Source organism: Petromyzon marinus, chromosome 2, assembly GCF_048934315.1.
Source record: "Petromyzon marinus isolate PM22_M1 ecotype Great Lakes invasive population chromosome 2, UKy_Petmar_22M1.pri1.0, whole genome shotgun sequence".
NCBI lineage: Eukaryota > Metazoa > Chordata > Hyperoartia > Petromyzontiformes > Petromyzontidae > Petromyzon > Petromyzon marinus.
Genome location: NC_133668.1, coordinates 3,918,164 through 3,989,169, shown reverse-complemented (window position 1 = coordinate 3,989,169; position 71,006 = coordinate 3,918,164). Strand labels below are relative to the sequence as shown.

The window sequence follows — 71,006 nt, the reverse complement described above, 5'->3', positions numbered from 1 at the left end:
CCCTTAGCCTCGATGTATCGATGTTTTCTGGCTGTGTGATGGGCTGCGTGTCTCACTGGCGCGACCACCGTTGCGGTGGTTCTCTTGCGTGGATGCGCTCGCCTCTCACAACGCAGTTGGCAGCGCCGCAGCTTGTGTTACACATAGACATGGCATCAACTTGCTAATCCCCCTAATCTCCCTGCCTAATCTCTCCCATCAACATAGTGCTAATCTCCCATTAACGCTGCTGTTGTGCACATATGCGGGGACGAAACTCTCATGTGGCGACGGAAGCTCATTTCATGCTGATCTCTCTCCCAAATCTCTCTCTCCATAATCTCCCCCATTAACACAACTGATGTGCTTGCGTGCGGGGATGGAATTTCTTTCCAGCTCAGACCCCGCTTGCTTGCCCATCGCCACGTAAATAACCTCCTTGCTGTTACAGCTCTCTCGCTGGTTCAGCAGTTCCACTGCCGGATTTTTTTTTTCCGCCTGAGGACGACCGCTTTGTGTTGCGATCGAAACGTCGTGACTTATATGTAATGTAAAGTTTCCTTTAATATTGCGTCGGCGTCCATGAAAATTGCATCGAACAATCACTGACGGACTACAGGCAAGCGGGAGGACAGTCAGGCGGTGAGCCGCCGCTACCGGCAATTGCCCGAACTCTCTCTACGTATCGAGATGTCTTCAGCCAACCAATGAGTTTTGATACATTCGGGAACAAAAAAAAAACAGTTCACGCGGACGAGGGGGGCAACACTCCATCCCATACAGAATGGACCGAAGACGCCACTTCACACTTGGCCCTACCGCCTTCTCCTGGCCAGCAGGTGAACGCAGGGGCTCCTCCTTGGCGTTGACGCCCACTTGAAAGGGGAATTCGCAACTTTTTGCGCGATTTGACAACCTTCGCCTCCACAGCGCTGGGTTACAGACGTTGGTGGTCCACCGAGTGAACCTGCAAGAGTTATTATGCGTTTACAATCTGAAGGTCGGAGATCACTAAATAAATTACAGATCATCAATGATCAGAAATGCATTCATGGCATTACCATTGAGACGAAGGTGTGTCTTTTGCAAGACATGTGGGGGTGTGAAGTTACTTTGGCAATGACACTGCAACACACGCACGTGGATACGATTTAATTCCTGCACAAAAAACATGCAAACAAACACACAAATACACCTTCGCATGAATGCATATGCAAAAACGCACGCATGCATGCATAAACAAACGCACTGACACAGAGCCACATTCACACAAACGCGAGCACACACAAACAACCCACAGTGTGACACCCACAGTGAGGTGGTGGTTATGGCTAGCACCTTTGTCTTCCCAGTAGTGCTGATGTTTTTTTCACACCGCAGCATGGTACACATTTAAGGTTGAATCAACCTAAGGGAGGAGCGGGACTGGTTCAGATATTGGTCATGCAGTGCGCTAACTACTGCGCCACCACTCAACACGACACCACGGAATACACGTGCATATGCTCGTCGCTCCAGATGAGCTACACGCAGAGCAAATTGTGGATTACACAGATATGAATCCGGTGTGACATTATTCTGCACAGTTCGAGTTCGCATTAAAGAGAAACTAAAATGGTCGCACAGTTAAAATGTAAGGTTCTCGTGAATAAGTACTCCACAAGTTGTGATGAAATATTGTAGAGTGTTGATCAAGGTTATTCAAGATTGGAAAATATTCTTGCATTTTGCTCGACTCGACCTGAATTTTGCTGCCATGGTGTGGAGAGTGAAGATTGGAAGAACTAAAACCTCATCCGGAGCAAAGTAAACACTTGAATATGACCCAATGGACAGATAAATTCAACCATTAATTTTATTTTATTAGGTATGGCCCACTGAGCTACAGGGCTCTTACCCAGAAGCGACCTGGCCACAAGAGATAGCTCAACGAAGTGGCTTATCGTCACGTGGAAATTTAAAGTAGCCAACATACTCTAAACGTGTGATTATAAATGTGGAGGGAAAAACCGGAGGACCCGGAGAAAAAAAATCCACACGAACACGCAAACTCCAATATACAGCAGGCATCAGGGTCGGGATCGAACCCACCTGTATACCAGGCGAGGTAGTTAACATCTCGCCACCGCGGCACCCCTGTGTGTGCATCCACAGTTCTTCACTTGTAAAGTTGTGATCCAGGTGTCGAGGGGATGATCCCGTAGAGGGAATGAGCACCGCAGATTACATTTCGATGGACTACTGCCAGATGACGAGCACAGCGATGGCCTGCCTCTTGTGATTTATAAAGTTCCTTTTCCGAGGCGCTTTACAGCAATTATAAAATTGTACATAAGGTGATAATGAAGTGAAATTATGAGATTTATGACGATCCTAATGCTAATACTAATCGGAATTGTCTCCTCCCCGTCTCCTTTTTCACTTTGTCTCACTTTGACACACCCCTACATACGTACACACACACACACAACGATCCTCTGCATGCCTTCTCTTTCTCTCCCTGCCTGCCCCCCCACCACTCCCTCTCTGTCTTTTTCCCATCCTACGTCCTCCTCCTCTGTCCCCCATTAAAGGCAGGCCAAAGTTCCACGTTCTCCTCCGCTCTCTGCTCTCCTTCGCTCTCCGCACGTCGCCATGCACACGCAGAGCGGCCGCGGCGGCCCCCCTGTGATTCTGGGGGGCGAGCCGGCCCCCCAGCGCCCGGCGGCTGCCCCGCCTCTGACCGACATCGTGGCCTGCATGCTGGGGCCCCCCGACGGTTCCCGGGGGCCCCGCCGCGACGTCTCCCCGAGCAAGCCTGACGACGACCGCGGCTTCACGGAAATCTGCACGAAGGAGCCGGACGTGACGAAGCAGCGGCGGCAGCAGCAGCAGCAGCAGCAGATGCGGGAGGTGGATGGAGACCGATCGGCATTGCTTTCTTCATCTCCGGAGGAGCTGGCGTCCGCGGGCCGGGCGATGAGCGCCGGGCTGCTATGCCGGCGCCAGGAGGTGGCGTTGGGCGATGGCGATGACGGCGCCGGCGGGGACAGCCTCGTCACGCTCACCATCCTCGATGGGGGCGGCGAGGGCGCGGGAGAGGGCGGCGCGCGGGGCCGCCCCCCCGCGGGTTGCCGGCGCCCGGAGGTTGGCGGCAGAGGGGGCGTTGGCGGCGGCAGCGTGGGAGAGGGCGGCAGCGCCGGCCTCCGCGACGCGACCACGGTGGAGCTGCCCTCTTCCAATTCGTCGTCGTCATCATCCTCCTCTTCCTCTTCGCGCAGGGTCGCCACCTCCGTTCCCGGAGGTGGCGACTTGGTGCGGCCGCCCCGGAGCGACCTTAGGGATGAAGACGTTTACGATGATGACGAGGGGCAGGACGAGGCGGAGGAGGAGGAGGAGGAGGAAGATGAGGCGGAGGATGAAGGCAAGAAGGAGTACGGAGAGGGACAGCCGAACGGCGGGCGCGGGGACGGCGGCGAGAGCAGCCTCGAGGGCATGCGGAGGAAGATGCAGCGCAGCAAGTCGACGGGCGGCAGCTTCCTGGAGGGGCTACTCGGATGCCTGCGGCCCGTGTGGAGCATCCTGGGCAAGGCCTACTCCACCGAGTACAAGCTCCAGCAGCAAGGTGTTAGGCCATCCCTTACAAAGCCCCCCTAACTGATTGCGATCTAAAATGTGTAACCTCAACCATTCATCTCTAACCCTACGCTATAAAGCTAAACTTTAACCGGAATATACAACCCATTGCCAAACTAACCTAAACCGGTAAACTCCAACTCCGACCCTTTAACCCCGCCTCTCATTGGTTGGGTCTGTTTGGGTGCTTGGCTGTTTAACCCCCGACTGTGACCCCCAACAGTCCATTGTCTTCGCCCTGTTTTGCCCCGGCCAGACCCTCTCACCGCCATCGCTCCTCCGCCTCTTCTTCCTCCCTGTTATTTTGACCGTCCACCCCACCCTCCCCCGTGCCAACGCAGACAAGTGGGAGGTGGCATTCGAGGAGATTGCAGAGCTGCAGTGGCTGGGCAGCGGCGCTCAGGGCGCCGTCTTCCTGGGCAAGTTCCGCGGCGAGGACGTGGCCATCAAGAAAGTGCGCGAGCAACGCGAGACGGACATCAAGCCGCTGCGCAAGCTCAAGCACCCCAACATAATCGCCTTCAAGTACGTCGGGGCCGCCCGTGACCCTCCCAGCCCTGACCCTCCGCCCCCTCCCGTACCCTCTGAGCCATCGACTTTGTGCCCCATGCCCTCTGAACTCTAAATCTTCAACCCCGTGCTCTCTGAACTCTCGCCCTTTAATCCGATATCCGCTGACCTTTACACCGCATGTCCTCTGACCTTTTTGCCGTTCATCTCCTGGCACTCAGTGCTCAGACTCTTCAGCCCGGTGACCTCTAACCTCTCTCGCAATTCCTGCCGTGTTGCCCTCGGCTCCCCCTCCCTTCCCCCCACAGGGGCGTGTGCACTCAAGCGCCGTGCTTCTGCATCATCATGGAGTACTGCGCGCAGGGGCAGCTGTTTGAGGTGCTGCGCGTGGGCCGACTCGTGTCCCCGCGCCTCCTCGTCGACTGGACAAGCGGGATCGCGAGCGGCATGCACTACCTGCACACCCACAAGATCGTCCACCGCGACCTCAAGTCGCCCAAGTGAGGACCGTAACGGCTGAGTGGGAGACGGCGCGTCTCCCTGCCACGTGGGAACGTATTGGCGGTATGCCGGTGGTACGCAGTATAACGAATAAGTTATTTAAATGCATAATTCGGATAATTATAATTTTTTTTGTCTGCGATTCGCAACCCCGGTCAGAAAATCTTGCAGGATGCGGCAAAATGGATTATCGCGATGTCGAAGCGGTCGGAAGACGAACGTTTATATGAGCAGTTGAACATGAAGCTTCGCACAGTCTGTTGCCGTATTGCAGCACCCTGCCTGGTGACGATTGGCTGCTGTGTTCCAAAGGCAGATTTTACTTCTCGTGCCCTTGACTTGGTGGGACGGTTCCTCGATTCCACGGACCCAAATCATCGGTCCCAGTGCACAGAATAAACCTTGACGACAGGGTCAATTGATTTTAGACCTTTATGAGGACCGGTGTGTTATGCTGCACCGGTGTGTTATGCTGCACCGGTGTGTTATACTGCAGGGGTGTGTTATGCTGCAGTGGTGTGTTATGCTGCACTGGTGTGTTAAGTTGCACAGGTGTGTTAAGCTGCACAGGTGTGTTAAGCTGCACCGGTGTGTTATGCTGCAGCGGTGTGTTATGCTGCAGGGGTGTGTTATGCTGCAGTGGTGTGTTAAGTTGCAAAGGTGTGTTAAGCTGCACAGGTGTGTTATGCTGCACCGGTGTGTTATGCTGCACCGGTGTGTTATGCTGCACCAGTGTGTTATTCTGCAGTGGTGTGTTATGCTGCACCGGTGTGTTATGCTGCACCAGTGTGTTATGCTGCACTGGTGTGTTAAGCTGCACAGGGTGTGTTAAGCTGCACAGGTGTGTTATGCTGCACAGGTGTGTTATGCTGCACCGGTGTGTTATGCTGCACTGGTGTGTTATGCTGCACAGGTGTGTTATGCTGCACCGGTGTGTTATGCTGCACAAGTGTGTTATGCTGCACAGGTGTGTTATGCTGCACAAGTGTGTTATGCTGCACAGGTGTGTTATGCTGCACCGGGTGTTATGCTGCACTGGTGTGTTATGCTGCACAGGTGTGTTATGCTGCACTGGTGTGTTATGCTGCACTGGTGTGTTATGCTGCACAGGTGTGTTATGCTGCACCGGTGTGTTATGCTGCACCGGTGTGTTATGCTGCACTGGTGTGTTAAGCTGCACATGTGTGTTATGCTGCACAAGTGTGTTATGCTGCACTGGTGTGTTAAGCTGCACAGGGTGTGTTATGCTGCACAGGTCTGTTATGCTGCACCGGTGTGTTATGCTGCACCGGTGTGTTATGCTGCAGTAGTGTGTTATGCTGCACAGGTGTGTTATGCTGCACCGGTGTGTTATGCTGCACAAGTGTGTTATGCTGCACAGGTGTGTTATGCTGCACAGGTTTGTTATGCTGCACCGGTGTGTTATGCTGCACAGGTTTGTTATGCTGCACTTGTGTGTTAAGCTGCACAGGTGTGTTATGCTGCACCGGTGTATTATGCTGCACAGGTGTGTTATGCTGCACTGGTGTGTTAAGCTGCACAGGTGTGTTATGCTGCACTGGTGTGTCAAGCTGCACCGGTGTGTTATGCTGCACCAGTGTGTCATGCTGCGCCGGTGTGTTATGCTGCACCGGTGTGTTAAGCTGCACCAGTGTGTTATGCTGCACCGGTGTGTTAAGTTGCACCGGTGTACCACCGATACGTCCATATGTTCCTTCACATAAAACAAATTTATACTTTATACTCATCGCGGCCACTGGCCCAAGAGACTTTTGGTATCTGAATCTGGCGTCGGGAGCTCACGTCGGACGAATGATCTAGACGCGGCGTGACAAACGTTGGCAAGAAGGAGATGAGAGGGTCTGCTGGGCATGTTTGGTGATGGATGCATCGCCTGTTCACGTGTGTTGAGGGCCTTAATAGTTGCTTGCAAACAGCACTTGCCCCAAAAGTCGTTATGGGAGGTTTTGTGGATATGTGCATGCATAGGTGTGCATGAGCATTTGGAGTACGTGAACATGTGTGTGTGTGTGCAACTGGCCTGGCGCAGGTGCCGGGGTGACGTCACCGTCATTTGTTGACGGTGACTTAGTAACGGTGATGTCACCAATATGGGTATTGGTCTTTGTCATTCACATGTTAAGATGTGTGTGTGTGTGTTTGCAAGTGTGCGTTCACTTAGCGTAAAATGTATATTCCTGTAGAGCCTGTAAAGATCAGCAACGAGGGAGACAAAGGCGGCCAGGTGTGGTGCTTGTGTGCCATTCCTGCCTCAAAAGGTTACAATTCGATTAAAGATCGATCCCTTTTTGTCTCATTTTGATTGTGCTGTCTCCGCTGTACAGGTGTGTTTGTCATATTAGCATAATTCGACTCTACGCATATCATTGTCATGTACTTTGTATACATTGTAATAATTGATTCTCAAGTGCAGCATTAAATGCATGCATCATGAGCGTCAGAATATATCTGAATCAATGAATTGATTGATCAAATATGCACAGTGTGTGCGTGCGTTTGCGTGTCCGCGTGTATGCACGCAGCAAGCGGTGGTGCAGTGGTTTGCGCATTGCGCTGCAAACCTCGCATCTGTGTTCCATTTCCAGCCATGGCGACATCCAAACTGGTCTCGGGCTTCCCCTGGGTCGACTCAGCCTTAAATAAGGACCTGGTGCAGTGTGTAAAAACATCGGCACAGGTATCGCAAATGGCGGCCGGGGCGTGGTCCTGGTACCACTCCGGTCTTAATAGGTGCTCGCAAACAGCACTCGCCCCGACAGTCCGTTACAAAGGCTGTGCGGGTGAATCTTTGCCCTCGTTTTGCGTGCTGCCGTGGTGTTACATCGACCTCACACGTCGTGCCGCCTGTCCTCCGCTTGCGCGTGTCTGCGCGCGCCAGCGTGCTGGTGACCCAAGACGACAAGGTGAAGATCTCCGACTTCGGGACGTCCAAGGAGATGAGCGACAAGAGCACCAAGATGTCCTTTGCCGGCACAGTGGCGTGGATGGCACCGGAGGTGATCCGCAACGAGCCCGTCTCCGAGAAGGTGGACATCTGGTGGGTCCCGCCCGTGGTCAGAGTGTACGCAGTCCCACAAGGGGTGCCCCGGTGGCTAGGAGATGTTAACTGCCTCGCCTGGTATACAGGAGGTCGTGGGTTCAATCCCGACCCTGATGCCTGTTGTATATTTGGAGTTTGCGTGTCTCTCTCTCTCATCATCATCACGGTGGCTAGGAGATGTTAACTGCCTCGCCTGGTATACAGGAGGTCGTGGGTTCAATCCCGACCCTGATGCCTGTTGCATATTTTGAGTTTGCTTGTCTCTCTCTCTCATCATCATCATCATCACGGTGGCTAGGAGATGTTAACTGCCTCGCCTGGTATACAGGAGGTCGTGGGTTCAATCCCGACCCTGATGAGCTGTTGTATATTTGGAGTTTGCGTGTCTCTCTCTCTCATCATCATCATCACGGTGGCTAGGAGATGTTAACTACCTCGCCTGGTATACAGGAGGTCGTGGGTTCAATCCCGACCCTGATGCCTGTTGTATATTTGGAGTTTGCGTGTCTCTCTCTCTCTTTCATCATCATCACGGTGGCTAGGAGATGTTAACTGCCTCGCCTGGTATACAGGAGGTCGTGGGTTCAATCCCGACCCTGATGCCTGTTGTATATTTGGAGTTTGCGTGTCTCTCTCATCATCATCATCACGGTGGCTAGGAGATGTTAACTGCCTCGCCAGGTATACAGGAGGTCGTGGGTTCAATCCCGACCCTGATGCCTGTTGTATATTTGGAGTTTGCGTGTCTCTCTCAAATCATCATCATCATCACGGTGGCTAGGAGATGTTAACTGCCTCGCCTGGTATACAGGAGGTAGTTTCAGCAAATCGGAAAGGTCGCAAATTCAAATCCCGTTGGGAAACGGTCCAACCCAGCGCTTCGTCGTCGACTTTTACAGGTTCGATACGATGAGTCCCACTTTGAGGGAAGTCAACGGCAGTTGTGATGATCTCTGTCACAGAAATGTGGAATTGACACCGCCGAGCTTGGGCATGTCAACTGTGGATGACCGCCACCAACTTCAGCTGAACATTTTATAACGCCGCGTCCTCTCACCATCGCCGTTTCAGGTCGTTTGGCGTGGTGCTGTGGGAGCTGCTCACGGGGGAGGTTCCCTACCGCGACGTCGACTCGTCGGCCATCATCTGGGGCGTGGGCAGCAACAGCCTCCACCTGCCAGTCCCCGCCTCCTGCCCCGACGGCTTCTCCCTGCTGCTGCAGCAGTGCTGGTAAGAGGTGCTGGAGGTGCTGGTGGTGGTTTTAAAAATGCAATGTAATTCCCACCCCCCATACAGTAATGAGATATATATACGGCTCCGTTGCGTGAGGGCGGTTCTCCGTGGCTGTTGACTTCTGGACTTGGGAGTTTGTGCGACGTATTTTGTTCAATAAAAGTAAAATACATGCGTGAAATTACTATCAGCAATGATTTATCCACGACTGGATGAAAGGCTCCCCCAAGCATGTCGTCATAGATCGCTGTCCTGGGATGCAGCAACCCATTCGGCACCTAAATTCGTCATTCCATTTCCCCTTGCCGAACCTTCCTGAACCGCCCGGCGACCGCTAAGTGAGAGGTTTTTGACCTTCGCTCTGTGGGAGGAGGGGGTCCCTCCCTCCTGATCCCAACCTGGAAACGCGCGCACGATCGTCCTTTCTACCAACCCCCTGCCCCCTCCGTGTGTATATTTATGTTCGTGTGCGTCCTACGCGGACAGGAACAGCAAACCGCGGAACCGGCCGTCGTTCCGGCAGATCCTGTTACACCTGGACATCGCAGCGGCGGACGTCCTCGCCACGCCGCACGAGACGTACTTCCAGTCGCAGGTGAGGGCGCAGCAGGGAAGGCGCGGCACGCGTGCCCACAGCGGCCAGCATGCAAAGACAAAGATCCCCAGTATAGCCTTAACAGACTGTTGGGGCAAGTGCTATTAGCGAGCACCTATGAAGGGACATGACAGGGTAGGTGGCCAACACCACGCCCGGCCGCCTTTGCCTCCCCAGTGGCGATGTTTAAACACCGCAGCAGTTCCTCATTTAAGGCTGAGTCGCCCTTTGGAGGCCCAGGACCGGTTAAGATAATGGTCACTGCTGTCAGCCGTGAACGGCAATCGAACTTGGGTTGCCGGGTTCGCAGCGCAGTGCGCTAACCGCCACACTGCCGCTCCCCACGCTCGCGAGAGCACCCTGCACCTGCACCCGGAGTGCAGTTTGTGTACCCTGCGATTCCCGTGCACCGCATCGTCCACGAGGGTCGGGCAATCGCCGCTCTACGGCACGGCGGCCTGCACCACGCCCCGCCGTACCCGCGTCACCGCGATCGGCCCCGCCGTGCCCTGCGTGCCGCAGCAGTGGCGTTGACGCGTGCGCGAGCGCAGGCGGAGTGGCGGGAGGAGGTGCGCGCGCACTTTGAGAAGATCAAGAGCGAGGGCACCTGCATCCAGCGCCTCGACGACGAGCTCATCCGACGCCGGCGCCACGAGCTCCGGTCCGCTCTCCTCCCTCCCCTCTCCCTTCCCTATCTTCCCCACCCTCCACTCCACTCACTCCGTTCCCGTTTTCAGCCACGTACGCGTACAGCCCTTTTTTTTTTGTCAATCTGCTGCTGGACGAGTGCATCTCTACACAGTGCAGTCCCTGCGGGGGTTGTTTGACCATACTTCACCATGCTGGTCAATGGGGATCGGTGAAGGTGGGGAGCATAGCGCAGTAAAACAATGGATTTTTCCACAGTGCCCTCTGCTGACGATGTAGCCCCACAGCACCCTATAACCCCTGCTATGCACAGCGGTCGCCCATCCAAGCACTACCCGTGCTTAACCCTGCTTAGGTTCTCACGAGATTTGGTGCATTGCGATTAGCACGGTTGGCTAAGTACGGTGTGAAAGAAGATCATCGTCCATGCATGCATACATTTGCTAATTTGGTTTCGTGTTTAGCCAACCTCTTGTTTGTCCTGCACGTTCTCTTCATTCCTTCATCGATGTCTCCCCACTCGCCGCCACCCCTGGCCCCGCCACGTGATCCAACCGCCTTGCTGCTGCTGTTGCTGGTGTTGCTGCTGATGCAGGCACGCCCTGGACATCCGCGAGCACTACGAGCGCAAGCTGGAGCGAGCCAACAACCTATACCTGGAGCTCAGCGCTGTCATGGTGCAGCTCGAGGCCTGGGAAAAGGACCTACTCAGGTGAGCATGAGCATATGGGAACACCTGCGCATCTGCGTGCCTGCAGCAGTTGTGGGTGGAGAGCAGTGACGCAGTGGTGGCTAGCACGCTGCGAAACGAAGCCGACGACCCGAGATCGTTTTCGCGCTCACGGCCAACACCAGTGACGATAATCTGAATCGGTCCTGGGCCTCCCCTAGGTCGACTCAGCCTCAAATAAGTACCTGGTACTCGCTAAACAGTACTTGCCCCAAAAGTCTGTTAAGGCTATACGGGGGATCTTGGTTTATTTGTGAACACTTGTGTGCGTCCACGTGCTGATATTTACAGAGTGCCTTGCTGACCAAACCACCCATTCATGTGCTGAGTCAGTCTTTACGAGTGCTCACTTAACTCCACTTACTACCAAAAGCCTCTATAACTGGGCGATGTAAAATGTGTATGTGCGTGACGCAGGCGTGAACAGGACCTGGAGAGGAAGTATCCCGGCGTTTACAAGCGGCTCCCGGCTCGTCCGGCCCTCCGGCCCTCGGCCGTTGAGCGTCTCATCAAGAAAAAACCCTCGACCCACAAACCCTCGTCGCACGGACGCAGGTGGGGTCACGCGGGGCGTGACAGCAGGTGGGCGAGCCAGGCAGCGCACCATCACCTGCGTGCGCGCGTACGAGGGCCGCGACAAATGCGCGCGGGCTGTGACGCGTAGCCCTCCCGCCCTCCTGCGTCGACAGACCCGACCTGCTGCGCTCGGAGGGAATTCCCGGCAGCACGGAATCAAGCCCCGTGCCGTCTCGTGCGCCGCCCGCACCCCCCGTCGCGTCCGCCGTGCCCCACAAGCCGCAGCTGTCCACGCCGCCTGGCAAGGGCCGCTACCGGGGCCGCGCACGCCACCGCCGCACCAACAGCAGGGGCAGCCACGGCGACTTCTCCTGGCTGGTGGCGCTGCCTCGGCCCGACGCCGACAGCGCGGCGAACGGGACACCCGCCCGGCACCGTCGAGACGACGGTGCCAATCTCGCGGCGGATGGCGCGCGTGGTGCCCCCGCGCCGCTGCGGCCTTGCGCCGACCCCGACGTCGTCGGCGCGGCCAGGATCGGTGCCGGGAGGATCGACGATGACGGCGCCCCGCGGCCGAACGGCGACCCGCGGCGAGCGGAGGCCGGCGGTGGCGGCGGGGGCGATGCCGCAGCGGGCCACGGCGTTGGTTCGACGAGCCGGCTGCCGCGGGTTTCCGGAGCGGCGGCGGTGCTGCCCGGTCGCGGTAGCGGGGCGGACGCGCCTCATGACGTCACCGCAGCCAGTGTCGCGGGGAAGCATCTCAGGCTGCAACAGCGCACGAGCGCCGACGCGGTGAGGGCTCGGGTTGCAGCGCTCGGGCATCGTCGTGGGAATGGCGGTCGCTTTGCCGAGCCTGATTTTTTTGTTGGGTTTTGTCCGGCGGTGGACGCGTGTGCCTGTGTGTACCCGTATGTGTGTGGGTGTCACGCCAATGCGACGTCGTGTTCCGTGGTTGTCGTGGACAGGCCCAACCGGATTCGTCCGAGGAGGAGGAAGGGGAGGTGGACAGCGAAATCGACTTCCCACGCAGGCAGAGGTGGGAGCCATGCACCTCAGTGCCCATGCTGCATCACGGCCACGAATGGTCAATTTCCAGGAGTCTTGCAGGCAGTGGTTAAGAATCGGGCTGCAGTGCATGGAAAAACAAAGATGAAAGATTGCCCATTTAATTGCACGGATTTCGTTTCACCCACGATGCTGCGCGCCCAGACCTGCACTCACACCTCAGGATGAGTTACCCACAACATTACCAAGTCGTCCCTCCCCCCCCCATCTCCCACCCTGTACCATCCCACCACCAACAGGCCACACCGGTGCGTCAGCGGCTTCCAGTCATACTCCACGTTCAGCTCCGAGAACCTGTCGGCGTCGGACGACCTGGAGGAGGGCAACACCAGCGACCAGTCGGAGCCGCCCCAGCCCACTCATGCCCCGGTGCCCCAGCCGGCCCGACCCTTGACCCCGCCGCGGGGAGCGGGAGGGGGTGGTGGCACGGGGGCCACCGAGGATGCCCGCGATCGTCGGCGGCGCGACGACGAAAATGATGAAGATGAGTTTGACGACGAGGAGGAGGATGGCCACGGTGGCAGCGGGCGAGGGCTTGCGTCCAAGTCCCCCGAGGTCCCCATAGAGATCTCGACTCAGTCGGACGGGCTGTCCGACAAGGAGACGGCCGTGCGACGCGTCAAGACGCAGATCTCGCTGGGCAAGCTGGCGCGCGACGAGATTACGCACCCGCCGGTGCCCAGCCCCGTGCAGGTGCGCGCACGGCCGTGGCACGGGGTTTACGGATAGGGGGCGTGTGGGGTGCGGAACGGGGGGGCCGCGGATGCGGCACGGGGGTTCGCGGAAGTGTTGCACGTGGCCGCAGCCATGCTTGGACCACCTTTAAGTCAACTTAGCCTCAGCCCCCTGCCAGCCTTGATAGGCGTTCGTCAGCACCGCTCGCGCCGATAATTTTGGATGACGCGGCGTTCCATGTGTGCCGCGTGTGGTCGTGCAGAGCGCGTTGGCCTTCCGTGACTCGGGCTCAGACACCTCGGAGGGGGAGGCCTCCGACTCCACCGTGGCCACAGCCAGGGCTCGCGTCTTCAGTTGGTGACCCCTTGACTCCCAGCCACCGAGGTGGACGTCACGCCCCCCGGGAGCTCACATCAGCATGGCTCAACATCGGCGCACAGCCTCGCCTCCCACGCAGAGCGACGCCGACTCAGCTTCTCCCGAACTTTGTGTTCAAACTTCCATTTTTTTCAACCACTCGCTCAAACATTCCCACCGATTCTCGCCCAAACCTCATTCCCCTTCAACCGCTTACAACGCAACCCAAAAGCTGCTCGGCGTTGCTCCCTGTTTTGTGGTTTTCCAAAATCACCATCACCTTCACCCACCCACTGCTCACGACCACCAACCATTTCTCACCACCCACCCCCATACAGGATTGGACGGGGCCAATTTGCAACTGGAAATTTTCCCGGTAAACTTGTCATCACATTTGGCAACGTCGCACTTGGCCCAACGTCATTAGGAATCATCAGCACAGCAAGTCGTCAGTAACACGGTGTTTTTGCACTTGAGGATACCTTCCTTTGTCATCCCCACGCTCGCGTCGCTGCAGACCACATTTCACGCCTTCAAGATGACGTAGCTCTGCTTCTTGGTCGTTGACAATTTGCTGCCCCACAGGTTTTGCAATTTTACGTAATCTGATTTTCGGAGCAGCAGCGTCTAGACTAAAAACTCCTCAAGGGAGCAACCCAGTGCTCTACGCATCACGTGTGCAGGTGGTTCACCTACACCGGGGCCCACATGTCTGAGGGGCCGAGGCCACGTGCTACGAAGATGGGCGAGGGAAATGGACAGCCCCCCCATTTAATTCAGCGCACCAGGGTCCATGCCAACCACGCTACACCACTGGGGGCCATACGCCCAGTCTTAATTGTACACTCTGCCTATGCACGAGAGTTTCCTTTACTGCTTCAACATGTCCATGGGCTGTATTATCAAGCCAGCTCAGCCTCCGCCACTTGTGTGTGTCCTGTTCAACAAATTGGCAGCGCAGCGCCGCACGGCACAACGCCAGCAAGCTCACTGTTTGTCCTGAAGCACTCGGCTCCCAACATGCCGTCGGTTTTTATTGTCGACGAAGTCGGTAAAAATTTTCCCGTGCGCACCAATTTGCACTGAGTGGCTCCGTTTGGCGATTCCGGGAGTGAAGTGCAAAGTGAATTTTTTACGATGATGTAACATGTGTGCGGGAGAAGGGAAGTCGATCAAGACGCCGGCCCTCATTTGCTAGGCTGCGACAGCGAGTACGCATCACAGTTTAGTGACGAGGACACTCATTCCTATTTATTTGTTATCATCCAAGGAAATTTATCCAAACGCAAAATGTATGGCATGCGAAACAAATGTCTCATAGTTGTAGTTGTAAAAACGTAACACAGGTTGTGTGTTCCGGGTTTATCTAACACAAGTTTGAAATTTTCGCTAATGAAGAAAAAATATTTTTAACTCATGTGAGAGAACTTAAAGTTGTTTTTTTTTGCCGCCGATATATATTTGTTTTTGAGCGAGGCCACGTAGTAAATTTAAGCAAAAAATCTTATCGTTAACCCTCAGCCACCCGACTACATTGCCACGTTTACAAAAATATTAAATTCAGCAGTGAAAATCCTGAAGCCACCGGTGGAATATCTTTCTAAACGTGGAAATCTTGTCGGGTGTTGGCGGGTTAATGACAAGAATCTTGGCAAAAAAAAACTACCACCACGTGTAGCCTAATGCAAAACAAATGTGGCTCCCGTAAGAGATGTTTATTTTTCCGGCCATGTTTTTTTTCCGTCTTGTGGAACACTACAGAGCTGCGCTCGAACCCCGATAAGCTCCACCGCTCGCGTACACACTCTCCTCGCTTTGTCATCTGCACCCAGGTGACAAAGATCACAGAACGTCCGCTGGTGCAAGTGCCAGTTGTTTGCTTCGCGGGTGCCAGTGAGCTCGATAGCCACGGGCGTGGCGTGAACGATCGAGGGAGCGTGAGAAGTAGGAGCGTGAGAAGTAGGAGCGTGGCGCTGCCTCCCGAGACTCAGCGTGGATCTCACATTGGCCCGTGGTGTTTTCGGGAGACTGGAAACCAGTAAACAAAAAAATTACACACGCGTGCGCGTATAAATTGATCAACGAACACTTGAGGGCGAGGGTAATTTTCGTGTTGGCGGAAACACATTTTTGCGTCACATTTAGGTTGGGGAAAAAAATTGGCAAATCTGCAGGAAATTTGTGATTTTCTTTTTCTTCAAGTGGGCAAAGATACGAGACTGTGTCCTCTGCAGAGGACATTGCAGCAAGATCTATTGTGCTGTCCTATCCCAGCCAACGACTGCTCGCAGCCTTTACTAACCCTCACGGTGATGTATGGTCAAATAACATCTCAAGATCTGCACGGCGTAATAAGGCCCTAATCCAGCAGTGTATTTGCACAAGGGCTTTAAGTGTACATCGGTAAAATATGCCCGTTTTAACACGTAGGCTTTCGCGACCAATTTTATCCATAATAGAGGTTAATGATAGATGTCCATTGTAATTTATATGACTACATTAACCCCCCTCTGGTCTTCGCACCTGATTGGCTCACAGTGACGACATCACATTTATCCTCTCTATTTAAGACCGAAACGAGAGGAATTCTCCACAATTCTGGCTGTCACCTGATGAGGCTGCTTGTAATTACTGGCAAAACATTGCACTCGAATTGTAAATGCTGTGGGTTTACTCTCCAACACACCGGTGTGCTGAACTAGTAACTAATTGGCATATTTTGTTTACATGCCAAACCTTGCTAATTAGCTGTGTCGGGTGGTGGCGGGTTTAACGACACATTATATTTATGCAATCTAACCCAAAAAGAAAGCTTTATGTAGAATATGCCCTTCCGCTCTGCCCGCACGTGCCAAACCCCACGTGTTCATTTGGAAATATTTTTGCAATTGGCAAGTGCTGTATGTATAAATTATGAGTCCAGGTTTAAGTTCGTGACAGCTTCGGGAGTTACTGTCGAGTCCGCCATAACACGGGCGTCGAATGCAGTTGTTCGCAATACGGTCCGTTATTTGGTTCGGGCAGCTGTAGTCACACTGCAGGTCACCTTTAACTTCCCACTTGTGGGGCGAGGTGGGCGCAGCAAAACCAGTCGCTGTTCTGCAGCGGTTCATGGAGCACCACAGGTTTTCTTGGCAGATCAAAGCCGTGCGGAGCAGTGGTGGGGGTCCTCCGAGGCAGGTTTTATTAGGAACCTCGGCAGAAATCCACAGCGTTCGCCGCGGTCTTCATTCGGCCCTGGTATTGATGGTCATTGAATGAGACGAGCGGCCACGACGATCCATTGGAGTGGCTGCACTCCGCACGCAGCCCCACACTGAACTCCACCACCACGAGGACTTTGTTTCAGTCGTGTCTGTCCAGCTTAATGACTTGGAAAATATTAATATATGTATGCTCCTGGCACAGCACATCCAGAATAGCGCTCAACATCCGAGGGGACCTCCTGTGCAGAGTGATGCCAACCGCAGCTCCGTGTACTCTTGGGATCTCTGCCGTGCTGCTCCGTTGCACTTTACGATCCTGCGTTTTATCGCAATAGCTGAAGGTGATCAAAAGTTGTGGAACGTTGAGTGTAGAGAACATACCTCATTGCTACTCTTTGGTTATTTCGGTAAAGTCACGTAGGTGAAAAAATATAAAATAAATAAAATAAAATAAAAATAAATAATTCCCGACGTTTCGATTGCAACACAAGCAATCATCATCAGGTGTGACAACCACAGCAAGAATTATTTTTTTTCACCTACGTGACTTTACCGAAAGAACCCAAGAGTATGGATCCTTGCAGCCACGAAACACTTCAAATCTAGCATGATACCTGATTGGTGTTTAATAATGGGATTACCCGGTCAGCCCGTGACTAAATCTTCCACAGTGATCCTGCAGCAGTGATTCTACGCTTGCAAGGGTCACTCCTGTCTCACTTGTGTAATTGTTCCTCTATGTTAATTATCTTAGAAAAAAAATACAAGGTCTATAAAGAAACCTAAATGACGGAAAGCTAAAGAAAGTAGCATTTAAAAATTATATTGTAGTCTTAATATTTGAGGGTGAGGTAGATGAAGGACAGCTATGACACTGCACTCGGTGTGTGTGTGTTGACACTGAGATTGTGAAACACTGTGTGTGTAGCCTCAACGTGCACATAGCCTGGCACAAGCGCCACTTAGTGGCGAATGGCGGTTGTTGTTGTGTGTGTGTGTGAGACACCCGTACCGTGTGACACTCACACGTTGTCTTTGAGACTGAAACACCGCGCGTGCTTGTGGCAATGAGAGATGTCCAATACTGTGTGATTATAACGTGTGGCGCGTTGTGTAAGGAGACTCAGTGAAACGCTGCAACGCTATTTTGTGTGCATGCGCGCGACAATGAGAGCGTTACTATACATTGTGATATTGTGTCTCGGACTCTGGACATCCACGTGTGTGTCACACGGAGAGAAGGTGCCGTGTGACACTGTGTTTGAGTCTGTGTGTACATGTCACTGGAAGACGTGCTGCGTGTTATTGTTGTTTAGTGTCGGCACCCACACACCGCACTAGTCGCTGCATTCTCCCCGGCTGTGCCGTTGCACTGCAGGCAGAAATCTGAGCCACAGTGTACAAGGGCCCCTTGGAGAGGCGCCACCTTTATTATTTAAGCGTTTGTGTATGACGTCTGTGTGTTATTGAGTCGGGGGTGGGGGGCGTGGACAATAACTCTCGTGAAAAGGATTCAGCATGAACCAACATTTTTGCGGCAAGTTCAGTTACTAGCAAGGGACTTCGCCGACCGAAAGCCAGCCAAAATTGATCAAATGTGATTGTCCCCGAAACTCGGGAGACGCGAGGGCTGCAAGGGCCCGCCGAAGTGTCCCGGCCCTACCGACCCGAGTCTCCCTGGCGGGGCCATGATTCTCGAGCCCCGCGTTTTGGGCTCATCGTGGCCCACGGGTGCCGCTGCTCTTCCTGCGCGCCTGGCCGTTGCTATTGTCGACTAAATGAGTACTCGCCGAGGGCAGAGTTGCATGTTGGAACCGCCTTACCACGTAACCCATGATGCGTATGCATGAATTATCATCCTGCGTGCAGGGGGGTGGGGGGGGGGAGGTCTAAGGCGCTCACGGGAACCCAACTGCGCGTGACTTCGTGCTGCTGTTACAATTTCTGTTCGAGGACGATGTTGCGTTAACCCGTCTTTGTGGAGACATTTTACTTTCGCGTCCGCATTACGCCACTGAGTGAACGAGAGGGTGTCGCACGCCGACCGTGCCACACCGTGATGCCGCATCTGCGTATTGTGGCACCACGAGCGACACCGCGAGGGCAATGACCTCCCTTCCCCCCTTTGTCGGGTGAGGCTGACCCTGTGCAGCGTATGACGGTGACGCCTCTCACTGTCACACATGCAAGAGTTGTATTTCGGGATCGAAGTGAGAGGCGGCAGGGCCTAAGGGTCATCTCGTAATATTTAGATTAAAACGCTGCGAGATAAACCTACGGTAGGAAGAAGGCTCTATGCAGCATTATAGCTGAGAATAACAGAGAGGTGGTACAGCTGGCTATGTCGAGTGTGTCGGGGTTTTTTCCCCCCATTGTGCACGTGAATGTATTGACGATACACCGGTGATGCGCGGTATGAAACACTTTTTTCGCAATCATTATTTATTTGTCCGTGATTCACAACCCCGGTCAGGAAAATCTTGCGGGGTGCGTCAACATCACTTCTCGTGATGTCGAAGCAGTCGGAAGACGAACGTTATGAGCGGCTGAACACGAAACTTCACATGATAGCACCCAGCCTAATGACCCTTGGTTCCGTGTTCCAAAGGCAGCGAGATTTGACTCCTCGTGCCTTAGACTTGGTCGGACGGTTCCTCGATTCATTTCCGGAATAATTTCTCGGCAGACGGTGGCATCAAAAGATTACGAAACCCGTGGTGTCACACGTTCGAATGGGAAAGCGGCTGCTGAATCCCAGTGGAACTTCTCATGGAGGAGTCCTGCAGCTCACTCAAGGGGTAACAGCGACATCGTCAGACTTTTATGAGGTCTGTTGTGTTGTTATGCTGCACCGGTGTGGTACCGCAATTACGTCCATGTACCGATTGAATCCCTTGCAATTCGATCAACTTTAATGATTCAGTTACGATTTGATTCACTAATCTCTATTTGCCTCAATTGTACCGTCTCGATATTTCCCCCCTCGTATGTTCCTTTTCATTAATTCCGTTCGCCTATAGGTAACATTTGCATACACCGTAAATAATTGATTCTCATACACCATGCATGTATCTTGAGCTGAAAACTAAATTTTTCATCGGTAAATAAAGTATTCGTTACATGCCTAACTTCTGTTACGAATGACAGCGATCTCAGGAGATACAATTTGATCCGAGGCAGCTGTGTGCGCTCGCATCTCTGCATCAGGTGTGGTCAAAAGAGGCAAACTGAAGCAGTTGTGCCGCATAAATAATAGCAAAGTAGCTGCCGACTTCTGTAATGTTGAACTTTTTTTCCTCCACAGAAATCGGAGGAATTTGCCTTTTCACTAACTCATAACTGATGGGGTTCACGGCAGTGCACATCCTGCCTGGAATTCAGCCACGTTAACCAGTGTGCCACTCAAGTACCTGTATTTAATGTTGCCGGTTTGTCGTCCACTCGCAGTCACAAGGTTGCGATTTCAAATCCAGGTCGGATCTCAAACTTGGCCCGCCACACTCTCAAGGTTAACAAGACACACACACACACTACTTTGTGAGACATTAAAGAGTGGTGGTCCTTTGAGGGGGAAGCTGGCCCCTGCCATATGAATGTGGAATTTCCACCACCGGCTCAGGGCTGACGACGGAGTTGAGCGTTCGGGCCACGTCCATTTGAGCAGGGCGACACTTTTGAACTTCCCTCGCCCTGTGATGAAGCTACAGGGTATAAACATGCCTGCCTGTTCTCTTGAGGGTGCGTGGAATGCCGCTTCACACAGCACCACAAGATTGTTCGTGTAATTACGTGAAGCGGACTGCTGTAATTTATTTGGCCCATGTAAAATGTAATTTATGTCACTTATAGTATATATATGAATTATATTGGAATGAGGTGCGGTGAAACTTATTGTGCTGCGTCCCGGGTGGATGAAGGAGGATGCTTCATGGAGCTGTGATGAAGACGGGACGCGTCCCCTCGCTCTTCATGTTTTCGAGTTCCGGCGACGCGCACAGTCGTGGCCAGTTGTGGATGATTGGCCAGTAATTAATTATGAAAACCCTGTCCTGTACAGAGATACCCAATAAATGTGTTTCAAAGCTACCCGGTGTGTGAGCCTCTGCCATTTACGTCTTTAACTGATTGTTTGTCTACTATGTGTTGCCTGTGTATATATATAAAAGTTGAATTTCTGTCGCACCGTACATAGCCAAGTGTGCTTATCGGAGGTGTGGGGGAAGGACAACACGGTGCTAGGTGCTCATTTAAGGGTTGAGTTGACCTAGTGGAGTCCCAGGACCGGTTCAGATATTCGTCACTGATGTTAGCTGTGGTCGGGAATCGAACCTAAAGCCTGGGTTAGGAACGAAGTGCGCTAACCAGAGCCACCACTCCACTCTGCCAGCCAGACTTCTGTTCTGTGATTCTGCTGTGTGTATGTCTGGCTGTCTGCGTATCTTCTCGCTTGTCTATCCATCTGCCTCTGTCGATCTCTGTGTCTGTCCCTGCCTGCCCCTATATCTCTATCTGCGTGTCTCTCGCTGCCTGTCCATGTGTATCTGATGAGTGTCTGATTGTCTGTGTATTGTATCTGACTAGTGTCTGCTTGCTAAATCCCAATGTACGTATGTATGTTGAACTTCTTTCGCACAGTACGTAGCCAACCGTGCTAATCAGTTCTCCTATTACAGGACTTTCAGGTACTTTTACGGTACTTTGAAGGTTGGTGGATCAAAGCATTTGTGAAGCTTCCAAACCCCGCTAGGCTGAGGTGGTCACGAGATGGCAGTACAGCAAGTAGGTTCTTGAATTGTCAGTTTAACACGTGGCAGGCTTTCGCGGCCAATATCATCCATAATAGAGGTTTTATTGGGTTGTATCGCGTAAATATGAATGTGTCGTTAAAACCGCAACCACCCGAAACAGGCCAATTAGTAAAGTTTGTCACGTAAACAGAACGTGGCCAATTCGTTACTAGTACAGCACACCAGTGTGTTGGAGAGCAAATCCACAACATTTACAATCTGAGTACGACGTTTCGCCAGTAATTACACCTAGCTTCATCAGGCCAGATTTAGATGATTCTATACCTCTATTTAAGGAACGAAACAGGAGGAGGATTTCTCCACAAATCTGGCTGTCCGCCTGATGATGCCGGTTGTAATTACTGGCGAAACGTCACGGTACTGAGATTGTAAATGTTGTGGATTTGCTCTCCAACACACCGGTGTGCTGTACTAGCAACGAATTGGCACGTTCTGTTAACGTAACAACCCTTACCAATTGGCTGTGTCGAGTGTTGGCGGGTTTAACAACACATCCATATTTACGCGATCTAACTTAAAACACCTGTATTATGGATTATATTATTCGCGAAAGCTGACTACGTTTAAAACGTAGGCTTTCGCGACCAATGTTGTCCATACTCTTTGGTTCTTTCGGTAAATTCTAGATTTAAAGCTTTCGTGACTGCTAGGATCCATACTCTTCGGTTCTATTGGGTAAAGTCACGTGATCTAAGGTCGTGATCTAAGCGTGGCTTCTCTCACTCCAGCGCTGTCCTCCAGACAGTCTCGTCCCTTCACCTGATGAAGGCCGCTTGTGTTGTGGCCGAAACGTCGTGATTTTTTGTTATTTTATTTTCACCTACGTGACTTCCTTTCGGTAAAGTCACGTAGGTATAAATTATTTTATTTTTCCCGGAGTTGTAGTCATGGTTGAGTGTGCTATTTTATACCTACGTGACTTTACCGAAAAAACCAAAGAGTATTGATTCCTGCAGTCACGAAAGCTTCAAATCAAGATTGAATGTTGACCATAATGAATGTGTTTTTTTTAATATTTTGTCGGGGTTAGATCGTGTAAAATATAAAATGCGTCGTTAAACCCGCCATCATCATCCTCTATATCCACGCGATCTCACCCACCAAAGCAAACCAATAAAAAAACACCTTTATTCTGGACAACATTGGCCTCCAAAGCTTACCAGGTGGCTCAAATATTCAGATTATTGTCCCTACCCAGCCCCCCACTCACCCACCCCCCACCGAGCTGGAGGTTTTCCCTCCAGGATCTGGCACCGCCCCTTTTTTGCTGGGCCGGTACAGCCATGGCGGCGCTCAGGCTGAGCCAAGCGGCGTGGCTGTCACCGCTGGCACGCGTGAGTCGGCCCTTGCGGGGCTTCAAGACGCCTTAAATAAGTTATTCCGCGACGGCTGTCCTTAATCGCCCAGTGCGTCGATTGAGAGGTTCTGTGGGCGATCGCGTTTGCGCCGTTGTGAACGTCCCCGCGTCCGTCGTGCGTCGAGCGCGCTCCGTGGTTATTCCGTTCGTCTTACGCTCGTCGCGGCCCGGACAAGCAAGGGCCTCCTCATGGGGTTGTTGTTACACATCTGCAGCGCGCCACTGTTGTGCATCAGTCGCCGAGGTGGTTCGTTCTGTCTCTGCCCGTGTCGCAGTGGGTAGCGGCGGGGCCGGTGTGTGCGAGGGTTTCCCGAGTTGTGGTCAAGGTCGAGTGTGTTGGAGTCGTCTCGAATTTATGTTCAACAGCAGCAGCAGCATATTCATCATAAGCTGCATCACCAGCTCCATAATTATCTGTAGCCTCATCGTCAGCCCTAAAATTAATCCGCTACGTTGTCCCGAGGCGCCACGGTGGCTCTGAGATGTTAACTACCTCGCCCGGTATACAGGAGGTCGTGGGTTCGATCCCGACCCTGGCGCCTGCTGCTGTATATTTGGAATTCGCGTGTCTCTCATCAGCATCACGGTGGCTCTGAGATGTTAACTACCTCGCCCGGTATACAGGAGGTCGTGGGTTCGATCCCGACCCTGGCGCCTGCTGCTGTATATTTGGAGTTTGCGTGTCTCTTTCCCCGTGGTAGAGTGGATTTTGCTACGGGTCCTTCGGGTTTTCCCACCACATTTACAATCAACATGCGTTTAGAGTATTTGGCCGCTATACATTTTCAAATGATAAGCCGCTTCGTTGTGCCATCATTTGCGATAGCCAGGTCTCTACTGCAATAAAAGAAACGTAGCTCAGTGGGCCTTATCTGGTCAAATAAATGTAAATGTAGTTTATAGGTCATGCGAAGGAGTGAAGTGGGTTCTGGCATTGCAGGGCTGGTGAAGATGCGCGGAGGTCCAACATCCAGCAGTAGATAGACAATGGCTTGATGAAGTGTCAACACATTTGCTCGACCCAGCCATCTGTCCGGCTTTGCCCCTTGAATTATTGTACAGCTCTTTTTTTTATCTACTGCTGGATGAAGGTCATAGGGGATGTTTGAGCACGCGTAATAAGGTGGTTACAATATAACCTAAACTATAAACTAAGTTTTTTTATTTTACCTGGTTCAGCCCACAGAGCTATGTAGCTCCTTTTCAGAAGACCTGGCCACAAATGACAGCTCAACGAAGTGGCTAATGTGGAAATTCAAATATTTTAAACGCACGTTTCTCAGTACGGTACTTGAGCCAAAACCCCGCTCTCGATGTGTTCCGTTTTTACCTCGCAGGGTGTTCTGAGTGACATCAAGCCAGCGTTCCAAAGCATTGTGATCCCAGTGAGAACCAAGAAGAGGTTTTTCATTCCGCCAGCCATCAAATCCAAGTACAAGCAAGATGTTGACAGAGAGGCACGGGCTCGGGCGGCTGGGGTCGTGGTGCGGCAGCAGTATGTGGAGAGGCCCATCAACATCACCTGCACAGGTGGGTGCCGCCCCGCACGCGCTGCTTACGCTCTCATCACCTGTGGGGGCTGCCCTGGCTGTTACACGGTAGTGCAAAGGTCTGCAGGTTACTGGCTGGCTCAGGAGTCGGAGCAACTGAGTTGGCACCGCTGGTATCCTGGGTTCGAAAACCGGATTTTTAAGGGTAGCGAGTTCATGGTTTTGGCCCTGTCATCATTGCACAAAAAAACCCCATCACATGGAATGGGTTCCGTCACAATTCGGCTTAATTGCAGCTTTGAGAATTTAAATTGTCAGTGTGACTTGTAGTGCGATGAACGTTACTCTCGGTGGCAGAATGGGTGGAAAAGTGCTGCCCCCTAATGTATTGAACAGGGGCTACACGAAGGGATCTCAGTAGTAGCTCTGTAATATCCGTTTCCGTAGGACATTCTCTGACATGAAGGGTTGCACTGTTCTGCGAGAAATCCAGATGGATACAATAAACTTAGTGGAAAGTTATTTAACGATGGCATGTCATAAACACAGAAGGGCCTATCTTGTTAACCCATACCAAGACTCTGTGACCTGAGCTGCCCAACACACGATTGAAGCTTCGTAAGGGGTAAAAAATACTGTATCAGTCATTGTACATGGATTAATGCACAAATTAAAAAAAAAACCATTCCTTTTATGTCCCGCAGCCGGCATCTTTGATGGCTATGTCCCTCCGGAGGGAGATAGTCGACTGACATCAATGAGCCCAGAAGGCCTGAAGCAGCGTGCCATGCAGATAAAGCAGACTGCAGCTTCACAGCTTGCGTAAGTTCATCGGGATGATACATTAGATTGGCCAGTGCACAATTCTCCAGAGAGGATGCACACGGTTGTGTATTTCTTTACAGAATGTTTAGCTGATATAAAGTCTGATAATGTATCCACCATGTTGTGGTTGGGGATGCATGAAGGGACGCGTACACGTGTTACTTCGCTAGTTTGTACGGATCGATGTTTCACTTCCCACATCGGCCTAATAATTAAAAGTCTCATTAATGTGTATGTTTACATGTATGCAGCCCTTTGTTAATCCACAGCTGGATGAGGGCCTATATAATCATGCAGATCATGTTTTTTTTAAAACTGGACTTTACACTATTTAGTGCGGGTTGGTGATGGCAGAGGACATATGCTTGGGAGCTTAGAGTATAATAAAACAATGTATTTCCTTGTATGTCTCTATTTCTCACCATCTCATTAACATCCATTAATTGTTCCGAATAAGCTACGTATAAAAACAAATAGTCCAAATTAACATGTTCTTATGCCTATGCCACCACCCCAATATATGGACTACTTGGATACGTTTCTGTCTCATATGCAGGATTCGGAAGCTAAAGGAATACGATGATGGATTTAGCACTAAAACGTTTGCCACCAAGGCCCAAGACATTTACGTGGAAGCACATGATTGCCTGGTGAAGTAAGTCGCAGCACCTCGCACCGAAGCCCAGCTCAAGCGTTCGCGGCTCTATCCTTGGTTTGTGTCATAACGTGACTTGTCATGCCCGATCGATGCTTTGCAGTTTCAACAAAGTGAGACTGCACCAGCTGGTGACAGAGCGATGCTTCCCGGTGAGAAAAGCACTGTGCACAGCACCCATAACATGTTGCTGTTTGTTCGACACACAGCTTGGGCTGATTCTTGTACCAGTTGCACTGCAATCGTTTTATATAAAATTTTGTATTAAGATATGGTCTGCAGTTTGCAACTATATAAACTGTGAAATATGCAAATGCACCATTGTAAATACTGTTATTATATGATAGACTCATATGCATGAATGATAACAGATGTGTTTGCTAATAGCCAGTAATATGAGCTTGATAGAGCAGCAATATCCCATTTTTAATCACAAATTTAAATCCTGGACAGGGTCAATTTAGCCCATCATCCCTCTGAGCTGAGTAAAGTAAGCACATCCTTGTAAAGGTCGTTTCACTCTGTGGGAATTTGGCTGTGCTATGTGGAAATTGGTCCCTGCCATAGGGAAAATAGATTTCCTACCAGTTAAATAGGTCTTCTAAATTGGAAGTCGATTAAACGTGAGGGATACTTTAACTTTTGAATGTGTTATATCAAAAGTCACATTAAGCACAAGCCCCCTTAATCAATGTTTTATCAACATATATTAATGTGCTTAATTTTGTATCCTTGTTTTTCCTTCCACTTGCCCGATCAGGAAATGGTGCGAGGGAACCGGCTGAAGACGCTGCGCTGGCACTTTCTGGAGTCCCTGGAACCCCCACGCGTAGTGCACGTGCGGTGCCCCAAGACTATCGACCCCGGCAACCTGTATGGGCAGGTCACCGTGCGCCTGCTGTCCAAGCAGGTCAGCTTTTCACCCCCAAACTCTCCACGTGCCCCCCCCCCCCCCACTGTGCGGTTGCTAGGCAATTTGTATTACGTTTTTGCATATAGTTCAATATTGATTAATGTCAGCACTGAGCAGAGAAGGCGACTTGGCATGTGATGCTGGCCACACAATCCCCCGTGTGCCGTGTTGTATTAATTGATTGCGCACGGGCAGTAATTATCTCATCATTATACAAAGGGAGAGTTTTTTGCTCCGTAGGATTCAGCATCGCTTCCTTGGCTCCCACTGTAGCACCACGCATTGTGCTGTCACATTCATATTTGCCATCTTTGCCACCATGCCATTATGTCTCTTGTTTTGCCCGAACAATGGCCTGAATGACGCCTCATCTGCATGGGCCTGCAGACGATGGCCCTGTATGACCGCTTCGGACGGCTCATGTATGGCAGTGAGGAGGTGCCCAAGGACGTGCTAGAGTATGTGGTGTTCGAGAGGCACATGCCCAACCCTTATGGCAGCTGGAGGCTCCATGGCAAGATCGTGCCACAGTGGACGAAGGAGAAGGACCCCATCATTAAGGTGCTCACAGCACAGCTACACATTTTACATGCAAAAAATCTGCAGCTGAACAGTGCAATCCACAACATATAGAATTTGTATTATTTATTGGAATTAAGTATGCTTCTGTCAGTCATTGCCAAGATTACATATTGGGTCCTTTAGACAACTGGGAGTCAATTCACACATCAGCATCATAGCTTAATAAAACTTGTAAATGGCATGTACTTTTGCATCGCAGCTGTTATTTTGGCATACCCATGATGCTAATTTTCACAATCTCTTTTGCAGACAATAATGATTCCTGGACCAAAACTGCACCCATGGACAGAGCTGGATGAGACCACGGTTGAGCAGAAAGCCCCTGCTCTGCAGTGGTACAAATGAGCGACAGATTTCTGCAATGGGCAGATGACCTACAACTCGTTTGCATCTTATTGGAAAGGAAAACCCTCAGACATAAGTGGGATGTGCTGATCACAAATGCACAGCTCCTCAATGAGACCATAGTCTCTCGAAGCAATGCCTTTGGCTTCTGTGATTTGTGGCAGACAGAATTGACACTGATTTGTGCTCACCATGGCCTTCGAGACCATCATTGGCCAGCTAAATGGCAAGAATTATGGTTTGTAAATAAAGTACATTGTTTGGGAAAGCCTAGATTGGTGTTGCCTGCTTCAGTATGACTCTGTGGAATGCCTGCGATTGTGCGCAAACACATTGGCCACCCTGGTGGCCTTTAGTGTGGCCCCTGACGTGCGGACCCTGACAATACACATATGTGAAAACACCCCTTCCAGGCGGTGTGGCAGCCCTCGCACTGATGTCTTATCGGTGAAAGTAGCTCCCCTCTGAAAATTAGTAAAGAACACTGCAATATGCCTTCCATGCATCAAGTGCTGCAGTCCAGACCGCTCTGGCAACATACTGTGTCTGATTTAAGCCAACACATCCTTCAAAGAGCAGTTGCTCTTTGTTTAATCAGCTGAGAGCCTGGTAATATATCAAGCATACTTTGCACATGAGACCTGTGCTCAATGTCAGGAATAACAAAGCAGATAAACATCGTTAAAAGAAGACGTGACCTCAATTATATTGACCCGTAGATAGCTATGACAACTATATTGACAGGTTGATGCAGTGTTTTTATTTGAATGTACTATTGTGTAATATGCTGGTTTTAAAGTAACAAACAGTAGTCTGGACACTTGAAAATAATTGCAGGTTAATTGTTGCCAATGAGTACCACTTTCAGTAAACACGAATAATTTGGGAAAAAGAACGACCATGTCTGTGAATGATGACAAAGTACTGTATTCTAAAAATCCAGATCCTGCCAGAATTTTCCATGAGCAATTGAAAAGCCAGTGACTTCAGCTTAAATTTTAATCGGGTGGTGGGTGGAGTGGTGGCGAAGTGGTTAGTTTTTTAAACTATGAAACCGGTTGCCCTAGTTTGTTTCCCAGCTATGGCTGACATCGATGATGGGTGAACACAATCTCCTGCTCTTGCCCCCTCCCACGATAACCACAGTAAAATATGGTAAAATCTCTCCGATGGAAAATATTTTAAAACGGCTTTTATTTGAAAGGGCTGTAACTAATAACACAGCAAGAGGCAAGGTGACAATGATTAACTCCTGCTTCATCAGCCATTGCTCGTATTTTGAACTTCTTTCGCACCGTTCGTAGCCAACCATGTTAATCGGAGGTGTGACAATGCCCTTTTCCACAATCCAATTCTTAACAATTTGACTTCAACACTGCATCTCTAGTTAGAAATCCTTTCGGGTGTTTTTGTTTCTTGGCTGTTATTGGTCAGCAGCCCTTTTGAGTTGTATTGTGCCCTAGGCCAATATAATTACATTAAGAGCATTAACATGGCATTAGGAAGTCAGCTTTGTTTTCCAGTGCGGCTCTGTGGTCCCCTCACTAAGTCAATGTATGCAACACATTGGCAGAAAGGTTTGTAATATGCATTTTCCCACCCTTGATATCCTTGACGTTACAACATGCATGAAAACACGAAGCCATTTTTTATGCAAAGTTAAATGTTTATTTTTCCAGTGTTGACAAAACAGCAATGTGAAACATTCCTATACTGGAATTCAATCGCGACATGTAATAATTTGCGCTTATTCGGCACCTTTCACAATATTTTACAATGGACAAATCGTGTCACAATGCCAAATATTAAATTGAGAACTCTATTAAAACTTGTAATCTTAACTATTGTCACCCTCAAACTGAGGGCCTTCCAGTGTAAATCTAGTTAACTTTGTACTCTATAAAAGCTTAACCTTTAACCCAGCAAAGTAATGTAACTTACATTGTCCAGCATTTACATTTTAGAAATGTTCCCGACTCCGACCAATATCATGAAAGTGACCGGTTAACATTTCACATCTGCAGACAATCCACAACCAGAATTTGTTTTCGTGTAAATAAAGGACGAAATTAGACATCTGTTTAACAACTGCTTTTAAAATGCTACTTAGAAAATACTTGCAAATGCTTGACTGTGCGTGTTTGAAACAGTTGGTCCGAAAACTACACATGCACAAACAAAAACCTTCACCCTTCTACACCAAAAGCACACTGAAAACATGTGGCCCAGCCATTTCCTTTGCACAAACCAACAATGTCCACTTGCCACGCAGGCAACGATGTGCCTGCCTCTCCATGACTCGGCTCCAGACCGAGGTGGCAACACACTCCAATCTCTGGTTTCATAGTCTCGGGTGACGTGTGAGGCAGATGGATTCACGAGCCAGAACTCTCTCTTCTACCAAAACCAAATCAGTGCATGCAGCTTCCCAGGAGAACTGGTCCGCCCGGAGCCCAGCCACCTGGCTGGGTGCACTGCCATTCATAAGTTGCCTTGTACATTAATACGTTTCCTTCACGTTCCAATCATTTCACCCTATACAAATCATTCCAAGTGGGAACTTCATAACATCCTCAAACTTTGGTCGCGAGCCACCAACCCACCAATCCGCAGAGGAGAGTAGCCGTGCTAACGGGTCCTGATGTTCTGCTCCTCGAAGAGCCTGGACAGGGACAGTGCCATGGCTTTGGCCATCTCCTCGTCGTCGCGCTGCTGCGCCACGTAGCGCTCGTACCAGCGCTCGTACTCGTCGTTGGGCAGCGGCGAGTCGAACACGGCGTCGTAGTGACCGTTGCTGAGCCAGCTGAGCCAGATGGTGGGGCCATCCTCGTCGTTGCCCTTGCCGAATCTGTGCAGCATGGTGGACACGGTGGGGCAATTGGCACTGCCGCCTGTGGTGAGCCGCACTCCCACGCCCAGCATCTGGCTCATGGCCGTGAGCTCCGGGTAGCCGGCCCACGCGCCGTTCTGCGCCGCCGCCACGATGAACTCGCCCACGTCTCCCTCGATGAGGGCGCCGAACTCGTCCAGGTGGTCCACGATGTGGTGGATCGTCTGCTCGCGCAGCTCGGCGTGCATGTCCTGGCTGCCGTACACCGCCTTCGACACAGCCCGGTACAGGCAGTTGCCGTCCGGGATGATGTGAAAGCGGTAGCGGTTGCTGGAGCGCAGGTACTCGTCCTGCTTCTCCATTTCTGAGCGGTGGTCATCCTGCTTGCTGATGCTGTTGCTGCTTTTGGTGGTTGTGGTGGTGGTGGTGTCTGGAGCTTCGTGGTGCGTGGTCGCTGAGGCTGCATCAGGCTTGCCACGAGGTTCGCCGTCTGTGCGGCCGTGAGGAGCCCCCGGGTGCCGGAGCGCGGTGGCCCTGCTCGGCGAGGTGGCTCTTGCGGCCGCGGTGCCAGCGGGTAGCCCCGTGGCCTGGGGCTCGACCTCCTCCAGGCACGACTGGCGGAGGGCGCACGGCACCGACAGCTGACTCCGGAGCCTGTCGCTCGCGGGGATCGCCTCCACCGGCGTTGTGCGGACGCTCGTGAGGATGGGCGACCGTCTCGTCGTCGCCCGCTGCTCGTCCCCGCGTTGTTGTCCCACATCTCCAGCAGAGCGCGCGTTGTGTGCAGTCGCGGGCTTGAGGTACAGGCGACCCCAGGGCTTCTCCTTGCAGGCGCAGCAGCTCTGCCCCTGCTGCTGCTCATCCTCCTCCTCCTCCTCTGCCCTTGTTCTTATCCAACAATCGTCGTCGTCGTCTGGGCAGTAACCGACGCACGTGGGGGTGGTCACCTCCGGATGGATTCGCGACTTGGGGCTGAGCTCGAACCTCATGCCGGTCAGGAACGAGATGGTGTCCCGCGCGGGGCTGGCCGGCCTGGGGCGCACGCTGCCCGCTCGTGGCATCACCATGACGGGCACGACCCTCTCGCGGACCGGGGCCCCGGGCTGCGTGGAGAACGCGGCCCTCCCGGGCATGATGACAAGCGAGGCCCTCTCCGGGGCCGCAGAGTCGTGGCAGTAGGTGGACAGGGCCGGCATCGCTTCCTCGGCGAAGGGGGTGTTAAACAAACCCCACGACTCGTGTTCGGTTTCACCGCCTGTGTTGCGGAGTGGCGCACGGGTTCGGGGGGACCCGAAACGTCGACAAGGCGCCTGCGGCGGCGACGACTTTTCGGCAAACAAATAAAAATAAAGACTCGGGGAGCGCTGATCCCCGACCTGTCGACAACAAAACCCCGCCGAGCCCTCGGCTAACCAGGAATGACGCTTTCGCCGCCGAAACAGTGTCGGTCAACGCGAGTTACGAACTCTTCATCCGCGTTCACCCACCTTGTTGTTTAACAACAGCAACAACAACTCCCTTGTCCGTTCTCAGGCGGTGGCCGTGTGGACGGTGTGGTCCTCGTCTCTTTTATTTACCCCGAAAAAAAACTTCCCGCCCCTGCTCCCTCCTCCTCCTCCTCCCTGCTTTGCTAGCTCTCTCCTCTCTCTCTGTACACGGTGGGATTATAATAAGCGGCTCGCGTCACGACAGCAGCAAGTGTTTAAATATATTCGCCTTACGTGCTCGGGTTAAAAATATAGAGAGAGGGCCACTGACGTGATGCCGCGGAACCCTTCTAAACTTGTCTCAGGTCTGTTTACGTTTAACCCCACTCTTCCTCCCTCCCTACCTACCTCCAGTAAGCGCTTACTTCACGAGTATTATTGGCACAATAACGTAATACAAACAGTGCCGTGCCGTTTAAAAGACACAACGAAACTAATTATCGTGCGATCAGCTACTTCAAAACACGACGGGGAAGCACGGCCGACATTTCAGAATGGCCAAGCGGCACCTCGTCCTCCTGTCTCTGTGTGTGTGGGGGCGACTTTTAACTCTCTGCATATATACAACATAGAACGAGGTGGGGAGAGCCTTCTAGAACGTGGGATGTTACTCCCCCCTCTGCCTGCCTGCCTACTCGAACCACACCTTAACCGGGTGCCCGCGCTGTTCCGCAGTGGCGTCGTTTTTTTTTACTTTGTTGACGTTCTTTCCCCCTGCTGGCCGAGCCATGGCGATGAATGGGAATGTGTTGTGTGTGGGGTTGTGGTGGGACGGTGAAGGAAGAAAATTCTCCATGAAACCCACGGGGGCAGTGTGCGACTGTGGTCGTCCAGAACAAGAGACCGTGCAATCCGCACAAACACGAATGAGACGTCGCAGCCGGTACACTCCGACAAGGCCTTAGCCATCGAGTCAACGCTTGCTCAAATATAAATATATAAATTTGAAAACTAATTTCCTGCCTAAAATATTAACAAAAATTCACTAACACGTAGGATGGACTTTTTATGTTTTTACAATGTCTAATAGTGTATTGTATTACATTGCTTTATTTTTGTTTTAACTTTTCTTGTTTCATTGTATGTAACGGCAGAGATTAGGGATTAATAAAGTACAACCATAACCACAATCATATAAACAGAAATCTATTTTATAGCAATATATTTGGGGGGGGGGGGATGTGTGTGTCCCCCCCCCAATATTCAATGTGTCCCCCCAAATATAAGGCTGTAATGGAGATGTGTACCCCCAATATATTGCTGTTTAGCCGGCTCAAACCACCCCGAACGTAAAAACAACATTGTGCCTCCACCTTCTTTGGTTCTTTCGGTAAAGTCGCGTAGAATGAGAATAAAATAAAACAATAAAATTCTCACGACGTTTCGGCCGCATCACAAGTGGCCTTCTTCAGGTGAAAGGAACAAACCTGTAGCCCTGTCGTCCGGACAGGTTTGTTCCTTTCACCTGAAGAAGGCCACTTCTACGAATTGTAGAAGAATGGTCCAGCGGCGGAGCGAGCATGTCTCCCCACCGTGGCTGCCAATTCCGTCCCCTCCTCTGGACGGGCAACGTGCCCAACGATGGCGAGGCAGTATTCAGCACGGTGACCACTGCGCTCCGCTGCTCTGACGGGACTTTACAATGCCATTTACGTTGCTCATCGCTGAACTTTTATCCGGACTTTAAAGTCACCGCGTTCACGAGACAACAGCGCCAGTCTCTCTCTTGCTCTGTGTGTGTGCGCGCTGCCACGCCACTAAAGGGGAGCACGCGTGTCGGTCTTCAACTTGCCATGTTTGTGCGTCTTTGTACGAATTCGTCGTTACATACACTTCTTGATGTGTATATTTTTTTAGCACAATTATCCCAGTGAGCCGGTTTCGATTCCTGGCCGTGTTTAACATCAAAGTGGATTAGTCGTGCTTGGGCTTCCTCTAGGTAGACGCGGCCAGATATGAAAATCGGCGAATGGGAGCGGTACAAACGGAGGATCTGTTTTGTGCATGTGGACTGGCCTCGTTAAATATGGCTTACTGAGAGTTTGTCTTCACATTGTTTCTCGGTGCTTTGCTTCGGGATATGCAATGTTTTGTGTGTGTGTATTTAAAGGATTGCGTATTTCTAAGGACGTGACGTTGAGACAGTAACCGTGTTTTTTATTTTATTTTACGCGACAGCTTATCCGCAACGCAGAGCAATTGGCGTGTTTGTTGTTGCTGCTATGGCGAGCGTCTTCATCCCTGCGGATGGATGATATCCGAGAAACATCAACAGTCAAACATAGCCCTCGATGTTGAGAGAATGCCTTAAAGACTTGTTACGTGGATACTGATGCTTTTGCCCTTTTCCTCGTCTGAAGGAGCGAGCTTACCACGATATCTGTGAGAGCATCGAAGTGTCGTGTTGTGTTTTTATATTGCACGGTCAAAAAAAAGAGAAAGTAAAAAAGCGAGAGATCAAAACGTTTCCCTTGTCAAATCAAGCAAATAGAAAACAATTCGTCGTTGTCTCTCCAGCATTGTCTCGATGCACATGCGTCAGTGACCGGTTTGCGCAATAACCTTTAACTTAAAGTTGTCCTGGAGTTGTCCTTTAAACCTTGAACCCATGTGTACTTATACTGTACTAGCTTTACTACCCGGCTTCACCCGGGACTTGGATTCGCCACGCCCGGCCGCCTTTGTCTCCCCAGTGGCGATGTTCACACACGCCACACCAGTTACTCGTTTGAGGCTGAGTCGACCTAGGGGAGGCCCAGGACCGGTTCAAATAATCGTCACCGGTGGTGGCCGTGAGCGGGAATCGAACTCGGGTCGCCGGGTTCGTAGCGCAGCGTAGCGCTAACCATAGGTACACATAACACGCGCTTGCTGCAGACACACACACAACTTTCAGGGCGCGTACGGCAGTAAACGACTCAAATAATAAAGCAATGCTGCGCGAAGAACGCCTTAGACCTGCAACACATTTGTATGGCACTTTACCCGCGATCAGCAGGCACACTCCGTTTCGTTTCCGCACACGCGGGTCACATGTACCCACATGGCAAATTTCAAGTTTGTTGCATGTCGGGAAGTACGCTAAACATTTTGAACAGACACGCAATCACACATTTCCCTTTTATATATAGAGAGATATACTCTCTACCTTCCGTGTTCCCATTTTCCCGACTCTCCATGTAACTCTCAACTATTTACCATTTTTATTTTGCAGAAGCGACCTGGCTATCACACATGATAGCTCAACGAAGTGGCTTATCATCATGTGGAAATTTATAGCAGGCAAATACTCTAAACGCGTGATGTTGATTCTAAATGTGGATGGGAAAAACCGGAGGACCCGAAGAAAAATCCACGCGACCCCAGAGGGAGATAGAGAGAGACGCACGCAAACTCCACATACACAGCAGGCGTCAGGGTCGGTATCGAACCCACGACCTCCTTGTATACCAGGCGAGCTAGTTAACATCTCATAGCCACCGTGGCGCAAATAGAACAGCACTCGTCGCTGTTGGCAGTACTAAGCCAGTGTTGGAAATTCCGTATTTCCATTGCCGGTCAGTATTTCCATTAGGCATCTACCGTGGACTTGACTTCACATAAACAGTTTCTTGTTTATACTGACCCTGGCAAGAAGATATAGGCGAAGTTGACACACGACCGGGATTTGAATTCTCAAAACTTCTGATTGGGGTTTCCACCAACAGTAACCACATGCAGGGAGGCCACGAGCGATGCTATTCCTGTGATACTTTCTGTACACACTATGCTCCTGTATAGCTTATATCATGCCTGTTCACATAGCTATGTAGTATTTTATCAGCCTTCTTTCCAGTTGTCGAGTTCCGATAAGGTTCCTAATCCACCGTGGAACCAACGTGTAGTGTTGCTTTGGTTATTTATTTCCGGTGTCACATTGATTTTATTAGACATCCATTTGGTATGAAGCAGATAGGTTTCATACCTTTATAACATCACGCAAAACTTAGTATTGTAAGATTTATTAAACAGGGATTGTTCCGTGATTAAATCGAAACCAGTCCAGAATTTTCCTACTTAAACTAATGTTGCTGGACATTCGTCCGAAAGACCCATGGGGTAATAGAACGAAGTAGTTTTTATTTAATTTCTGATGGGACATATGCTACTAGTATTTTTCCAGGTCTCGCTTGCAATACCACTACGGTGAAATAAAAGTTAAGTGAACCTATGTGGAATTGTCCAATTAGTTTGGCATTCATGGCGCTAAAAAGAAACATTCTTAATAATCTAAGAGAGAGGGGCATTTCCTATACACGTTTGGCAGTTCGCCAGCATTACTTTTAAAACTATTGTAGGCACCGGTCCAGAGTTTTTCGCGTATTATACCCCAGTGTTGAAATTACACACGCCCAGAAGACCCGCGTGGCTGATGGGATGTGCAAAATATACGTTTATATTGTCTGTGGAAGGGACAGATATGGGGAGGCGAATTGTCTGCTTCGTTATTTGATCAACTTAAGGCATTTAATTAAACCCGGCCACCACCCCAACATTGCAACCCCGACCAGCTGCTTGAGGACCCCACAAAGTTTGTCTGCAGATGTCCCCACGTGTAGCCCCCGCCCCCCATGACTCCCCGAGCGTACCCACGTGATCCCCCCACTCCTCCTCCCCCCGGGCTCAGCACGTGACCCAGTTGCCATGGCGACGAGGCGACGCGGGGCTTCGGCCCTGGGCCAGTGTGCGAGCGCCGTGTGCGAGGGTCGCCAGGACGCGGCGCTCGCTCTGCACGGCCTCTGGCACACGACCGGGACAGCCAGGTATGGCGATCAGGGCGCCACCAGCGCGCAACAAACCACCCCCAGCCCTCACCGCAGCTCACGTCTGTTCACGGCGAAAGGCCTATTCGTCGTAGGCTTCTGCCGCCATCTTAAAGAGGTGTCTGCCGCTATCGTGCGCATGCGCAGTGAACATTACGTAATGTTGAGTGATGACGTCATATACACGCGGAACGAGATTGAGACAAACGTCATCGCAGAGATTTTTGTCGTCACGCTGCAACCTTGACAATGATGCAACGTATGCTTATTCTTTCGGTAAAGTCACGTAGAAGGGAAATAATAAAATAAAATTTTTTTAAACATACGTGGAACAAGACGCCTTCTATCTGTGGGTGCATAAATACTGTGGATTATTATATTTACTTTACACATCCCTCCAGCCACGCGGCTTCTGGGAGTGCATAGTTAAACACCATTGGTGCAACACAAACCCTGGACTGGTTTCGATTCTGATTGGTTTGAACCCCATAGGGGCCGTCCTTAAATGACGTCACGCACATGGGGGGGGGGCGTCAGACATTTGTGACGAGGGGGGAGGGGGGAGGGTTTGAGAAATGTGACGTCACATCAAAATGCTCAACTTTAAATATAAACAACACATTCTATTATATTCTTGGTTCTTTCGGTAAAGTCACCACGTAGAAGGGAAACAATAAAATAATAAAAAATATACAACAATACAATTCTCACGACGTTTCGACTGCAACACAAGCAATCATCATCAGGTGTGAAAACCACGTGGCTCTCAATGGCCTGGGTCACATCGCTGCAGACGTAGCAAGATATGAAATTGCTGCAACCCTCAAAAACGCTAAGATGCCAGCTAGCAACTTCAGCAAAGATGAGCGTTTTGAATTATATAAATTAAAAAAGAGGGATGATATTGTCATCCTCTCAGCCGACAAGGGCAATGCCACTGTCATCATGGATAAAATAGAATATAACAACAAAATTCAAGAATTACTCAACGATGGCAGCTATACAGGAATAAAAAGAGATCCCACCAACAGCCTCGTCATACAAACCAACAAAATCATTTCTGATTCAACCGCATTAATTTATCAAACCAAACAGTTTTCGTTGAAACCTTCTGCTGCCAGGCCACCAAGATTATACGGCTTACCAAAAATACATAAAGTAGATACACCCCTTCGTCCCATCGTCTCTACTATCAACTCCCCCACCTGCAAACTGGCATATTTTCTATTTGAAATCCTGCGGCCTTTCACTGGAAACACCACCTCTGCGGTACAAAATTCTATTCACCTGGTATCGACAATCAAGGGTATTTCCCTGTCCCCAGACGACCTGCTTGTCAGTTTTGATGTATATTCTTGGTTCTTTCGGTAAAGTCACGTAGAAGGGAAACAATAATATAATAAAAATATAAAACAATAAAGTTCTCACGACGTTTCGACTGCAAAAGTGGCCACTTTTTTCAAATGTTCTTGTTGTGGTTTTCACACCTGATGATGATTGCTTGTGTTGCAGTCGAAACGTCGTGATAATTTTATTGTTTTATATTTTTATTATTTTATTGTTTCCCTTCTACGTGACTTTACTGAAAGAACCAAGAATATGAATCCCTGCAGTCACGAAAGCTTTAAATCAAAAGTTTTGATGTAGTTTCCTTATTCACCATTGTTCCTGTACCTGACACTATCGCAATCATTGAAGACTTGGTTCATCAAGGACTAAACACTGAGGTACCCCCCCCCCCCCCGGTGAGACACTGCTTAACCAATACATGCTTCACTTGGAATGGAACTTTCTACAAACAAACTGAGGGCACCCCAATGGGCTCCCCCCTATCTCCGGTTTATAGCTAACATTTTCATGGAGAAATTTGAGACTGACGCCATCCAGACTGCCACTCTGCGCCCAACCTTATGGAATAGGTACGTGGATGACACTGTTGTCATCTGGCCATTATTTTTCGTCTCCCCCCTCCTCTTTTCCGAACATAGATGGACTCGTCCATCTGAACAAACTGTCAAATCGCTCTCCGTGGTGCTAACGTAAAAAAAAACGCCACTTTTTTTTCAAAATTTCTTGCTGTGGTTTTCACACCTGATGATGATTGCTTGTGTTGCAGTCGAAACGTCATGAGAATTTTATTGTATTATATTTGTATTATTTTATTGTTTCCCTTCTACGTGACTTTACCGAAAGAACCAAGAATATGAATCCCTGCTGTCACGAAAGCTTTAAATAAAAAATCAACACTAATTTTACATTTTGATTTAAAGCTTTCGTGACTGCAGGGATTTTCTTGCTGTGGTTTTCACACCTGATTATGATTGCTTGTGTTGTAGTCGAAACGTCGTGATAATTTTATTGTTTTATATTTTTATTATTTTTTTGTTTCCCTTCTACGGGACTTTTCCGAAAGAACCAAGAATATAACACTAATTTTGATACATTTTCATTATTAACTATTTGATTATTTAAAATTTACTAAGGTCACCTTTTATTTATTCCATGAAGGAGCATTTTGCTTCTCCATGGGAGAATGGAGAAACATAAATTTAGTAAAAAAAGGAGTGTTATTAAACATTTTTATTCAAATAATTCTACCAGGGCTTTTCATTCTGTGGAATTAACTTAGCAGTTCAGCAATTTATATGCATGGCATTACAAGTCCTGACTGTAGCTTGGTTTAATATTAGCTGAATGATTACTGATTAGCATGTTACTGATAGTGCCTGGCATATGTTAATTTCACACATGGCATATCGCACACGGGATTTTGCAAACAGCCATGTGTGTAATTACTATGAAGGTTTGTCTTTCAATTTGACTTAATGGACTATTTTATCATAAAGTATTTCTGGACTTTTTAATCGGATAAAATAAAAAGTAGTGCGTTGTTTTACGTATGTATTTACGTTGAACTTCTTTCGCACCAACACTAAAAACAAAAAGCAGTTCTCTCCAAACAGGTTGAGTTGTCATGAAAGCCATTAGCAGTTTAGCCTAGGAAACAACCCTGGGGCCAAGAGTATGATGTCTTTGTTACTGTGTTACAGGCTCTTGCTTGAGCTTATTCAAGCCATTTAATGTCTTATTATATTTTTTCGTGAGCAAAATGCACGTCGTTACTTGTACGGGTCTTCCAGAGCTTGACCACTGGGAAATGTAGAGTACAGTACAGTATTTGAAGGGCTGCATCATCGATTCACAGAGACTGATAAGCTGATGGCCTTCACAGCACCTAGTAGTGTAAGAGCCACAAGGCAGATACAAATTGTGCAACAACTCGCTGATTACTGTGACTTGAACACAGTTGTCTAACTTAACAATCCAGTCAGTCACTAAAGAATAACTACTTCATGGTATTTTCCCATTGCGTCTTGGCGATTGCGTGGAAATTTACGCAACCGTAGCATGGAAAATTGCTCCAGTGGAGGATAATGAGGGCCACATTTTATAAGCTGAACGAAAGTCATCAGTGGTTTTCCTATGGACAGATTTGGCCTTAACAAATGAGTGTTGATATTTTTTTCCCATTGGGTGAGATCCACCATTGGAAATTAACAGGGGGACTTTTTTTTTCATCAACAGAACTTCACCCAATTACATTATATCACACCTCCCAGCGTGGTGGAAAGTCACTGCAAGCCCTTCTGCTCCGTGCCTGGATGTCTCTGCTCTCCACCCGTCTCTCCCTCCCTCTCTCCCACCGCTCAGACCTTGCCTGGCAGAGTTCCTAGAGCTCAACCTGTTTGGAGAGAACAAGGCAACGCAGACGGAGGCGAGCGACATCTGCGCTCTGCAGGAGCTCAGGGCCACTGTTCGCACGCTCACGCTGGTGAGGCGCGCAGGTCTTCGGTGTCTGCCGCTGCGGATACTCTCGATGCCGAATGGCGCATGTTCATCGGTCATCGGGCCCGTGCTATTTCGAAAGGAATCATTTGTATTTTAACGGACAAGATTGGTCAAAAACGTGAAAAAGTGGACCATGGTGGGCCCTGAGGAGTGGCGTTTGGTAAACCTTGAGTTACAGGGTGACTCTATGCAGAAACCACAACCTCTATGCTGCCAAGTCAAGCACTGATATCTGCTTATAGTGATTAACCTTGGGCCTTGTTGCAAACTTGATTGTGTCTGATGAAGTGTATTCCAGGTGCCTTATCTAAATCGAACCACTGAGCTCTGTGCAAAGAAATGTGCTCAGTGGGGCACTCAGAATGAGTGATGCATGAACACAGCTGTGAGGGAGAGCATGTGGAGATACCCTTGCCTCTCGGATTGGTGTCACCGTTCATCGCCTATAAATAGAGGAGTCTCAGAACAACTGAGTCACCGCTAATAACCGCCGTTTGATGCAGGGCTCTTTGTAACTATTGGCAGATGGAGATCTCGTGTGCGGGACTGATAATAATTATGATTTTTCATAATATTCAACCTATTATTAACTTATGGAACTATTACAAATATGATTAACGGCGGAAATATTTTCTCATGCAGTTTTAAAGCGACGTGATGTAGTTTGTATTTTATTGGACTAAGCGGTTGGGTATTTAAAAAAAAATCCTGGTAGTTCATCTCTGGGAAAGGACCCTGTTTGTTTTCTACGAGACATTGTTGCGTCTGAAGAAGTTCTTATCACGGTCCATTTGTGACATTGTTAAATAACACGCACTTTAAACACAGAATGCCTACACGGAGATACAGATAAGGGAAAACATGGATTAGTGAACATATGTAAATTTAGAGACATCATATTGACTCTGCAGAAGAATTCGTGGACTTGGGCAGAAACCCATTGCTAGATAGGATGATGGATGGTGGTCAAGAAAAAAAAGGAGCCAAAGGAGGGAACATGATCGAGGTAGGATCCGCCGACGAAATAATCTCGTGTGCAGGTGCGGGGTGGATCGTTACATTGCAGAACGTGAGAGATGGCAACAGTTTTGAGCGGCCTTGGTCATGAAAACGTGACAGTAATGTTTCCATTAAAGATGAGGAATTTGAACCAAACCATTATTACAACCAAAATCTTAGTCGAAGCGGTGTCCATCACGTCAACTATTTATACGTAACCTGACCCTGAACTTAACCCTGCCATGAGCAATAGCCCATGCTTCAGTTCTATCTTTAAACCTAGCCTTACCCCGAACAACAACCGTGGCCCTAGCCATAACCTAACTCTGGCCCTAACATGAAATCTGTGTCCTAAAACCAAACCCAAGTCATAGTCCTTAAACAAACCCGAACTCTGACTCCTAACATAGCCCCAGACCTACCCCCTTAATCAAACACAAATACTATTCCTAGCCTCAACACAAGCACTGTTTTTAGCCATGATGTTTGTGATTACAAACCGATATTCATGGAAGGAATTGGAATTGAATTGACGGGGTGAGCCTTTCTCACTGCGTGTTACGCGAGACGGCGAGGGGCAGCCGTGAGTGAGTGCAGTGTGAGCGGCGCTTCAGGAGATGGCGCCGCACTTGCGTTTGCAGTCAGGTATGAGGCTCATCCCCCTGCAAAATACAAAGACCCCCACCCCCCGTATATCTTGAACAGACTGCTGCGGAAAGTGCTGTTAGCGAGCACCTATGAAGGCCAGCACCGCACACAAGGGCGTGGGTGGCCAGAACCACACCCGGCCGCCTTTGTATCCCCAGTGGCGATGTTTACACACCGCACCAGGTACTTATTTTGAGATTGAGTTGACCTAGAGGAGGCCCAGGACCGGTTCAGATAATCGTCACTGATGGTGACCTCCTGTATACCAGGCGAGGTAGTTATCAAGCCCGAGTTTGCCGGGTGCATAGTGCAGTGCGCTAACCGCTACGCGAACACACCCCTACCTCACACTCTCGCAGGACCAGCCTCTCATGCCAAAGTGGAGATGTTGATCATTCCACCTACACATCCCCATCGAAATGTGAATTGTTTTGACTGCAATTTTTCATTAATAATAAGTTGCACTTTGGAAACTCAACAACTCAATAGTCATTCGTGTATTATGGGGATAGTGGCCTCTGCTATGACACTGTCCCTACAGCAAAAATACGTTGTAGCAGGGAACAAACCTGGAACTTGCAGGGCTCCACCCATTGATTTATTTTTCTTGCTTGCTCAATCGGGTGCCGTGGTGGCGAGATGTTAACTACCTCGCCTGGTATACAGGAGGTCGTGGGTTCAATCCCGACTCTGACACCTGTATTTTTGGAGTTTAGATGTTCTCACCGTGGTCGTGTGGATTTTTCTCCTCGTCCTCCGGTATTTCCCTCCACATTAAGAATCAACGTCACGCGTTCAGAGTATTTGGCAGCGATACATTCCCACGTGATAAGCCACTTTGTTGAGCTATCATTTGGGGCCAGGTCGCTTCTGAAAAAGAGCTATACAGCGAAGTGCGCCTTGGTAAAATACAAAGTTTAGTTTAGTAGAGGCTTGCGTTCCACTGCGTGGGTAAGCGATGGTTTCGCTCGATGCTCACCGCCTCTGTGTGCCGGTGCGTCCTCAGAGGCTGAGTGAGCTGGAGCAGGAGCTGCAGCTGCAGAAGCGCTTCCTGCGGGCCGAGTACGAGGAGAACATTCGCGACAAAGCCTCAGAGCTGCACGCGGCGCTCAACCAGAAGCTCAGACATTTGGAGACGCTGCACGAGGAGGCGAGGGGGTGGCGCCGCATTGGCGTAGCACGGAGCTCACGTTGACTGCTGTGGCGTCTGCTTCCATTTCTCAGACAGCTGCTGTTGCTGCTCCTGCATCTGATTATTCTGCTGCGCTCCACTGTTTCAGCTGCTCTGTCGTTGCGTCTGCTTTCCCTCCAAGTGGACATGCTTCTGAGGAATTTAGTTTTCGAGTGTTTTTATTTTTCTTATTTTTTGTAATTATATATCAGTTGACATGTTGTCGCCAAGTTATGAAATGAAGGCTTTTGTCATTTATAACTTTCACAATAGCCACTCTACTGCCGACTTCCTTGTGTTAGAGAATGGCTCCAGAACCCTTTGAGGTAGGACAGTCGTTTCAGAACATTACTTTCGTGGATTGGCTGGAAACTGAATTCGTTTAATGTTTCGACAGGGGTGTAGGAATTTGCATGAGCAGGGGTGACTCCCAATATATTATCAAAAAGATTACCAGCTTCAGAAAAATGAAGGTTAAAATTGTCAACTATTTTTTTGGAATCTGAAAAATATTCCCCATTTCGGTTTAGCTCAACGGGCAGATTTTCTGTTTTGGATGCCTTTTCGATACATTTGATTGTTTTCCAGAAAATCCTGGCATTTCCATGTGATTCCAGGAGAGTGGGGGAAAAGTAGGCATTTTTTGCATGCCATATTTTTTTGACACATCTATTCCTTAAAATCCTGTATTCTAGCCAGTCATTTACCAAATTACTTTTCTGAGCACATTCCCAAGCCTTGTCCCTAGTTTTCATGAGCTTTGTAATCAAAAGGATCATACCATGGTGGGCGGTTGCCTTTAGTTTTAAATCTAACCAACGGAGCATGTTTGTTAAGAATTTGGAGAAACGTGTACCTGAAAGTCTCCCAAGCCGTAGTCAGGTTGGGGATATCACAGACCTTATCAATATCCGAGTGAAGCACATCATTAGTAAATGCCTGAGTGCTGAAGTGCCTCAAAGAGTGCTTCTCAACAATTTTAGGGGGGGCTTTGGGTCTGGCTGATGATCTCACTCCAAAAATGAAGGAATGATCACTCAGGTTATTATCCAGAACATCAGTCAGTGCAAAATTGTGAGGGGGATTTGTCAATAGGACGTCAAGCAGAGTTGACTGTCCCGGATTTTTTAGGTTGGGTGTTGTGGGGACATTTATTAATTGAAACAGGTTACATTCATCTGTAAAATTAGTGGCCACGGCCGGCGGGTTTAGCCAATTCCAATTTAGATCACCCACTAAAACTATTTCACCTTTAAGGAGGCCCCCAAAAAGCTCTCAGTGCAGATGCAGCTTCAACATCCTTCCCACTAGGCGGTCTATAGCAGCACACTACCAATATCTGTTGATTATTTGGGAGAGTTATTCTGAGAGCCAAACCTTCAAAGCAACATTTTTTAAACAAGGAGTGAGCTGGTGAACATGCAGTAGTATTACGAACATAGATGGCAATTCCACCTCCTTTAGATCCTCGGTCAAGCCGAAAAAGGTTGTAGTTGTCAATCGTAATCTGCAAGTCATTGACGGCAGGAGTGAGAAATGTTTCTGCTACGGAAAAAAATGTCCGGGTCAAGATTTGCCACTTCTAGTTTTAGTTGATTTCATTTAATCACAAGCCCTCTGATGTTGACATGTAGAACACCAACACCTTTTCTGGCGGAAAAATCTACAGAATTATACGAGTTCTTTACATTTGGGCCAGGATGAAGCTCAATACCACCCAGAAATAAGAATCGTCGAATTTATAGTTTGCACAAGTATTTTCTGTGAAAGGATGAAGAGCGGCGAACCTTGGACGAATAGCAGTAGCTCGCAGATGGTGTTATTTTTAAGAGCAAATGAAGTTTGGAAGGAGTGCTGGTGAAGTAATGGGACAAAGATAGGGTTTAAAAGGATACAATGATGGAGTGTAGAAGTGTCTATGAGCTGTTTCATTAGCAGGTTTAGTGGCAAATCGAGCAACAAGTATGGACGCAAAGTAACGAGGGTAGCTGTTTGTAGAGTTGAGTGGGCCACATGTATGAATCTGCTAATATAAAATAACTGTAATAAAATGTAAATCCATATGGAAACCTAGCACGATATAAAATACCTTTCTAAACTCATTAATAGTAAACGATGTGGTTTCCAAGAGTAACCAGCGAGCACGAACACATTACGTCACGCGTGCAGAGCGTCTGTTGATTTTCGTTTTTATTCGCTTGCAGTTACTAGCTGGTTAGGATACCTCACAAAATGGACAATTGCTTAAAATATTGATGTTCATTATGCATGCATTTATTTCTCTGAACCATGTTGGGTCAGGCCAAGGGGCTTACTCGGTTGAAACTAAATTCAACAAGGAGGTACAGTCATAGCCATAAAACGTTGAGAACCACTGGCCTAATGGAATCATGACATGGATCACTACAATTTATTGTTTCACACCTTTAGTATGTTATTGGTTGACGTGACTCCTGCAACCGATCGTGGCAATCAATTCTTATATCCAATCACATGCATGAATTGGTGAAGTTGGGATGTGTAAGCGTATAAGTACAGTGCAGCAATGGATATTTCTGGACTGCCGTCTGCTGCTGAAGCACTGTCCAGGCTGAAACTTGCTTAGCTTCTGAGATCTGACAAGATCAAGTGCATTCCGAGTGATTCGGTCACAGCCGTACATCAAGTCATGACGCCTAATTGTGATAATTCATGGGATCACTGTGGGGTGGGGAGCGGGTGAATTGTTAACCCTAAGCTCCCCACCTCATCTTCCCTTCCTGTCTATCTCGCACCAGAGGCTGAACACTGCCCGGAGGAGTTTCCGACAGCAGCTGGATGATGCCCTGGTGCAGCGCGATGGTGCGCACAAGGTGAAGAAAGTGTGCAGCACGCTCACCATGCAGCACACTCACCATGCAGCACACTCACCATGCAGCACACTCTCACCATGCAGCACACTCACCATGCAGCACACTCACCATGCAGCACACTCACCATGCAGCACACTCTCACCATGCAGCACGCTCACCATGCAGCACGCTCACCATGCAGCACACTCACCATGCAGCACACTCACCATGCAGCACACTCACCATGCAGCACACTCACCATGCAGCACACTCACCATGCAGCACACTCTCACCATGCAGCACACTCTCACCATGCAGCACACTCACCATGCAGCACACTCACCATGCAGCACACTCACCATGCAGCACGCTCTCACCATGCAGCACACTCACCATGCAGCACACTCACCATGCAGCACGCTCTCACCATGCAGCACACTCACCATGCAGCACGCTCACCATGCAGCACTCTCACCATGCAGCACACTCTCACCATGCAGCACACTCACCATGCAGCACACTCACCATGCAGCACACTCTCACCATGCAGCACACTCACCATGCAGCACACTCACCATGCAGCACACTCACCATGCAGCACACTCACCATGCAGCACGCTCTCACCATGCAGCACACTCACCATGCAGCACACTCACCATGCAGCACACTCACCATGCAGCACGCTCTCACCATGCAGCACGCTCTCACCATGCAGCACACTCACCATGCAGCACACTCACCATGCAGCACACTCACCATGCAGCACACTCACCATGCAGCACGCTCACCATGCAGCACACTCACCATGCAGCACGCTCACCATGCAGCACACTCACCATGCAGCACACTCACCATGCAGCACACTCACCATGCAGCACACTCTCACCATGCAGCACACTCACCATGCAGCACACTCATCATGCAGCACACTCTCACCATGCAGCACACTCTCACCATGCAGCACACTCACCATGCAGCACACTCACCATGCAGCACACTCTCACCATGCAGCACACTCTCACCATGCAGCACGCTCTCACCATGCAGCACGCTCTCACCATGCAGCACACTCTCACCAAGCAGCACACTCACCATGCAGCACGCTCTCACCATGCAGCACACTCACCATGCAGCACACTCACCATGCAGCACGCTCACCATGCAGCACACTCACCATGCAGCACACTCACCATGCAGCACACTCACCATGCAGCACACTCTCACCATGCAGCACACTCACCATGCAGCACACTCACCATGCAGCACACTCACCATGCAGCACACTCTCACCATGCAGCACACTCACCATGCAGCACACTCACCATGCAGCACACTCACCATGCAGCACGCTCACCATGCAGCACACTCACCATGCAGCACACTCACCATGCAGCACACTCACCATGCAGCACACTCTCACCATGCAGCACACTCACCATGCAGCACACTCTCACCATGCAGCACACTCTCACCATGCAGCACACTCACCATGCAGCACACTCTCACCATGCAGCACGCTCTCACCATGCAGCACGCTCTCACCATGTAGCACACTCACCATGCAGCACACTCTCACCATGCAGCACACTCTCACCATGCAGCACACTCACCATGCAGCACACTCACCATGCAGCACACTCTCACCATGCAGCACGCTCACCATGCAGCACACTCTCACCATGCAGCACACTCACCATGCAGCACACTCACCATGCAGCACACTCACCATGCAGCACACTCACCATGCAGCACACTCTCACCATGCAGCACACTCTCACCATGCAGCACACTCACCACACTGCGCCAGCCCGCGTTCCATATGTACCACTGTCGCACCATCGTGCGCTATTAAGTCTCACAATTGGGGGCCTAGTGATTGAGATACAAAACTCTTGTAATATGTACAAGTGTGCTGCATGGTGAGTGCGCTGCATGGTGAATTTTTCAATGTTTATCAAATATATGTGCCAGAAGGTAAAAAAAAACGAGTTAAGACAATACGAAGTGTGATCTTATTGGTAAGGGTGATCTGGGTTCATTAAGGCTCAAAGACTGACGCTGCTGCTGCTACGGGTACTCTGGCTGTTGACAGGACTCGCATGGGCAACGACAGGCCGAAGGAGGATGCCCGGCCGGCTCGGACGCGAAGCTTCAGGTGGCGCGGCTGCGGGAGCGTCTGGAGGAGCAGGAGGCACTCGCGAAGCGGCTGACACTGCAGTTGGAGGCTCTGAGGGAGGAAGAGGGAGATCAGCCCTCGCCCACACCGGTAGTCATTACGCGCTCATTTACAACGACAAAGATCCCCCTATAGCAGGCGTAGCCAACCTGTAACAGGCCAAGAGCCACAAAGTACACGTGAGTTCTGCAAAGAGCCAAATGTATGAGTATATATATTGACAGTTTTTTGGCCACAACACGGGAGACAATCTTGATTTGAAGCTTTCGTGACTGCAGGAATCCATACTCTTTGGTTCTTTCGGTAAAGTCACTTAGGTAGAAGTAAAATAATAGATCACGACGTTTCAATCGCAACACAAGCGACCGTCATCAGGTGGAACAGATACAGCAGGAGAACTGCTGACATAGGAGTCTCCTATAGGAGCCAACTGCTTACATAGGAGCCTCCTATGTCAGCAGTTGGCTCTTGTGTTGCGATCGAAATGTCGTGATCTATTATTTTTCTACCTACGTGACTTTACCTAAAGAACCAAAGAGTACGGGAGACAATCATTATTCTTTGCTTCTGTGATAGTAGCACGTTCTACGTTATTCCCCTTCGATAGAGCCACGTGTGGTGGATCAAAGAGCCGCATGCGGCTCGGGGGACGGCGGTTAGCCACTGCTGCCCTATAGCCTTGAGGAGAATGTGGGAACAAGTGAGGTTAGTGAGCGCCCATAAAGGGCCTGCATGATGTACGAAGGGGTGACGTGGTCAGCACAACGCCCGGCCCTTTTGTTTACTCAACACACTAGGTACTCGATTTCAGGCTGAGTCGACCTAGTGAAGGCCAAAGGGCATGTTCTAATATTACTTGCTGCTTATGTTAGCCATGCTTGGGAATTTCACTCCGATCGCCAAGTTTTTTCGCGCAGTGCGCTAATCATCACTCCACCGCTCTCTGCTAATTCACACACATTTTTTCTAAGCAAGTTTGGTCATATAACCAGTACTTACGTGAACACAAAAGTTAACTGGAAACCGCATAAGAGCAGTAATAGCGGACTGGCAGCGGGACCGACTCACGTGGTATGCAGAGGCACGTGCTCTCTAATGTGGAGGGGTCAGTGCAGTGTGCGTAGAACTGACCAAGCCATACGGAACAAGCGGCCATTACTCGTGCCCTCTGCCGCCTCCCCTGCCCTTACTAGCCGGTGGACACCACGGATCTCGAAGAGGCCGCGCGTCTCGCTGAGGAGAACATGGCGCTGCAGTTGGCCTTGTCGGCCCTGCAGAGCCGCGTAGAGGCATCTCACAGTGCATTGCTGGCCAAGGAACAGCAGAGCACGGAGCTCGGTGAGACTGGTAACCTTAACACGTTGCCCTCATCTTCACGTGCTGCCCATGCACGTCAGCCCAGCAGTCAAGAGCGCTGAAGTTATGCACTGTGTTTACACTTACACAGCGCGTGCCTGCATGATGTAACGACCCAGATAAAGGTCACTTGACTGAGCTGCAGGATCTCAAGGGTTCAAATCTCGGCCTTGGTAGCCGTAGTCAATCGTCATCGTGTGTGTCTTTGTGCGTTCGTGTGTGTATGTGTACATCTCTGTTAACCATAATTAACTCATTAGACCCGGGCCTGTCCTGTGACTTCCAGCCAGTGAGCCTTTGACACTTCACGAGGCGTCAAATTGCACAACTCCTGTAATCACGTCACCTTCACTTAGAGACAAGTGATGGCCGTTGTTACATGTCTCCTCACGTTTGTGTGTATAAACGTGTGCGTGTGTATATGTGTGCGTGTATATATATATGCGCGTGTGTTTGTATTTTCAGAAAATGAGATAGTTAAAATTAAAGAGAAGATGAACAGGCAGTGTTTGACAGTAAGTGGAACATTTTCACTTCATTATAATTTGTTCAACCAAATTTATAACACACTGCGATTGATTTTGTCAAGCCCAATAATTCAGAGGTGGGAAATGGTAAATATTCATAGCCCTGCCGATTTGTCACAATTCTAAGTCGATTAATTTAAAAAGAGGATTATGCTCTTTGGACCATCTCGTTTGAGTGTTTTTGTTCACTCCATTCGTGTAAAGTAACAGTGGCGTGTGATTCCAATAAAATTTGCGTAAAGTGTAAATCATTGTTTCTCACATCCACAATTCGATTCATGTATCATGAGCATAGGAATATATTTTAATCGATTAACCAATGCTTTGTTACGTACCAAGTAAACATGGTAGTCCACCCGGAATGCCAAACACTCTAAAGATCTTACAAACCTATGAATGCTGCACATTTCTGGCCTCCACCCAATCCCATTACTACTTCCCACCCACCTTGCTGTGTCGTTCTCTGTGCGTCTGGGAGGGTGAGCAGGGTGCAGACACCCCCTCCCCGCCCCCCCCCCCCCCCCCCATGTACCATCCAACGCCTGATAGTGGCGCACGTGTGGTTACCATCCCCTGTGTCCTGTGCAGCTGCAAGAGGAGCGCGATGGACTGAGGGCAGCGCTGGAGAGGGAGCAGGCGCTCCACAGCTCACAGGTGCCACGGCGCTGGCGCCCGCGCCGCTCCCACACCACTCCCACGCCGCGACGACACAATACGACGTGGATTTATGTAGAGTCCACGTGCAGCCCTTTTGTCACTGCTGGATGAGGGCCTCCCGATGCCTGTACGTAGTCTTAGAGGTTGTTTGGCCACAGTTCACCACTCCCGGTAAGTGCGTGCTGGCGAGGGCAGAGAGCTTAAACCAAGTATACTTGTTTAACTTGGTGAGAGCATAGAAGCACAGTACAACAATGGATTTTGCTGCTCTGTCCTCTGATGCCCACAATGTAGCATAACCCCACAGCAGCCTATAACAATCGGTTTTATGCATGGCGGTTGATATATGATATGATAGAGGATCTATGGAAGGTGAACAGAAAGGGTGTATATATGGTGTGTATCGAAAGTCTATGGAGCGTGACTTATAGGCTTTATATTTAGTACATATAGGGGCATTACTAAAATTCTCACCTGCGACCAGGTCACTGAGGCCCGCACCTGCCACATAGTAACCACAGCCATGTGCCGATGTTCAGCTGCAGAAGCAGAGAGAGAGCCTGGAGAAGGAAGCCAAGCAGAGGCTGTCGTCGATGAAGATGGAGGTGAGTGTGCGCTCTGCACCGCCGTCGTTCGTAACTCGTTTCACATTGAGCCCAGAGACAAATTGGCTCGCAATTACCATTTCAGATGGCTGGGCATTGGTAATATTATTCAAATGTACCTGGAAGTGTGTGCTGCTTGGGATCGAGGGTACCCTTCATTTGGCTGGGAGGGAGAAGGGCTGGTTCTGCGGCTGAGGGAACACAGAAGCACTCTCTAGCTTGAAGTTGGCTCCAGGACACCGGGTTTCAGGCCGCGGAATGGGCACAGCAGGCGGCCCCTGTGGCGCCATTCCAGCGCCATCAGAAAGGGGCATTTATTGTTTGTTTTAATGTCCTGGCATCTCGTGGCAAGGCAACGCCACACATTCTTTTGGTGGGAGACAATAATCAGTGACCGAACAAAAATCTACGCTTACACAAAAAAGTAGCCGCGCATCAGAATGCGACCATCGTTCACTACTAGCACTGCCGTATTGCCACATTTTATGAGAAGTTGGGTTAATTAAAATTGTATTAAAAAAAGTGTCCTTCCTTAAAAACGAAGTAGTGCAGCAGTGCCCTCGCTTACAGTGGTGGTGCGACGCCCGTGCACAAGTCGTGCGGCATGGGGCAGCCTCACAGCCCACAGTGTGCCAGCAGCCTCACAGCCCACAGTGTGCCAGCAGCCTCACAGCCCACGGTGTGCCGGCAGCCTCACAGCCCACAGTGTGCCAGTAGCCTCACAGCCCACAGTGTGCCAGCAGCCTCACAGCCCACAGTGTGCCAGTAGCCTCTCAGCCCACAGTGTGCCAGCAGCCTCACAACCCACAGTGTGCCAGCAGCCTCACAGCCCACAGTGTGCCAGTAGCCTCTCAGCCCACAGTGTGCCAGCAGCCTCACAGCCCACAGTGTGCCAGTAGCCTCACAGCCCACGGTGTGCCGGCAGCCTCACAACCCACATTGTGCCAGCAGCCTCCCAGCCCACGGTGTGCCAGCAGCCTCCCAGCCCACAGTATGCCAGTAGCCTCACAGCCCACAGTCTGCCAGTAGCCTCACAGCCCACAGTGTGCCAGCAGCCTCACAACCCACATTGTGCCAGCAGCCTCACAGCCCACGGTGTGCCAGCAGCCTCCCAGCCCACAGTATGCCAGTAGCCTCACAGCCCACAGTGTGCCAGCAGCCTCACAACCCACAGTGTGCCAGCAGCCTCATAGCCCACGGTGTGCCAGCAGCCTCACAACCCACGGTGTGCCAGCAGCCTCACAGCCCACAGTGTGCCAGTAGCCTCTCAGCCCACAGTGTGCCAGCAGCCTCACAACCCACAGTGTGCCAGCAGCCTCACAGCCCACAGTGTGCCAGTAGCCTCTCAGCCCACAGTGTGCCAGCAGCCTCACAGCCCACAGTGTGCCAGTAGCCTCACAGCCCACGGTGTGCCGGCAGCCTCACAACCCACATTGTGCCAGCAGCCTCCCAGCCCACGGTGTGCCAGCAGCCTCCCAGCCCACAGTATGCCAGTAGCCTCACAGCCCACAGTCTGCCAGTAGCCTCACAGCCCACAGTGTGCCAGCAGCCTCACAACCCACATTGTGCCAGCAGCCTCACAGCCCACGGTGTGCCAGCAGCCTCCCAGCCCACAGTATGCCAGTAGCCTCACAGCCCACAGTGTGCCAGCAGCCTCACAACCCACAGTGTGCCAGCAGCCTCATAGCCCACGGTGTGCCAGCAGCCTCACAACCCACGGTGTGCCAGCAGCCTCACAGCCCACAGTATGCCAGCAGCCTCACAGCCCACGGTGTGCCAGCAGCCTCACAGCCCACGGTGTGCCAGCAGCCTCACAGCCCACGGTGTGCGTTATCTCCACAGGATGTCAACAGAGCCCAAAGTAACCAAACGCACCGGCAGGCACCGGTTTGCACAAATACCGTCGCCGCCACCGGCGCTGAATTACAGCCATAAAAGAGTGTTGCGAGAGCGGCGTTTTGTGTTTATTTTTCGTGTTATCTGAAAATTACTTGACAATACAGAACGACCCTAACCGCTAGTTCCTATGGCACAGATAGACAGAAATGGTGCCATTGCTATTATGTTTTCTTTTTAAACTGTGGGAGTCCTAAAATGATGACGAAATGTCTGTTATTAATTTTTTTATTGTTGCCGTTTCTGGCCGACTGCGTGCACATTCACACCTTGTGTGGATTTTTTTTGTTAATTGACAAGACACCAAATTACTGTTGAACGGCTTGCAAGCATCACCTCGCAAATTAGAACCATGCCCGTCCGGAATTGTGAAACAGTCAGGAGAGACCGGTCACAGTGTTGTATACCATGACCAGTGCATCCCGTCGGGAAGAGAGCATCCGTAACCTTGAAATATCTTGGCAATGATACGAAGAGTTACTTTGCCTCACCGCCTAATCTGCTCTTCTTAAGCAAGCTTGTTGAAGAGTTTGTCGCCCGAGCAGCTGCAATAGTATCCAGAACAATACACCTTTGTATGATGTAAATTAGGCAGGGTTTATATTGTGATTGGCTACCTACTCCTAGCGAAGGACAAGGGGGCGATCTGTGCATACTGACCATGTGAGATTTAATGCAGCCAGGGGAGATGGGACTGAGACCAATAAACTTACTGCACTTCAGAACCAAATTTTGTCTCAGGCTTTGCCTGATAAGCATCCCATCTTGCTTTTGTCACTTCACTCTGAACCGAATTGGGAGATGCAGTCATGATAAAATGTTTTATAAATGCAAATTGTATGATACGCATTTTTCCTAACCCAGGGTATAAGCAGTAATTGTTCATTGCTATAAAACAGCGTTTTCAGGGTGGAACAATTCACTACACTAATGAATCGATGAATTGTAGAGATGTATTTCACCTCCAGTGGCTGTAGTGATGGCATCAGCCCATTACATACAACTTATATACAAGTTGGAAAACAGTAATTCTTCATTCTTACCTTTCTACGCATGTTTCCTGACCTAGTAGATTAGATATTAATTGACAAAGAGTGCATCAGTGTAACCTTTGCTCGCTCTGGCTTTAGGATCTATACTTTAATCTTGATTTGAAGCTTTCGTTTCTAACTACGTGACTTTACCGAAAGAACCAAAGAGTATGGATCTATACTTTGACGCCTCTGGGCAGGTACTTATAAAGCAAGAATTAAAAAAAACATGCATGCTGTTGCATCTGCTTTACAATATGTCATCGCACGCGTACTCTTTACACCCCCGCCCCCCCGAATCCTATAGAGCGGCTGATATTTAATCCACGCAGAAACGATCAAGGATTAATACAATTAACGTTTTTAAGCAAACGGATAATCCACACCGCCGGACTATCAAACTAATTTGAAGGCCAATGTAGACGCATTATTATCGAGGCTTCACCCCCCCTTCCCCCCGTTTCCTATGCGTACGTACATTATCAGTAGACTCCCCCCATACGCAAGCGTACGCATTTGAGTTACCCCCCCCCGCTCCCCCCTCCATGCGTACGTACTAAATGGATGGCCCCTAAAACCGACCGACTCTGTTGGGTTGTCTTCTGTGCCCCGCCGGCAGGCAACAACGGGGTGGCGTTGGGGGGGGGGAGCTCGCGGCTGTGGTTTGGCCCCCGGGGTCCCTTCAACGCGAGCCGATACGCGCGCGCGCGTGCGGTTTGAGAGTTAATGTACAACTTATATTGCCGGAGGAGGACCATGCCGGCAGTCGGCAGCGCAAAAAATACGCGCACAGACCTCGCTTTATGAAGCTGGGGTTTTTTTTTAAATCTGTTATTTGTTTTCAAATCGTACAAACTTCCTCCGCGGTTGCCATATACATTGATAGTGTGGATATGCCTGGACACAATGAGCCACCCCGTTACCCGCGGTAATACTCCCCCGTGAGCCACCGGTTCCAATTAAAATAAATATACACAGCCCAAATATAAAAAGGCGAGCATTGCTGAGCACTGTGTAAATATTTAGAAGTGACTTTTATGTGACTTTTTCATTAATTAACAGGTCCCCCATCCGGTCCACAAATTGCCCCTCAAATATCATTTTGCAAGAGCGTGTTGAGGCACTTTTTGCTTGTTTAAACAAAGGCTGCCAGATGATATTGGTTTGTAAAATAGATTGTGTTATAGAGAGAGATGAATTGAGGTATTCCTTTATATAATTACATAATCAAAATTCTAGAATTACCCACAATGTTCACAACCATCAATAATGGGTTATTATCCACTTTTTTTATTAATTACATCTGTAGGTCCGGTTTCCTTTTTGGAAACCCCTATGATAGAAGAGAGCCAGGAATCCCACTGAGAAACAAGCTACAGGCATGTGCCTGATAGAATTTGAGGTTCTACTTTAGAGGCGCCACGGAGGAGAGATGTTAAGTCCCCTGCGTGGTATGAAAGAGGTTATGGGTTTGATCCCAATCCTGACGCCTGCTGTATACTTGGAGTTTGCATGTCTCCTCTCTCCCCGTGGTCACATGGATTTTTCTCCGGGTCCTCTGGTTTTTCCCTCCACATTTAGAATCGTGAATTTAGAGTAATGTGGCTGCTGTAAATTTCTACAAAGTAAGCCATTCATCATGGGACCTCCTTTGCCAGTACCCAAATATGATAATATGTTTTTCCCCTTTTTTCTGGCAACAAAACAGGTGTTAAGATGTTAAAACACCAAACTGAAACCTTTTACAAGGAATAATGTCTGCATTAACCACAATGCTTGTGGTCAGAATGCAAAAAAACATACTCTGATAATATATGCATTGTCCTTTAAACTGATTGGTCCACACCAGAGACAGCTTTCTTCTGAGCCTCGTCTCAAACGGTGTTAGACCAGAGGACGTCCTCTGTTTCATGGACAATGCATATATTATCAGAGCATGTTTTTTGTTTGCATTCTGACCACAAGCATTGTGGTTAATGCAGACATGATTCCTTGTAAAAGGTTTCAGTTTGGTGTTTTAAAATCTTAACACAGCTGTTTTGTTGCCAGAAAAAAAGGGGAAAAACCTATTCTCATGAGCCATTTCGCTGAGCTATAATTTGTGATAGTCAGGTCACTTCTGAAAAAGAACTACTATATAGCTCAGAGGACCTTATCTGGTAAAATAAAAAAAAAATCGTTTCAGAGTACCAGGATCTGCCAGACTGCACTGCTCACAGCTGTGGGTGGGGTTTTTCCGACGTGACGTCTCCAGCTGCGGGCCGAGAAGCAGAGGACAGCCGAGGCCGAGGCACTGGCCAAGCGAGAGGCGGCGGAAAAGGAGGCGGTGGAGTCAAAGAAGAGGGAGGTGGAGCGAGAATCCCTGTTCCTCAAAGATGCTCACCGGGCTGCCGAAACGGCGCAGGCCAGCGCCGCGGTAGGCACCACCCCACCTCCTCAACCCCCCCCCCCCCCCGTCTGTGTGATTGACAATGGGGACTGCAGCTAAGAATGAACGACTCTCCTTCTTTTGCGGCTCCGTCTGCCTCCAGCCACAGGGCCTCGGACTGCGATCACACGGCATTTGACCAAGGTTGTATTCAGCCGGGACTTTCCAGGTCAACGGCTCGGAAAATAATTCCACACCTGGAATGCCACATCCAGTACACCTCGCGCCTGTGGTTGTGGCTTCTATGCACATACCTACTATAGTTTGCCAGTGCCCTGGAAAATGTTCAGTGGAAAATTAAGCCCTGTATGAACAATTTACCCCTCTCTCCCTGCAATTTGATTGTCACGAATCATGGTCACAATTTCATTCAAGAATGAGTTCTTATTTGTCTCATTTGTACTGTCCCATTTATGTTGTCTGCCTTGTATGTACCATCTTGTTTATTCCATTCAGCTAAAATTTGTGTTTCTATAACTCCAGTCCTGACAATCTCGTTGTGGAGCAGAAAATCCGTGATTATCAACCATCGGGTTTGTGCAACGTAGCATATTAATTTGCATATGGTTGGATACGATTGGTAATTTCAGAAAGTTTTACCATGTGGGGACATGAGGTCTGGAATACGAGAAACATTGGTCCCAATGTATCATATTAATATTACGTGCTTCATCATTATCAGCTCTGATCCATTCACTGCTGGATCTTCAACCGTGTTTTGATAATTATTTTGTATAAGTAGGTGCCTCAGTTATTACATTGTAAATATTGTCGGTTTACTCTCCTACACTTCGGTGTGCTGTACTAGTAACTAATTGGCACGTTTTGTTTACGTGACAAACCTTACTAACTGGCTGTGTCGGGTGGTGGTGGGTTAACGGCTACATTAATATTTTCAAGCGATCTAACCCCAAAAAAAACTTTTATAATGAAAGCCAGTGTTTACAGCTCCGCAAACGACCTGTGCCCTCGTCAACACTAGCACCCGGTCTGACAACCGTACGCTTCGTACACGACACCACACACCGCCACAAAGAGGGTCGTGTGCACTCGTCCGTGGGAGATGGCGTGGTCGGTGCGATATTGATTGAGTTATTCTGAGGCTTTGTCGTGACGTCGCATGCAATAAACCCCAGCAACAATTTGCCAATTGTGGCTGATTAGAAATTTCAGGGCGAGCGTAAACCAGAGAAAGAGAGGAGCCTGTGTGGCAGCCGTGCCCAGCTCTGTGAAGAGGAGTCCACAAGACCGTTGCTCTTTCATATATTTGATGTTGTTCATCTTTAAACAAAGTAATATTCCTAAACCTGGAATTAGTTTAAATTATGTTTGAACTTAGGAACCTGTTTTTAAATATTTGGTTTATTTCCAGTCTCCCTTGAGAAAGAAACTTCTGGTCTCAATAGACCTCCCAACCTCTTTTTTAACAATGGCAATTAGATCATCCCTTTTCAGGAGTTAACCTGGAGGTGGGACTTTCTCTGCGATCCACAGAACACCTTTCCTTGCCGAGGACATTTCCCATCACAGAACTGTTGCCGGTGTCGTTTTTTGAGCTTGATGTCTATCCGCCCCTTGGTGCGTGATTTTTCCACTCGCCTGCAGGCCAGGGCCTCTGCTAAAAGCAAACGAGAGTCTCCAAGAAGCTGGGAAGGAGGAGCGGAGACGGAAGACCAGAGGGCCCAGATCACACGGTGCGGGAGTGTCGAGCCCTGCGTGTGTTTGAGACCTCCCTGTCAGCTTGTCTCGGCGCTGCCCGTCGGCCGTGCAAGAGCCAATGGCGATGGGTCATGGGAAGCAGCGCAGCGGGGTTGGCACGGGCCCTGGGGCAAGGAATAAAAGGGGCCTCCTGTCCCACTTTCTTCCACTTTGTAGTCCGGCCTGCGGAACCCATTGCAGTTGCACCGCCGGCACAATCCATGGCTACACTACTGCTCGGGGGGTTTTTGTAGTGGTCGTTGCATCCCTTTCTAAAGTGCAGCAATGCATGCTCACAATAAGATGCAACCCAAAATAAACAGCTATTATCTTGTCGATACACACTTGGGCGGTATGCCCCATGCTGCTTGACATTTGTTTGACGCTTTATTCGTAACAAGATCAAACTGTAAACTCGTTTTCAGTCGCACTGTCGTCGCCCTGTAGTGATGTCACTGGATGAGCGCTTATACATGGCTCGAAGAATGTCTAAATATATTTAGACTATTGAGGTAAGTCATGGTAGTGAACCGCTAATCAGGATGGCACTGCACATATGCCCTGCCGCCTTATTCTTCCCAACGTGAACGTTGGTTTCTCCGTTTAATCCACTGCAAAGACAAAGACCCCCCGTATAGCCTTAACAGACTGTTGAGGTAATTGATGTTAGCGAGCACCTATCAAGGCCGACACGGCACACGAGGTGGCCAACAACCACGCCCGGCCACCTCAGTCTCCCCAGTGCCGATGTTTTTACACACTGCACCAGGTACTAATTTGAGGCTGAGTCGACCTAGGGGAGGCCCAGGACCGGTTGAGATAACCGTCGCTGATAATCGGTACTCCACTGCACGCACACCCACACTTGCCAGTACTCGCCCACGTTAAACGCACGCCTGGCAGATCGCGCAAGCGCCACATGAGGCCTCTTTAACGCAGCGCATGAGTGCGTTTTTCATCTTTCGTGATCTAAATGGGCCGGGAAATATTCGCAGCGGTTTCATCTCTTTCGGGGGCAAGCGGCGACGGTGGGTTTGTTTACCGTCTGCGCTTGTCTCAACAGCCTCATGAAGCAGCTGGAGAGGACAAACAAGATGTGGGAGCAGAAGTTTGCCGTGCTGCAGCAGAGGTGAGCGCCGGCAGCTGTGCCATCGCCGAGGAGTGCCAGGCCCTCTCCACCCTTTGCGTGCTCTCGGACCTTAGCACGGACAGCTGGTGCCTTGAAAAATCTCTCAGTTCGCATGTGATTTAGAAAATGTAATAATTGTCATTGAAATTTCATTCGGCAGGTTTTTTTTGGAGGACCTCGGTGGCCTCAATTAATCAGCGATTAAATTGCGTGATAATATACAGCATCTTTTAAGTAAACAGCTGGATGAAGGATGGTCTTTCTATGCCATATCCATTGTGGGAGTGGTTTGACCAAATTTCACCACACGGGCCAGGGCAGGTTGGTGAAGGGGTGCCCAAATTCTGTTAAGATATCAGTGAAATATTAATATAGCTATGTTGAACGTATTTCGCACCGTACTTATCCAACTGCGCTAATCGCTCAAGTGGCTGGGTTCACAGTGCAAGTGCATTGAACAACTGCGTTGCCACCCCACCCCACCACCCCAGTGACGTAAATATTGTAATAGAATGGTACTCATAACTGGGATTTTTACTGTGACACTGCCACACTAAAGGCCCTTCTGTTAAATCCTGTCACAGGGTATATAACATCTATTCACACGAAAAATGAGTGATGAAATCAACTCCACATGACGTGCCTCGGCAGTGAGCGAGCTAGCTACTTGGCCGACTCGACCACTGCAATGAGCGATGACTGCGTGCCTCGTGTGTTTCCACGCTGTGGGTTGTGTTGGCGCACAGTCTGCATGCCGTTAAGGACGAGATGTTTCTGAGGACCTCGCTTCAGCGGCAGGCGGCTATCCTGCACCATGCCGCCGTTGGCTACACGGTAAGACCCATAGGTCAAATGGCAGGGACAGCATCGCACTCGACCTCTGGCCTAAACTTTGAACTCTAACCTTTACCTTCTGTCGTGTTAACAAGCAAAAGTATAGGCACCGGCTTATCCCATATACTAGATGTCAGTTTAACAAAAAACATAGCTCTGAGCATGGCTGGCACATTTATTTTAATTGATACCCATAATCGCAATTCCTCTAGCCTTAGCCCTCTTCCTAGGCACAGCCGGAAAAAAAAAAACCGACTAGTTGGCCAGTTGGGCTTCTGCAGCACTAAAGGTATGCTGCCTGCTGCACGTAATTCAGTCTGTGCTCCTGTTGCCTTAAATCAACCAAAAAGTTCGACCTCTGTAGGTCCCCACCTCTTCTATTTAGACCCCGCCACTTCCTTGTTCGGCCCCAATGTCTTTTCCCTGTGCCTTTCCTTTTTAGACCCCACCCCTTCCTCTTCAGGCTCACCCCTTCCTCTTTAGGCCCCGCCTCTTTCTGTTTAGGCCCCACCTCTCCCCCAAGACACGGGGATTGGGCTGGTTTGGGTGGTGGTGGAGGATGTGGAAGGGGACGGGGGGGGGCAGTGTGCACACAACAGTGATAGTGGTGGGTGGCGACGGTAGGGGTGGTCCAGATTCACGACTACGACCAAAATCCGTCTTTGAGTAATGTAATAAGAGATGTGGATTTGTAAAGAATAGAATATGACGTCAACATCCTGTACACTTTGAGGCAGTGTTTGTTACGATGGTGACAGAGCAAAGAGGTTGAATAATTATCATTTTAAACCCTCGCGTCAACTTAACTTTGGTTCTAGCCCCACATCAAACCTTTACTGTAAACCTAATGCTCGCCACATCGTAACCCTCGCTCAAACCTGTAATCCTAAAACGGGCATACACCCTAACAAAAACACTAATCACCACCGTAATCTCAACCACAGCACCCAAGCCCCTCAGCCCACAGATATTTTATAACAGTGGCTCTTACTGCCTGACCGCCGAGCCCTCCGTGGTTTCCTGCAGCAATCAGGACCGCGTTGTTCTTTGGATCTCGTTATCGGCACGGGCCGCCAAGGGGGCAAGTTCACAGCACTGCCAATCGGTGACCCTGGCACACGTGGGGTCATTGCGGTGCTCATGGGCTCCAGAACAGACCGCGACAATACCGGCAGGTGCCCAGTATAGGACGTCACTGTGACCAAGCCAAAACTGAATAACGAACAAAAATTCGGGTTCCAAATGTACACACACACAGTGTGGCAGAATATCAAATGGACAATGACTACAATTTCCTTGCTGTTATTGAAATATCTCACCTGCGACGTCATGGGCTGGTATATCGCAACTTGCAATCATAACCAACAATCTTTGTCTTTGCAGCCTTACGTCAGCCAGCAAGTTTCCTCGCCGAGTGGAGGTGGCGGAGGATGGAAAGGGACCCCTGTTGGTTCGCGTGATTCACTGTGGGGTACGACAGTGCTCGCACACGGGGCACCCCAGCATGAACTCAAAACTCACTTAAAAAAAAATCTACATTGAAAACTAATTTCTTTAGAACTGCTTTTTGTGTTTGGTTTGTTGATCATCCCCCGCACCCACGATTAGCATGGTTGGCTATGTACGGTGCGAAAGAAGTTCAACATACATACATACATACACACATGCATCTATAACTTCGTCTTTTCGTAAGGTTTTAATTAAGAGCGTGGATCATCATATATGGCAGGGTTAAGGAATATTTCCCTGAAGTAAATTTTCAGATGAACTTCAGGCCACACATTCACAAAAAGAAAACCTTGGTCATTTCCTCCTCTGCCCCCCCCCCCACCTTTTACCACAGGCTCAGGGCTGTTCTTGGGTACACAGGAAGAGCCATGCCCCCTCCTGACTCGTCCGCCTGGGTCCCCAGCCACCGCCAAGTAACCCTCACAGTCATGTCTACGTTCATCTGGCACGGGGTCTGTGCCTGGTGTTGCATTGTGCTGGTGTGGACACATTTATCGCAACCATTCACGCTGCAGTTTTACACCTTCCAAACACAAAACTCAACATCCACTCAATAGCCAAAGCACAGAACTCAACATTCGTCGTTTAGCTTCGACCTAGCACCCGCTGTTATTTACACTTCAGAGAAACATTAACAACGATGCCGGGTTTCACGTGACCCTCGTGATTCATAATGGCTGGCTTTAGAACCGCATGGAGCCATTCCTTTTAATCGCTGAGAATTTCACTGAATGCAAAGTGGAAGACCTTTGGAGAGATAAAGAGGGCAGATCAAACTGAAAACCTGCAGGAGCATTGTATCCACTTCAAGTGAGACATACTTGAGTAAATTACTTTTCAAATGTCCTTTACCTTTGTCCCATTGTGCAGAAACTGGGACCTAATTCAAGTGCCGGCAGGAGATTTCTGCCAAATTAGCATTTAGCCATTGTCCCCCCAAATATTGGCAGAAAGTAGTCTTTAGCCATCATGATAATTAGTATAGGCCTCTTATCTGGTTAACTGGACATCTGAACTTGTGAGTTATATTTCATTATGTGAATCTGAGACCGCCAGCCCTTTTAACTTATTTCCACAATCAACGAATTATTTCTGGGCGATACGGGCCAAATGCATGTGATGACTACCAATCTTGTGTTTGTTGATTATGGATGATACAATTCCTCGTGCTTTTTTCGTGTAAGGGGCTGCAACCTGTTAATATTGACTCAGCTGCATGAGTCAGCGTCGTGTCTCGAGCCTTCCACGTCAACGCGTTCTCCCCCTTTCAGTTGTAAATTCAGTTGGAGGATTTTACCAACAGTCTCACTTCAAAACCCACGCTGTCTCGTTCGTCTGATCCGAGTGACATGTTTTTCTGTATTCGAAAGTGGCCATGGTGTAATCCTAGCCTCCAAGGGCATGTGTACATACAGTGAGGGAAAAAAGTATTTGATCCCCTGCTGATTTTGTACGTTTGCCCACTGACAAAGAAATTATCAGTCTATAATTTTAATGGTAGGTCTATTTGAACAGTAAGAGAGAGAATAACAACAAAAAAATCCAGAAAAACGCATGTCAAAAATATTATATATTGATTTGCATGATAATGAGGGAAATACGTATTTGACCCCTCTGCAAAACATTACTTAGTACTTGGTGGCAAAACCCTTGTTGGCAATCACAGAGGTCAGACGTTTCTTGTAGTTGGCCACCAGGTTTGCACACATCTCAGGAGGGATTTTGTCCCACTCCTCTTTGGAGATCTTCTCCAAGTCATTAAGGTTTCGAGGCTGACGTTTGGCAACTCGAACCTTCAGCTCCCTCCGCAGATTTTCTATGGGATTAAGGTCTGGAGACTGGCTAGGCCACTCCAGGACCTTAATGTGCTTCTTCTTGAGCCACTCCTTTGTTGCCTTGGCCGTGTGTTTTTGGTCATTGCCATGCTGGAATACCCATCCACGACACATTTTCAATGCCCTGGCTGAGGGAAGGAGGTTCTCACCCAAGATTTGATGGTACATGGCCACGTCCATCGTCCATTTGATGCGGTGAAGTTGTCCTGTCCCCTTAGAAAAACAACCCCAAAGCATAATGTTTCCACCTCCATGTTTGACGGTGGGGATGGTGTCCTTGGGGTCATAGGCAGCATTCCTCTTCCTCCAAACACGGCAAGTTGAGTTGATGCCAAAGAGCTCCATTTTGGTCTCATCTGACCACAACACTTTCACCCAGTTGTCCTCTGAATCATTCAGATGTTCATTGGCAAGCTTCAGACGGGCATGTATATGTGCTTTCTTGAGCAGGGGGACCTTGCGGGCGCTGCAGGATTTCAGTCCTTCACGGCGTAGTGTGTTACCAATTGTTTTCTTGGTGACTATGGTCCCAGCTGCCTTAAGATCATTGACAAGATCCTCCCGTGTAGTTCTGGGCTGATTCCTCACTGTTCTGATGATCATTGCAACTCCACGAGGTGAGATCTTGCATGGAGCCCCAGGCCGAGAGAGATTTACAGTTCTTTTGTGTTTCTTCCATTTGCGAATAATCGCACCAACTGTTGTCACCTTCTCACCAAGCTGCTTGGCAATGGTCTTGTAGCCCATTCCAGCCTTGTGTAGGTCTACAATCTTGTCCCTGACATCCTTGGAGAGCTCTTTGGCCTTGGCCATGGTGGAGAGTTTGGAATCTGATTGATTTATTGCTTCTGTGGACAGGTGCCTCTTATACATGTAACAAGCTCAGATTAGGGGCACTCCCTTTAAGAGTGTGCTCCTAATCTCAGCTCGTTTCTTGTATAAAAAACACCTGGGAGCCAGAAATCTTTCTGATTGAGAGGGGGTCAAATACTTATTTCCCTCATTAAAATGAAAATCAATTTATAACATTTTTGACATGCGTTTTTCTGGCTTTTTTTGTTATTCTGTCTCTCACTGTTCAAATAAACCTACCATTAAAATTATCGACTGATCATTTATTTGTCAGTGGGCAAATGTACAAAATCAGCAGGGGATCAAATACTTTTTCCCTCACTGTACGGGCACACTAGTGAGTGTAAAATCACAGCACATGCAGTCTCTTTGGCCAACTTGCATTATTTTTCTTGTGGGAAATGAAATTCTTGTGACAAGGGCAGTCGCATAACTTTTAAGGACTTAAGGTCCTTAATGTTTTAGCTTTTTTTTCATTTTCGCAATATGTGCTAAAAGCATGAAATCATGAGGCAAAACATTTACTTCGCAGTGAGCAATGCACTACCCTGTGTCAGAGAATAACTTAAGATATTGATGAACTACTGGAGTAGACAACTTTTACACACCTTGCAAATGACGCCCATCACATGTTCATTCTCAACTATAAAAAAAACCTCTACTTTTTATTTTACCAGGTAAGGCCCACTGAGCTTTGTAGTTATTTTTCAGAAGCAACCTGGACACAAACGATAGCTCAACGAAGTGGCTTATCATGTGGACATGTATAGCAACCAAATACTCTAAACGCACGTTTGCAAATGTGGAGGGAACGACCGGAGGACTCGGAGAAAAATCCATGCAACCACAGAGAGAACGCGCAAACACCAAATATGCTGCAGGCGTCAGGGTCGGAGACGAACCCACAACCTCCTGTATACCAGGAAAGGTAGTTAACAGGTGAGGTACTTAACATCTAGACACCGTGGCACCCTCAGAACTGCAATGACTGAAGCTACCCTAAAACATCCGGTTTAACCAGGGGCGGCTAAAACCTGGATTTGAACTTCGTCTCTCAGCAGTGCTGGGCTTCGTGTGTCCAACCCCTAAGCCATCCACCTGCCAGGATTTGAGATCTTTTCATCCTGGAAGTTGAGCTCTTGGGTTGTATGCCCATGCTTTTTTTGTATTTAAAAAGAAAAACAGGTAGGCACATTATGTTTTTAAAATCAATTCTCAACAACAGTGACGAGTCGACGAGTCACTCCTGCGGCACATTATGTTTTTAAAATCAATTCTCAACAACAGTGACGAGTCGACGAGTCACTCCTGCGGAACATGAAGACTGGACAATCTGCCTCCTGAGGAATATTCTATGTGGCTGTGTTTTCGACTCGAGTCCTTGCAATCCCACTCTGGTCCACATTTCCGTGACTGCAGATCTCGTATACTCGCGGTCAAATTAAGACGCTGCGCCCCTCGTTATGGTTGATCATTACGGAAATCTGTACCGTGGTGGTGGGGCGGATGACTGGAGTTGTGGGTGACTGGAGTTGTGGAACGCTGTCCTCTTGGACCAGTTTAGTCCCGAAACTCCCATCGTCCCGCCGGTAGGGGGCACGCAGATGCTACGGCTCAAGATCCAGACAAGGGTGCGACTCCCCGTGGGGGCCCTGTGCGTGTGGAGATCACTCGCGCGACGCTGCTGTTGCGCTGTGGATGCGGGGGTTGGTGGATTATGCAGAGATGAACATCGTCGTGTGTTGAAAGGCTCCCAAAACACACAGAGGGATTCAAGATGGCTAGGCAATAGCAGGAGATGAAGTGGCTTCCTGATTCGTCTTTGCGGACTTGTGTTATTCCCTCGTATGCGCGGTGGGTTTTCTCCATAAGCTAGAGGTGTATTCATATCAATTCGGATCCATCAAAGATATGTTCCCGATAAAATATGATTGGATTCAGTGAGGCTTTCTCGATACATGGAGGATAATTTAAAACATGTTTCTAAACATTACAACGTATGTTTATTTCCATAATCTCTCCACGAGTGTGACTCCATTATTTACAAGATGATCTTGTGTGCAACGTTTTCCCCCAACGCCTTGTCTTGTGTTTTTGCGAGAGAGAGAGAGAGAGTGGAAACGGAGAAAACCTCACGGGTACCGGGGATAACAGCTCCAGGGGTCGTTCCGGGCACTTTTGAAAAATGCCCATTTAATTTTAAATGCAGTGGTGAGTGCTGTCTGCTGCACGGTTTATAACTGTGACCGTCATAAATAGTCATTCACCCTGCGTTGACCCTGGCAATGAGTGTACACCTCGGTGACGTTGCAACGAATGATCGGCGATTGCCGGTTATTGATTTCTTCCACACTTTTTTGTGAGGGTCTAATATTCACATGTGGGTGACATATTGTTAGCGCACTCTGCTATGAACCCAGCGACTTCAGAATCACAATATGTATTCATACTGGAGGAGTCCGATGAGCTATGAAGCTCTTTTTCGCAGATGTCCAGTAGGGGCACGGGGTAAGCACGTTACAACAACAAACAGTACAAAAGCACGATCGGAGTGCAGCGTACAAGCAAGGTAAACAAATCACCCAAAAACAAACAAATACAACAGGAAACCATCCCCATTCCACCAGAAGCGAGACATGGCCACAAATGAAAGCTCAACAAATACATTTCGATTTAAAGCTTTCGTGACTGCAGGGATTCATATTCTTGGTTCTTTCGGTAAAGTCACCACGTAGAAGGGAAATAATACAAATGAAACAATTGTTTTATTATTATTTTATTTGTATTCTTTTATCATTTCCCTTCTACGCGACTTTACCGAAAGAACCAAGAATACTCAACAAATAACTTAAGTTTACTTTCTAGCCACGGCTAAATTCAGTGGAGCATGATATCTCGCCTGGTCCTGCACCCTCTTCATCAGTCCGTACTTATTTCTTTCCTATGGTTGATGTAGTTGCATACATTTTTTCATTGACTGGTTCACATAATTGTCAATGGTGTTGGCCGTGAGCAGGAATTGAACTCTGGACGCCAGGTATGTAGCGTGGCGCGCTTAAGGGGCCGTCCATAAATGACGTCACGCGATTTTGGACGATTTTTTACCCCCCCCCCCCCTTTGTCATACGGCGTCACAATAAGTCAGACCCCCCTCAAATTTGTCGTCACAAAGCTCTGCCCCCCCCAAAAATAAGACATGCTTCAAATCGCTTTAAACTATTGTCGATGTGCGTATTTAATGTGGCGCTGCACTCTGATGTTGTAGGAGAAAACATTTATTAAAAGGTCTATTGAATTAAGTAGAACGTGTTGTCTATATTTGTTTAAAGTTGCGCATTTTGATGTGACGTCACATTACTCAACCCCCTCGTCACACATCGTCACAAATGTCTGACACCCCCCCCCCCCTCTAGGTGCGTGACGTCATTTATGGACGGCCCCTAACACTTGCGCCACCGCTCCACACACCGCCAGCACCAAAATTAAATTTAAACCAAGCGGGAACCTGTCATACAGGAATATCGTGCAAGGTATTACCTGGGTCAGATACAATGGGGGAACACGCGAGTTTAAGCAGAGCACAGTAATGTTTTCATCACTATCGTTGAGCACTGTGATGTATTTACGTGTCGCTGGTTGGCTGTGCTAAACTTGGAGGTGTGTACACGAGAATCACGAGAGATGCGAGTACTGTGCGTTTGTAACAATCTGCGACGATCACTTTCGGAGTCCTGTTAACGTGAAATTTCACCTCGATCTCGAGTTTTTGTTGTTGTTGATCAGATATGTTATCGATGCCCTCTTATTTTGAAATCAATATCCGTGTGATGTAACCCGGGACACTCTTGCGAACAAGACCATGTTTCGTGTTGTCTCGGCGGTGTTTGCCGTCTCTTGGTGAAGTAAAACTTTCACTGACGACTGGTATCACAGGATCGATAGAAATCCCCGAGTCGGCGATGTGCGTGATGGAACCAGCCCCACGCCCAACGCCCGTTCATCGCTGTCATCTCGATACACACGCATCAGTGACCGGTGGCACAAACACCTTAAACTTAAAGTTGTCCTTGAGTTGTCCTTGAAACCTCGAACCCCCGTGTACTTATACTGTACCCACTCTACCTTGCGCGTCCCCATTTTCCCGACTCCATGTACCTCACCATAAACTATTTACTATTTTAGGGGCCGTCCATAAATGACGTCACGCACCTGGGGGTGGGGGGGTCAGACATTTGTGACGATGTGTGACGAGGGGGGGGGGGGGTGAGAAATGTGACGTCACGTAAAAATGTGCATCTTTAAATAAATATAGACAACACGTTCTACTTAATTATATAGACTTTTTAATAAATGTTTTCTCCTACAACATCAGAGTGGAGCGCCACATTAAATACGCACTACAATGACAATAGTTTAAAGCGATTTGAAGCATGCTTTTTTTTTAGGGGGGGGGGTAAAAAATCGTCCAAAATCGCGTGACGTCATTTATGGATGGCCCCTTACCAGGTAAGGCCCACTGACCTATATAGCGCTTTTTCAGAAGCGACCTGGCTATCACAAATGATGACTCAACAAAGTGGCTTATCATCACGTGGAAATGTGTAGCAGTAGAACAATTACTCTAAACGCGTTTTTCTAAACGTGGAGGGGAAAAAGCGGAGGACCCGGAGGAAAAATCCACGCGACCACGGGGAGAGAGACACCACAAAGTCCAAATATACAGCAGCAGCGGGCGTCAGGGTCGGGATCGCAGCCACGACCTCCTGTATGCCAGGCGAGGTAGTTAACATCTCCTAGCCACCGTACCTATCTCTTCGTGTCCGCATCTTGTGTCTCCGTACATTTGTCTCCCCGTATCCGCCTGTCCCCAATATCATTTCTCCTCGTCGTCGTCACCATCGGCAGCAGCAGCATCGGCTAATCGTCGTCGTCGTCATCATCAGTCGTGCTGCTTTTGATATTACGTCATTGCGTTTCGGGGCAATGATAAATGGCGGCGACCTCGTGTGGAAGTCTTCGTCCAGCAGTGGATTGTTCATGGCTGTTGATGGTGATATCTACTTGCAGCCGCGTAGAACTTGTGCACATAAGCGACCCCCTGGACGTTAATTTATAAGTACTGTAATGTACAAATATGTTTACCGGCTACAATTAATCGAACACCGTCTGCTGGGGACAGCACCAATTGGCCTCATCACGGTAGTTTTCCTGGTTGTATGGACTGATCCTCCTCATAGGAACGTGGAATGTTCCACTTCTGGCTCTTGGCTCCGGCTGAACCCCAACAACCTCTCCCCGCCGCTCGCCACACACACGACGACGATAATGATCATTGATTCACTAAGAGGGGACTCCGCGACTCTCCGACTTGGCTCATTGAGCTCGTCCCATTCTCATGGCCCAGGTGTTCCGCATCGATTCGCGTCTTCGTTGACATCGAGCGACCGACCGTCGTCTCCAGCTCTCCCCCGCTGCCACACTGATCCGGCACCACCGCTTTCAGTCCCGAGCATGAGCAGCGTCCAGTACACACCGCCCACTTGTCTGCTCCCTCTGCTCGATGTGCACGCGTCCCATTTGGGGTTTTGGTGAAGGCAAAAAAGTGTCCCCCAAACCGCCAGCCCCGTGCGACTGGGGATTTGTTTTATATCGTCTTAAGTTAAACCGGTGCCCCATAATATGTACGGAATGGTCACATGGGCAGTGTTTATCACCACAATAATCAGCGTGTAAACCGTTCAAACATTTCCTTGAACATCTCACGACATTTCAGGCGGATTTGTTGAGTTTGCAAGCAATCTGAATTTGCTGCTGCCCGCATTCTCCAATATTCGGACAGTCCCCGTTAATGTCAGGCGCTGTCCATGGACCTTCAGGCAGTCTGCGTGAATTCTGAGCGTTCCCTAAACAGCCAGAAGAATCATTTCACGTGAAAGTCCTGAATGTGTTTGAGGTAAGGCCCACCAGGTAAGGTCCACTGAGCTATGTAGCTCTTTTTCAGAAGCGACCTGGCCACAAATGATAGCTCAACGAAGTGGCTTATCACGTGGACATTTATATCAGCCAAATACTCTAAACGCGTGATGTTGATTCTAAATGTGGAGGGGAAACCCGGAGGACCCGGAGAAAAATACACGCGACCACGAGGAGAGAGACACGCAAACTCCAAATCAACAGCAGGCGAGGTAG

General features: G+C 49.3%; 4 protein-coding genes across 4 annotated transcripts in view; 3 read left to right on the top strand and 1 right to left on the bottom strand.

Moving 5' to 3' along the window:
• Positions 1-20,777, top strand: part of LOC116949302 (mitogen-activated protein kinase kinase kinase 13-like) — a 44,219-nt gene extending 23,442 nt beyond the window's left edge. The window contains exons 2-14 of the mRNA XM_032966446.2: positions 2,553-3,583; positions 3,936-4,119; positions 4,413-4,604; positions 7,505-7,663; positions 8,738-8,896; positions 9,386-9,494; positions 10,046-10,155; positions 10,738-10,854; positions 11,290-11,454; positions 11,562-12,180; positions 12,354-12,424; positions 12,693-13,146; positions 13,391-20,777. Coding sequence (XP_032822337.2) covers positions 2,614-3,583; positions 3,936-4,119; positions 4,413-4,604; positions 7,505-7,663; positions 8,738-8,896; positions 9,386-9,494; positions 10,046-10,155; positions 10,738-10,854; positions 11,290-11,454; positions 11,562-12,180; positions 12,354-12,424; positions 12,693-13,146; positions 13,391-13,489 — 3,408 coding nt within the window. The 5' untranslated portion in view covers positions 2,553-2,613 and the 3' untranslated portion in view covers positions 13,490-20,777. The remainder of the gene's footprint in view (positions 1-2,552; positions 3,584-3,935; positions 4,120-4,412; positions 4,605-7,504; positions 7,664-8,737; positions 8,897-9,385; positions 9,495-10,045; positions 10,156-10,737; positions 10,855-11,289; positions 11,455-11,561; positions 12,181-12,353; positions 12,425-12,692; positions 13,147-13,390) is intronic.
• Positions 20,778-22,724: 1,947 nt separating this feature from the next.
• MRPL45 (mitochondrial ribosomal protein L45) lies at positions 22,725-27,939 on the top strand. Its single transcript, XM_032966479.2, has 8 exons — positions 22,725-22,833; positions 24,194-24,386; positions 25,051-25,168; positions 25,728-25,826; positions 25,930-25,978; positions 26,587-26,736; positions 27,127-27,300; positions 27,571-27,939. The coding sequence occupies exons 1-8, from the start codon at positions 22,783-22,785 to the stop codon at positions 27,664-27,666; spliced, it is 930 nt and encodes a 309-aa protein (XP_032822370.1). The 5' UTR covers positions 22,725-22,782; the 3' UTR covers positions 27,667-27,939.
• Positions 27,940-28,843: 904 nt separating this feature from the next.
• OTUD1 (OTU deubiquitinase 1) lies at positions 28,844-33,289 on the bottom strand. Its single transcript, XM_032966467.2, has one exon. The coding sequence runs from the start codon at positions 31,690-31,692 to the stop codon at positions 30,295-30,297; it is 1,398 nt and encodes a 465-aa protein (XP_032822358.2). The 5' UTR covers positions 31,693-33,289; the 3' UTR covers positions 28,844-30,294.
• A 3,348-nt stretch (positions 33,290-36,637) lies between these two features.
• Positions 36,638-68,691, top strand: C2H10orf67 (chromosome 2 C10orf67 homolog). The gene is made up of 15 exons (XM_032966494.2): positions 36,638-36,785; positions 40,497-40,617; positions 43,288-43,431; positions 46,230-46,304; positions 48,377-48,550; positions 49,654-49,798; positions 50,282-50,331; positions 50,932-50,997; positions 51,540-51,605; positions 56,787-56,948; positions 58,566-58,654; positions 59,722-59,787; positions 60,534-60,621; positions 62,005-62,092; positions 62,465-68,691. The coding sequence occupies exons 1-15, from the start codon at positions 36,667-36,669 to the stop codon at positions 62,545-62,547; spliced, it is 1,536 nt and encodes a 511-aa protein (XP_032822385.2). The 5' UTR covers positions 36,638-36,666; the 3' UTR covers positions 62,548-68,691.
• The last annotated feature ends 2,315 nt before the right edge of the window (positions 68,692-71,006 follow it).

Coding starts and splice junctions, on each gene's coding strand:
- MRPL45 (XM_032966479.2), top strand. CDS start 22,783: ATGGCGGCGCTCAGGCTGAGCCAAGCGGCGTGGCTGTCACCGCTGGCA. Junction 24,387..25,050: donor CATCAACATCACCTGCACAG/GTGGGTGCCGCC, acceptor TATGTCCCGCAG/CCGGCATCTTTGATGGCTAT. Junction 25,827..25,929: donor GCACATGATTGCCTGGTGAA/GTAAGTCGCAGC, acceptor GATGCTTTGCAG/TTTCAACAAAGTGAGACTGC.
- OTUD1 (XM_032966467.2), bottom strand. CDS start 31,692: ATGCCGGCCCTGTCCACCTACTGCCACGACTCTGCGGCCCCGGAGAGG.
- C2H10orf67 (XM_032966494.2), top strand. CDS start 36,667: ATGGCGACGAGGCGACGCGGGGCTTCGGCCCTGGGCCAGTGTGCGAGC. Junction 49,799..50,281: donor ACAGCAGAGCACGGAGCTCG/GTGAGACTGGTA, acceptor TTGTATTTTCAG/AAAATGAGATAGTTAAAATT. Junction 59,788..60,533: donor TTTGCCGTGCTGCAGCAGAG/GTGAGCGCCGGC, acceptor GTTGGCGCACAG/TCTGCATGCCGTTAAGGACG.